Raw genomic sequence first — 72089 nt, forward strand, 5'->3', positions numbered from 1 at the left:
AACCCTTGAATGAGTAGGTGTGTCCAAACTTTTGACTGGTACTGTATGTGTAACTGATAGATGTACACACACACACACAAACACTACATGTTAATGTTTTTGAATGTATGTAAATTGTAAAGTCTTTTGTGTGTAATGTATTTTTCGTTATGTGTCGGACCTCAGTAAGACTAGCTGTCGCCATTGGCGTCAGCTAATGGGGATCCTAATAAAACAAATCAAATATTATCTGTAGTAGAAGGCAATGGGTTAGAAGAAGGCTACATAACCAACCCATAAAGTAAAATGCAACATCCATTGATGGCCAGCTATGTAAACTCTAACATTGATTTATCCTGCAATAGATGTCATTCAATTGGAAATATTTATTTTTGTCTTCTTTTAATGCCTTTTAAGGGGAAAGTAATCTAAAAGTAATTAGATTACGTTACTGAGTTCGGGTAATCCAAAAGTTACGTTACTGATTACAAATTTGGACAGGTAACTCGTTTCTGTAACGGATTACATTTAGAAAGTAACCTACCTAACCCTGATTATTTGTCAGAAGAGGCCTAAAATGGTTAAAGTCAATATTCTTTACTGGGGTAATACAATGAAAGTACATGATATCAGTGAGTGGGCTCATGATGTTGAATAGAGGGACATGTGCTCTGGCCGGCGGGGTGGCACAGCACTCCACAAAACTGATTTGTATGCACATCTCACGTTAGGACATACGTCTCTCCCTCTGAGTTGATATGTAAGGCTGCAATTATCATTTAATTTGCACGGGTATATCAGGCTACAGTGGGGAAAAAAAGTATTTAGTCAGCCACCAATTGTGCAAGTTCTCCCACTTAAAAAGATGAGAGAGGCCTGTAATTTTCATCATAGGTACACGTCAACTATGTCAGACAAAATGAGATTTTTTTTCTCCAGAAAATCACATTATAGGATTTTTTATGAATTTATTTGCAAATTATGGTGGAAAATAAGTATTTGGTCAATAACAAAAGTTTCTCAAAACTTTGTTATATACCCTTTGTTGGTAATGACACAGGTCAAACGTTTTCTGTAAGTCTTCACAAGGTTTTCACACACTGTTGCTGGTATTTTGGCCCATTCCTCCATGCAGATCTCCTCTAGAGCAGTGATGTTTTGGGGCTGTCGCTGGGCAACACGGACTTTCAACTCCCTCCAAAGATTTTCTATGGGGTTGAGATCTGGAGACTGGCTAGGCCACTCCAGGACCTTGAAATGCTTCTTACGAAGCCACTCCTTCGTTGCCCGGGCGGTGTGTTTGGGATCATTGTCATGCTGAAAGACCCAGCCACGTTTCATCTTCAATGCCCTTGCTGATGGAAGGAGGTTTTCACTCAAAATCTCACGATACATGGCCCCATTCATTCTTTCCTTTACACGGATAAGTCGTCCTGGTCCCTTTGCAGAAAAACAGCCCCAAAGCATGATGTTTCCACCCCCATGCTTCACAGTAGGTATGGTGTTCTTTGGATGCAACTCAGCATTCTTTGTCCTACAAACACGACGAGTTGAGTTTTTACCAAAAAGTTATATTTTGGTTTCATCTGACCATATGACATTCTCCCAATCCTCTTCTGGATCATCCAAATGCACTCTAGCAAACTTCAGACGGGCCTGGACATGTAATTGCTTAAGTAGGGGGACACGTCTGGCACTGCAGGATTTGAGTCCCTGGCGGCGTAGTGTGTTACTGATGGTAGGCTTTGTTACTTTGGTCCCAGCTCTCTGCAGGTCATTCACTAGGTCCCCCCGTGTGGTTCTGGGATTTTTGCTCACCGTTCTTGTGATCATTTTGACCCCACGGGGTGAGATCTTGCGTGGAGCCCCAGATCGAGGGAGATTATCAGTGGTCTTGTATGTCTTCCATTTCCTAATAATTGCTCCCACAGTTGATTTCTTCAAACCAAGCTGCTTACCTATTGCAGATTCAGTCTTCCCAGCCTGGTGCAGGTCTACAATTTTGTTTCTGGTGTCCTTTGACAGCTCTTTGGTCTTGGCCATAGTGGAGTTTGGAGTGTGACTGTTTGAGGTTGTGGACAGGTGTCTTTTATACTGATAACAAGTTCAAACAGGTGCCATTAATACAGGTAACGAGTGGAGGACAGAGGAGCCTCTTAAAGAAGAAGTTACAGGTCTGTGAGAGCCAGAAATCTTGCTTGTTTGTAGGTGACCAAATACTTATTTTCCACCATAATTTGCAAATAAATTCATTAAAAATCCTACAATTTTCTGGAATTTTTTTTCTCAATTTGTCTGTCATAGTTGACGTGTACCTATGATGAAAATTACAGGCCTCTCTCACCTTTTTAAGTGGGAGAACTTGCACAATTGGTGGCTGACTAAATACTTTTTTTCCCCACTGTATATGGAGATATTTCCTTAGTACTTCAAGCTATCTTTTTGTTAGAGATGCAACAAGGAGATATCGTGGTAAGTTTTATCCCTTTTAACTAGATAGCTATAGGATACTATATACTATATGCTATAGGATACTACATACACAGTAGCATTGTGTAATGGACTGGTGCCATTGCTGCCATTCTTGATCCTCTCCTATTTTCTTAAGGTTGTTATTCCAGAGGACTGAGCTACACTCTTCTCTACATGTGGAGTGAAGAAGATAATAAGGGAAATAAATAAATAAAAACACTGGGCACACACTGATTGAATCAAAGTTTTTTCGTAACTTGTCAACGTATTGTGACGTGGAATCAATGTGGAAAATACATTGGATTTGAAAAAAGTATTATTAGGCTAAAATTAAATACATTGACTTAACCTGACTAACAGGTTGTTACATCAATTTAATTTGAACATAATCATCAGAACTATGTATATGTTGAAATTGCGTTGAAAATTCCAATCAAATTTATTTGTCAAACAGTGCATTCTGAAAGTATTCAGACCCCTTGACTTTTTCCACATTTTGTTACGTTACAGCCTTATTCTAATATTTATTAAATAAATAAAAAATCCTCATCAACCTACACACAACACCCCGTAATGGCAAAGAAAAAACATGGTTTTCTTTACAGTTTAGCAAAAAATAAATAAAATAAAAAACTGAAAAATCACATTTACATATGTATTCAGACCCTTTACTCAGTACTATGTTGAAGCACCTTTGGCAGCGATTACAGCCTCGAGTCTCCTTGGGTATGACACTACAAGCTTGGCACACCTGGATTTGGAGAGTTTCTCCCATTCTTCCCTGCAGATCCTCTCAAGGTCTGTCATATTGGATGGGGAGCGTCACTCCACAGCTATTTTCAGGTCTCTCCAGAGTTGTTCGATTGGGTTCAGGTCTGGGCTCTGGCTGGGCCACTCAAGGACATTCAGAGACTTGTCCTGAAGCCACTCCTGCTTTGTCTTGGCTGTGTGCTTAGGGTTGTTGTCCTGTTAAGGTGAACCTTAACCCCAGTCTGAGGTCCTGAGTGCTCTGGAGCAGGTTTTCATCAAAGATCTCTCTGTACTTTGCTCCGTTCATCTTTCCCTCAGTCCTGACTAGTCTCCCAGTCCCTGCCGCTGAAATACATTCCCACAGCATGATGCTGCCACCACCATGCTTCACTGTAGGGATGGTGCTAGGTTTCCTCCAGATGTGACGCTTGGCATTCAGGCCAAAGAGTTCAATCTTGGTTTCATCAGACCAGAGAATCTTGTTTCTCATAGTCTGAGAGTCTTTAGGTGCTTTTTGGCAACTCCAAGTGGGCTGTCATGTGCCTTTTACTGAGGAGTGGCGTCCGTCTGGCCACTCTACCATAAAGGCCTGATTGGTGGAGTGCTGCAGAGATGGTTGTCCTTCTGGAAGGTTCTCCCATCTCCACAGAGGAACTCTGGCGCTCTGTCACAGTGACCATCGGGTTCTTGTTCACATCCCTGAGCAAGGCCCTTCTCCCCCTTTTGATCAGTTTGGCCGGGCGGCCAGCTCTAGGAAGAGTCTTGGTGGTTCCAAACTTCTTCCATTTAAGATTGATGTAACAACCTATTAGTCAGGTTAAGTCAATTTACAGGGCCTTCCTCTGACACCGTCTGGTATAGAGGTCCTGGATGGCAGGGAGCTCAGCCCCAGTGATGTACTGGGCTGTACACACTACCCTCTGTAGCGCCTTGCATTCGGATGCCAAACAGTTACCATACCAAGAGGTGATGCAGCTAGTCAAGATGCTATCAACGGTGCAGCTGTTGAACTTTTTGAGGGTCTGAGGGCCCATGTCGAATCTTTTCAGCCTCCTGAGGGGGAAGAGCTCGTTGTCATGCCCTCTTCACGACTGTGTTGACGTGTGTGGTACCATGATAGTTGCTTAGTGATGTGGACACTAAGGAATTTGAAGCTCTCAACCTGTTCCACAACAGCCCTGTCGATGTGGATGGCCCTCCGTGTGGATGGCCCTCCGTTTCCTGTAGTCCACGAACAGCTCCTTTGTCTTGCTGACATTGAGGGAGAGGTTGTTGTCCTGCCACCACACTGCCAGGTCTCTGACCTCCTCCCTGTAGACTGTCTCATTGTCATCGGTGATCAGGCCTACCACCGTTGTGTCGTCTGGAAACTTAATGATGGTGTTGGAGTCGTGTGCGGCCACGCAGTCGTGGGTGAACAGGGAGTACAGGAGGGGACTAAGCAGGCACCCCTGAGGGGCCCCCGTGTTGAGGGTCAGCATGGCAGATGTGTTGTTGCCTACCCTCACCACCTGGGGGAGGCCCATCAGGAAGTCCAGGATCCAGTTGCAGAGGGAGGTGTTTAATCCCAGGGTCCTTAGCTTTGTGATGAGCTTGGAGGGCACAATGGTGTTGAACGCTGAGCTGTAGTCAATGAACAGCATTATCACATAGGTGTTCTTTTTGTCAGGTCAGGAAAGAGCAGTGTGGAGTGCAATAGAGATTGCGTCATCTGTGGATCTGTTGGGGCGGTATGCAAATTGGAGTGGGTCCAGGGTGTCTGTGATGATGGTGTTGATGTGAGCCATGACCAGCCTTTCAAAGCATTTCATTGCTACAGATGTGAGTGCTACGGGGTGATAGTCATTTAGACAGGTTACCTTAGCATTCTTGGGCAAAGGGGCTATGGTGGTCTGCTTGAAACATGTAGGTATTACAGACTGGGTCAGGGAGGGGTTGAAAATGTTACTGAAGTCTGTTGCCAGCTGGTCAGCACATGCTCTGAGTACGCGTCCTGGTAATCCGTTTGGCCCTGCGGCCTTGTGTATGTTAACCTGTTTAAATGGTCTACAGCTTATGATGAGGTATTCTAAATCAGGCAAGCAGAACCTTGAGACTTCCTTAATATTGAGATCACGCACCAGTTGCTGTTAACAAAGAGACACACACCACCTCCTCCGAGCTTCCCCAACGTAGCCGTTCTGTCCTGCCTATGTATAGAAAAACCAGCTAGATTTATATTGACCATGTCCTTGTTCAGCCACAACTCTGAGAAACATAGAATATTACAGTTCTTGAGATCACGTTGATAGGATAGACTCGAACGGAGCTCATCCAGTTTATTCTCCAGTGATTACACATTCACCAATAGAACGGAGGGTAGAGGCGATTTATCCACTCTACGACGTAGTCTCGTCAGGTATCCCGCACGCCGGCCTCTATAGCGCCGTCTCCTCCTTCTTCGAGTGTCGGGATTTGGGCCTGCTCCACGATAATAAATAGGTATTTCGCCTCCGACTCATTGATGTAGAAGTCCTCGTCCAAATGGAGGTTAGTGATAGCTGTTCTGATGTCAATAAGTTATTTTCAGTCATAGGAAATTATGGCGGAAATATTATGTACAAAAAAAAGTTGCAATCAGCGCAGACTAATACAAAATAGCATAATTGGTCAGGAGCCCGCAAAACGGACGCCATTACTGAATCCGTCACTGTGGAAACAGGTCTTACATGTAAAAAATGCAGCCTATAAAAAAAGAACAACTAAAAATAATGATGAGTGAAAAAGTTACATATGCAGAAAGATATTGTCCCCCCCAAAATACTAACCTCTCACCATTACCAATTACATGGGAGGTTAGCATTTTTGGGGGGGTATGATATTTATGACATTGTAACTTTCTCACTCATTATTCAAGATTTATTAATGATCATCTGTATTCATTGTAGCATCCACATTCATGTGGACGTGTTCAGAAACACTATATTCTTATTCACAGTAAATGTGACTTCAAAATGACATTATTTACCATTCATTTCTATTGGGGCACAACATAATCGGAAACACAACCAAAACAACCTGCAAATGCATGCAACGAGTTTGTAGAGTCACAAGCTTGATGTAATCATTGTGTGCTATGAATATGGGACCAAATACTAAACTTTGGACTAAATTTAATACACTATATATGAATTTGTCCAAATACTTATGACACCTTCAACTGGGGGGAGTAGATACATAAAGTGGTAAAACAGATATGTTTGAAAATACCCTCAAATAAAAGGTGACCTTATGTACTGTAAAATATAAAACATTTGATCTCAAATCCAAAATTCTGTAATATAGAGCGAAATAAATACGTAGAGGAGTATATAGCGAACTTAAAAAGTACATCAATGATACTGTCACGGTTTCGGCCGAGGCTGCCTCTCTTCCTTGTTCGGGCAGGCTTCGGCGTTCGTTGTCTCCGGAATACTAGCTGCCACCGTTGTATGTTTCATGTTCGTTTGCTTTTGTCTGTTTGTTGTGACACCTGTTCTCGTTTAGCGTAATTAGTGTCCTATAAGTTTCTCGTTGTGTTTGTCTAGTGTTGTGTGTGATTGATTTATTTCTGTCGTGTGTTGCTTGTATATTGCATTTTCGCTCGGTTGAGCTTCACTCCACTGCGTTAGAGCATTTACGCACATGTTTAGTGCGCCTTTATTTTTGTCGCCTTCGTGCGTAGTTTCGCCTTCGGGCAAGTGTGTTCGTATTTTCCTTGTTGGAAATAGTACTAAAGTCTTTTGGACTATACTTCGGTGTCCTGCGCTTGATTCCACCACTACACCCACCTACAGCACTCTTGACAGATACATTGCTCTTAATAACTGTCAATAGATTTCCTTAGCAATTAGATTGCATTTCAGGTAAAATGAATAGTCTACAACAGTAAACGCTGACTATTATAAGTTCACAGTAAGGTGTGAGGCTGCAACCTGGACCTGGGGTAGCGTAACATAATACATGTAAATCTGTCTCCCTCTATTTAGTATGATTGTAACGTAATACGCCAGTAGTCGGGAAGCAGGTGCAGAAGGTGAGTTTAATAAAGAATCAATGCAGAAGAACATAACATGAGAAGCGTACATAACGTGAGAAAAAACAATACTACCTAGTGACTGATGTCTACTGAGGGCTAAATAAAGAAGGAGTAATCAAGGGGGTAATGATGACCAGGTGTGCGTAATGATTGTTGCCAGGGCCGGTGGTTAGTAGACCGGCGACGACGAGCGCTGGAGCGAGGGAGCGGGAGTAGGCATGACAATGATATGTTATGTTTCGTATGTATTCATTTGTATGATATGTTATGCAATTTGTTGTGCCTAACATTAGCTAGGTGGCTATGTGGCTAACATTAGTTTATATAGTGTTAGGATTAGGGGTTAAAGTTAGGGGTTAAGGTTAGGGGTTAAGGTTAGGGGTTAAAGTTAGGGTTAGGGTTAGGGGTTAAGGTTAGGGTTAGGGGAAAGGTTAGCCAACATGCTAAGTAGTTACAAAGTAGCTAAAAAGTAGTAAGTAGTTGCATAGTTACTAATTAATTAAAATGTTAAAGTTGTCCGTGATGTGATTCGAAAACGCAACCAAAGATTTTTATAACTAACCCAAGATAGACCAGAGACTGTCGTTTCCAATGGGAGCAAATTAATCATAGTGGGCAGAAAAAGCAAGGTGGTGGGCAGAGCCAAGCACGAGCTAGTGAAATCCTATTGGCGTGTTCTAGCATTTATTTGCATATTTCTGTTAGGGAACATGTGTGCATCATCCATTTTGTATGATATGTTACAATTTGTGAAGTGTGCGTGTGCAATAACTCAATTCGCCCTTGCACTCCTTCTAAACAAAGCCATTTTTTTAAACATTGGCAAAGGGTAAAGTCAACAAAATGCAGTCCACTCTGTGTGTTACAGATTTCTAGTTTTGGAAACAGAAAACTGTATGGATATCAAATGTGTCATTGATGAGAAAATGTCCCAAATCCATCTCGCTCCATCTTCTTCCACTGCCGGCCACTGGGCTTCCTCTCGTCACCATATTTGGTAGTGAGTGGAAACGCCAACAGGATGCTTCACATTTATACATCCAGGAAAATATCTGGCTCATTGTTCTATCTGTGATGTAACCTTTGGGTTGCTAGACGTTTGCGTTATACGTCTACCCATCCTCCCCAACCAACATCCCTCCTTTTGTGTTCGGCTTAAGTAACCTTCTGTCTTATGTAACATATATACAGTATACCAAACGTGACATATTATACTATTTGAGTGTCACAGATCTACATCTACTATGTTACGTCTAGTCTTTGAGGCCAGGCTGGACATTAGTAAAAGTCCCCTGAGCCTGCATGCATCCTAATGATGCAGAGAGGTTAATGCGGACACTCTATTGAAGTCTTGATTAGTTAAATGAGGGGTTGTCATAAAGGAGATGATGGATGGCTGCCTATAAATGGGTTGGCACTGCCAGAGCTTTGAACTGTGATACTCCTCCTGGTAATATTAAATTCACTTTGATTAAACAATACAAAATCCCAGCCTGATTGAACTCATGTACTGTAGGTGTCCTACATTACAGTACATTAGGGGTGGCAGTAGCTTCAAGGTTAAAGATATGGGCCGGTAACCGGAGGGTTAGAATCCCCAAATTGACTTGGGGGAAATCTGCATGTGAGAGAGCTGGCAGCCGGAGGTTTACCGGCTTCAGTGTCCCACACTGCCTACCGCCATTGTGCCCGTGAGCAAGGCACTTTACCCCTAATTGCTCCCTGTGCTGCTCCCAGCCTGTGATGTGTGTGTTGTGTGTCAGGTTGGGTACTGTGACAGCAGAAAATCAAGAATATCCATGAAGTAAAGCAAGTATTGAATTGTCCTGGAGTCATGTGGTGAGTAGGATATACTGTACATCAAATAATGCAGTGATAAAACCTCTGGATACTAATCCATGTATTTCTAATTGATACATGAAATCCTTTTACCTTTTCATTTTTCTATTTGATTTTCCTGTGTAAGCTCAATAAATTAAGTACACTCAACTAACAATCATAACCTACAGTCATATGGTATTCTATCAAAGGCACTCATGTTTCTGATAGATGTCTTGGATGTCTACAGGTAACTGCCAAAATAATGAAAATACTTAAGTAAATGAGGGATACAACGTATATTAATATCAGCTGCTTCCACACAGGTGTGGTTCCTGAGTTAATTACGCAATAAACATCCCATCATGTAAGATGACAATGCCCCCATCCGCAGGGCACGAGTGGTCACTGAATGATTGATTTGATGAGCATGAAAACGATGTACGCCTTTTGCCATAGCCGTCTCAGTCACCAGATCTCGACCCAATTGAACACTTATGGTAGATTCTGGAGCGTGCCTGAGAGAGCGTTTTCCACCACCATCAACAAAACACCAAATGATGACATTTCTCGTGGAAGAATGGTGTCGCATCCCTCCAATAGAGTTCCAGACACTTGTAGAATCTATGCCAAGGTGCATTGAAGCTCTTCTGGCTCGTGGTGGCAAAGTGATTGAGCAGTCTGATCGTGGCAGCCATGCATGCTGTATTATTGTTGGCAAAATTACCATATTTTAAGTATTACATTAGATCCTATACATTACCCAAATGAAACATTTATCATTGTATGATCATGCCCATTCACACAAAATACTTATAAATTGTATATTCAGTGCAGGCATGTCATGCACCCCTAAAATCTGAGGGGACACAAAGTACTGTATGTGAGGATGGCTGGGGGGCATTTTTCAAACACCTGAAACAGCTTTTTCTTGCAATCTAGAGACCTCATCATTATGCTTAATTATATTTGGTAGTGGAGTATGGGCACACACTTAGTGTGTTGTGAATTCTGTAATGAATGTATTGTAATGTAAAAAAATAAATGCCTGCCTTAATTTTGCCGGACCCCAGGAAGAGTAGCTGCTGAGCGGTCTATCCTCCTGACTGGTGGGTCTTTTCTTTTAAAGAAACGAAATATGCTCCTCTGCATCACTAGTCAAATCTGGGTAAAATATTGAAATACATATACATACCCCTCTATTATATTTACCTTTATTACTTATTCATGACATTTAGTTATTGCTTGCCTACCTGCAGATGCATGTGGATGAAAAGTCAAAGGCGCTGCTGACTGTCTTGACACACAATGGGCTCTTCAGGTACTGTTGTGTACCGTTTGGAATCACAAGTGCACCAACGCTGTTCCAGAGGGCGATGGACCAGATCCTGAGTGGATTGCCAGGAGACCTCCTCATTACTGGGAAGGACGACGAGGACCATCTCTGGAACATGGATGCGACCTTACAGAGACTGTAGGACTACGGACTGCGAGTTCGTAATGTGCATTCTTAAAATCATCGGTTGAATACCTCGGACACGTCATCGACGCTACGGGCAAGGCTCCTTCAAAGGTCAAGGCTATCTTGGACACCCCCAGCTCCTCAGAACGTCAGCTAACTACGTTTTTTTCCGGAGGTTTCTGAATTACTATGGAAACTTTATTCTGAGCTTAGCAACAAAGCTGAAGCTGCTGCATCAGTTGCTTTTTCAGGACAAAACATGGAAATGGACAAAACAATGTGAGGAAGCATTTGTGAACCAAGAAAACCCTCCTGACACACCGTCATTGCTCATCCAACTAGCTTGGGATGCTAGTTCCTATGGTGTGGGAGCAGTCGTGTCCCATGTCATGCCTTCAAGGACATCGAGGACATTGAACGAAGCAGGACATTGAACAAAGCAGAAAGTAACTACTCACAGATAGAACGAGAAGCCCTAGGCATCATTTTTGGAGTGTGTAAGTTTCACCAGTATCTGTATGGGAGAAAGTTCACCCTCCTACAGATCATTGTCTGCGGACAAGCATTTGTTGCCAACACACACCTATGACATCAAGTACTGCAAGTTAGAACTGCACTGCAATGCAGATGGACTTTCCAGGTTACCACTACCTGTGGTCAAGCCGGAGTCATGCCAAGTAGACATCTTCTACTTCAGACAAGTGGAAAACGCATCAGTCACTTCAACACAAGTGTGTAGAAACACAAGAAACGACCCTGTGTTGTCTGAAGTGATGGACATCATCATCAAAGGTAGAGCCGCAGGAGATACTTCGGAACTGAAACCTTAACTTTCCAGGAGAACTGAGCTGTCAGTACAGTCCGGTTGTCTGCTGTGGGGGAGGAGATTTATAATTCCGCCTTAGCTGAGGAAACCAGTGTTGCAACAGTTACACTCAGGTGGAATGTTTTGCATGAAGGAAATTGCACAAAACTACTTCTGGTGGCCTGGATTGGATGGAAGCATTGAGGAGAAAGCGAAAACATGTTCTTCATGTCAGAAGGTTCGCACGCACCTCAACTTGCACCTCTTCATCTGTGGGATTGGCTGGAGGAGGCGTGGCAACACATACACATCGACTCCGCAGGTCCATTCGCAGCCCCGTATCATCCATCAACCAACGGGCTGGCGGACAGGTTCGTACAGACCATGAAACATGATTTAAAAGTGTCTCAGGGTCAAGGGACACCGCACCGCTTGAACAGCTTCCTAGGATCCTACAGGAAGGAACACACCTCAACGCTGTGACGACCCTCCCACTCTGTCTGCCGTATTCTCTCTTTGCTCTTGTTTCCTTATTAGGATGCCGGTGGGCGGAGTTGGGAGGGTCGTCAGCTACATGGGAAACACCTGGGCCGGGTGTGTCCCAGCATAAATGGACCTCTTCCACATTCATGAAAGAGACTCTCTCCAGGCAGATACTTTGACTTTGGTTGTGGTATTTTTGTGGCTTTTTGGTTGTTGCTTTGGCACCTCTCAACACCTTTCCATATTACATTTATGCAAGCAAACACTCACTTACACTACTGATTACTGATTACACACCCCATTGTTATTTGATTTAGTTTACTTTAGTTAATAAATATATACTTTGAGTATTCCTTGTCTCCACGTGTCTCCCTTTTGTTTACGAACTTGAGCCGGTTCGTGACAAGTGGGGGCTCGTCTGGGATCTTGAACTGGTTGTGTTTGGGAGAACGTGGAGTTAATGTCCAATTCTGTAGGGTCTTTCTTTGTAAATTTTGTTAGTTTGTTTGAGTTTGATAGGCCCAGTATTGGTTGCCTTTGGGTTGTGTACTGCGTTGGAGAGAGTACATTAGTTAGTTTCCAGGCCCTGCCCAGCCTGGAAACTCTTGCTCTACTCGCTGTTGGGACATCGGTCGGAGGTGAGTACAATCGACTGTGTACCTCAGTGGGAGATTGGGTAGGGTAGTGACATTTGCTACCCGGAGCTATAGCTTTTTCCCCTGATAGGCTTAGTGACGTGTTTTGTTTTGGGATACGTTGGGCATGGTTAAATGTTTGTTATTTTTGTGTGGTGTCTGTGGATTGAGCAGTTGTCTCGGGGGCACATCCGTGGCTTGGGGGAATCTACCAGCGTGCTGGGGGGTTTAATTCCTTGCCAGCGGGCTACAGTGCGTAATTACCCACCGCGAATCTGCACGAAGACTAGGGTTGAGTTATTGTAGGTTTTGGGGAAGCTCCATATCCCATCTCTCTTCTGTGGTGCTCGGTGTGATTGTCATTTCTCTTGTGTCTGGTGTGCTCAGCAGAGGGGTTGAGCGAGATTATTATGATATATATATATATATATATATATATATATATATATATATATTATTTTTTTTCCTGATCATGGCGTCTAATGTAGACGAGTTCATTCGCTTTCCATCAGAAGAACTGTTAGAATTATGTACTAAAGAACAGCTGTTGAAGGTTGCTGAACACTACAAGGTTGAAATTAGTAATAAACGTCTAAAAAATTATATTAGGTTAATATTGAAGGCCAATTTGATGGAGAGTGGTATTCTGGATGTTACCACTGGGGCAGCCTCTGCTGAGGACACGTTGTCTCCCCGATATGTTACAATGGCCGCTCCATCGGTTAGTCATAGTAGTCTTCTTGTTGAACAGCAGAAAGAACTGCTTCTGTTACAGCTAGAGCATGAACAAAATGGACAAAAAGCTAAAATGGAGCATGAACAAGCTAAAATGGAGCATGATCGTGTAAAATATGAAAGGGAATTGGAATTTAAACAGGATATGGAGCGTGCTAAAATCAAGCTGCAACAAGAGCGACTAGAGTTGGTTAGGGAAGGAAAGCTCTCAGGGGAGAGTTTGCTCTGGGAAGGTGATCCAGAGTTACCTAGGGGTCATTCCTCTTTTGGTCGTAATCCAGACACATTTGATATTGTTGGGAATTGACGGTTGTCGCCCCAGTTTAATGAAAAGGACCCGGAGACATTCTTTTCGTTGTTTGAGCGTGTTGCTAACGCTAGGAGTTGGCCTGATTCTGATCGCACTTTGATGTTGCAGTGTGTGCTGACTGGTAAAGCGCAAGAAGCATATTCAGCTCTTAGTGTAGCCGACAGTGTTGGTTATGATAAGGTTAAAACGGCTGTGTTACAGAGTTACGAATTGGTCCCTGAGGCTTACCGCCAACGATTTAGAACTTTAAAAAGGGATGATCAGCAGACTCATGTTGAGTTTGCGCGAATATTATCTTCACAGTTTAATCGCTGGTGTTCCGCTGGATGAAGAGGAGCTTCTCACTGAAGAGCCGGAGGTCATCACTGAAGAGCCGGAGGTCATCTCTGAAAAGCACTATGCTGATCATTCCAAAATGTGTTCTGGGAATTGATCATTGGTAAATGACCAACAAATGTTGTGCGAATGGCAAGCTTTTTGCTGTAGAGGGGGATAGAGGAGACCAGAGAACAAAGTAGTACAGTAGTCCCCTGTAGCTCAGTTGGTAGAGCATGGCGCTTACAACGCCAGGGTTGTGGGTTCGTTTCCCACGGGGGGCCAGTATGAAAATGTATGCACTCACTAACTGTAAGTCGCTCTGGATAAGAGCGTCTGCTAAATGACTAAAATGCGAGGTCAGCTGTAACAGCCAAATTACTGAAATTCCAAACCACTTAGAAAGCTGTTATTAACACTTTAGCTATTGTAAGAATGATTTCGGACTTATAGTTATTATTCTTTACAACGCTACTCCTCTTACACCGTTTAAACTAGAAACCGTTCAAACATTAAAACGGGTACACTGGTCTGGAATAGTGTGCTAGCATTTTAAAGGTCCATTGTGACATCATCACTCCCAACATTCTATTCTATTCACTGTAAACACTAACTTTTGACACAAATCAGCTACTTGGACTACTTTCTCAACAACTTAGACAACTTCTCTGCTATTCAAATCTGGACTCCGAGAAGAATTATCTGGTACCAATCAAAAATGACAGCTGTTTTAGTAACCGCATTAACTACTTTTCGTCTCAACTTTTATAAACAACTGACTTTTTAGCACTTTAGACAAAAACTGAAATGGTATGACGTCTTGGTCTACTTCTCTGCTATTTATACTGAACAAAAATATAAATGCAACATGTGAAGTGTTGGTCCCATGTTTCATGAGCTGAAATAAAATATCCCAGAAATGTTCCATATGCACAAAAAGCTTATTTCTCTAAAATTTTGTACACACATTTGTTTACATCCCTGTTAGTGAGCATTTCTCCTTTGCCAAGATAATCCATCCACCTGACAGGTGTGGCATATCAAGAAGCTGACCAAACAGGATGATGACCTTGTGCTGGAGACAAAAGACCACTCTAAAATGTGCAGTTGTGCAGCACAAGGTGATCACGCTGTTTAATATGCTACAGATGTCTCGTTTTGAGTGAGCGTGCAGTTGGCATGCTGACTGCAGGAATGTCCACTAGAGCTGTTGCCAGAGAATGTAATGTTAATTTCTCTACCATAAGCCTCCTCCAATGTCATTTTTGAGAATTTGGCAGTACGTCCAACTAGCCTCACAACCGCAGACCCCGTGTAACCACGCCAGCCCAGGACCTCCACATCCGTCTTCTTCACCTGCGGGAGGGTCTGAGACCACCCTTCCAGACAGAAACTGAGGAGTATTTCTGTCTGTAATCAATTCCTTTTGTGGGGAAAAGCTCATTCTGATTGGCTGGGCCTGGCTCCCCAGTCATGTGAAATCCATAAATGAAGGCCTAATTTATTTATTTGAATTCACTGATTTCCTTATATGAACTGTAACTCAGTAAAAACTTTGACATTTTTGAATGTTGCTTTTATATTTTTGTTCAGTATAAATCTAGCTGACTTCCCACTGTTCAAATCAAATCAAATCAAATGGTATTTGTCACATACACGTGTTTAGCAGATGTTATAGTGGGTGTAGTGAAATGCTTGCGCTTCTAGCTCCGACAGTGTAGTAATATCTAACAATTTCACAACATATACCCAATACACACAAAACAGTAAGGAATGGGATTTAAGAATATATACATATATGGACTAGCAATGACAGAGTGGCATGGAATAAGATACAGTAGAATATTATAGAATAGAATGCAGTATATACATATGAGATGAGTAGTGCAAGATATGTAAACATTATTAAAGTGACTAGTGTTCCATTTCTTAAAGTGGCCAGTGATTTCAATAGGCAGCAGCCTCTAATGTGCTAGTGATGGCTATTTAACAGTCTGATGGCCTTGAGATAGAAGCTGTTCTTCATTCTCTCGGTCCCAGTTGAATGCCATGGAACTTTTCAGAACATTCAAATTATAACAACGGGGGAGCACATAAGACTTATTATGCCACACAGCTCACTCCAACCCACTAAACTAACCTACCACTGTTTGTCTACATGTAGTAATCATTTACTTTTAATCATTTACCTTTAGTCTGTCAGCTGCCTTGCACAGTAGTAAACCCCCACCCAGCTGGTGGCGGTGATGTGCAATTCTGTGCTAGCCACCAACTAGAACCAAGGAATGTTCTAAAATTCCTTGACAAGAACACGGAAGTAAGATTGGCAACGATTTTGTTTTGATTTCAGAAAGACATACTGACTTACACGACACATTCACAACTCTCATTCGACCAAATATGTCCATTCATCCATATTCCATAACTTTGTTAATCTTCGCACTCATCCCTCCATCCATTAGGTCTTTCATCCTGTCTCCTTACTTTATATATTTATTCAATTAGAATGGCGCTGCAGACATGGATATCTACTGTCTTACTGTCTTATTGGCTCCTGACCAATTCTGCTATATTGTGTGTGTTTTTTTACGCTGATCTCAACTTTAGTTTTTACATAATATTTCCGCCATCATTTCCTATGATCAAAAACAGCTTCAGGACATCAGAACAGCAATCACTAACCTCAATTTGGATGAAGATTTCTACTTCAACGAGTCAGCAGGTGTGGATGTACTGCTCATCCCGGACCAGGCCCTAATTCACGGGACAGCTGTAGAACATTTTGAGGATTTGAGGGCCCATACCATATCTTTTAAACCTCCTGAGAGAGAAGAGGCGCTGTCGCGCCGTCTTCACGGCTGTGTGTGTGTGGACCATTTTAAGTCCTTAGTGATTTGGAGACCAAGGAATTTGAAGCTCTCGACCCGCTCCACTGCAGCCCCGGTGATGTGGATGGGGGCGTGCCCTGTGGGGCCCCCGTGTTGAGTGTCAGCGTGGCGGAGGTGACGTTGCCTTCCCTCGCCACCTGAGGTCAGCCCTTCAGGAAGTCCAGGATCTAGTTGCAGAGGGAAGTATTTAGTCCCAGGGTCCTAAGCTTGGTGACGAGCTTGGAGGGGACAATGATGTTGAACGCTGAGCTGCATTCTCACATAGGTATTCCTCTCATCTAGGTGGGTGAGGGCACTGTGAGATTGTGTCGTCTATGATCTGTTGGGGCGGTATGCAAATTGGAGTGGGTCTAGGGTGTCTAGGATGATGGAGTTGATGTGTGCCATAACCAGCACTTCATGATTACAGATGTGAGCGCTTCAGGCGGTAGTCATTGTGGCATGAAGCCTTAGAGTTATTGGGAACATGAATGATAGGGGTAATCCTCACTGTGGGGACAACGTCGCCAATGTATTTCCTAATGAAGCCGGTGACGGAGGTGGTTAGCTCGTCAATGTTATCGGCGGAATCTTGAAACATATTCCAATCTGTGCTAACAAAGCAGTCCTATAGCGTAATCTCTGATCCTGGTGACCATTTCTCAACAGAGAGAGTCACGTGTAAACAGGAAGCAGGAGTACGGAGCATCCAAACGTCATTTGGGGTGGCCCCCCTCTTGATGGTGGAGAGAAGTATTCACGTTTTAAATTTAATTTCCTGCAATTTTGCCAATTCTACTGATTTTGCCATGTGGCAGAGAAACTTTTTTGCAGTTTTAAAACAAGTTTTCTGCAGTTCTACACATTTTGCCATGGGGTTGAGAGATTATTTTGCAGTTTTATAGCTAATGTCCTGCAATTCTACACATTTTGCCATGAATGAGAGTGACTAACAAAATCAATGGGGGCCCCCTGGAGGTCAGGGCCCCTGGGCATGTGCCATGTGTGGCCGGTCAGTATTCGGCCATGATTACTATAATAACATAGTAATAGTTACTACAAGTTTAGATAACTGGCTAGACTAACTTACAATCAAAAAATTGTTAGCTGACGTGGCTAATTGAGAGAAAAACTGCTGATGCACAACCCAATTTTTTATTGACACCTGGTGTATTCTACTATTCTAACTCTCAACAGTAAGTTGAGACCCCGACTGAGTTCCCCACAAAAAATGTAAAATGTAAATGAAAAAGTTTTTGGGGACCGTTTATGTTGGTTATCCTGGAGCCAGCTCTGGCTTCAATCATTTTCTGGATTCTGGCTTCAAGCATTTTGCAACCTAATAGGTATGATCATATAATTAAATAAATTAAACAGTTGCCAAATCTGATAAAGGCTTACTAGAGCCTGAAACATAAAATGTATCCCAAACCCACAGATCAAATATTTACAGTAGGCCTAGTCAAACCTTTTTTCAAATGGTAACATTATTTATTCTGTCACAAAAATCTCCATGCGTCAATGTCACATGAGCAAGCTCTTGGTCAAGAGAAAGCCCTCAGCGGTATTCAACATATAAGGATATTTTTCAAACCTAAACTCAAGTCTACACAGTCAGTGACACATTAATCCCTCCTAAACTCTGTCTGTGTCCCAAATGGTACCCTTTTACCTATATAGTGCACTACTTTTGACCAGGATCCATAGGGCTCTGGTCAAACGTAGTCCACTAGGGAATAGGGAGCCATTTGGGAAGCACCCTCTGCCAATGTTTGTTGGCCCATGTGAGGTCTCAGGCCAGTCTCAGTCTTCTGGCGCATGTCACTCTGTCATATGGTGGTGAGATAATGTCCAATGAGAAGAGTACACAGTAACACAGTAACTGCTCCAGTCTAGTCTAGACTCATAAAACTACGTCAGTGGCATGGCATGGTGCTTTGGGGTGGACTCTGGCCTGGAGAGGGCCAGTTAGGAATGTTAGAGTTACAAACCATTCCATTTCATTTTATTGTAATCATATTGCATCAGCTTTAACAGTGCATTTCAAATAGCAAACTTTAGGGGAACTGAAAGAGTATCCATATGCTGTGAGTGGCTTTGTTCAGGGCCCAATACCATTGACTCCATATTATATGGTTATAAAGTGCATTCGGAAAGAATTCAGACCCCTTGACATTTTTTTTTCTAAAATGGATTATATCAAATGTTTTCTTCATCAATCTACACGCAATACACCATAATGACAAAGCGAAAACAGGTTTTTAGACATTTTTGCAAATGTATTAAAAATAAAAAACAGAAATACCTTATTTACATAAGACTATTTGCTATGAGACTCGAAATTGAGCTCAGGAACATCCTGTTTCCATTGATCATCCTTGAGATGCTTCTACAACTTGATTGGAGTCCACCTGTGGTAAATTCAATTGATTGGACATGATTTGGAAAGGCACACACCTGTCTATATAAGGTCCCACAGCAGTGCATGTCAGAGCAAAAACCAAGCCATGAGGTCGAAGGAATTGTCCATAGAGCTCCGAGACAGGATTGTGTCGAGGCACAGATCTGGGGAAGGGTACCAAAAATCGAAGGAAGGCAGCAGCTACTCTTCCAGGGGTCCAGCAAAATTAAGGCAACTATACATTTTAAAAACATTACAATACATTCATAAGAGATTTTATAACATATTAAGTGTGTGCCCTTAGTTGAGGTTAAGCGTTTAGTGAATGATTTGTCCCAAATACAGTGCTTTTAGATTTTGAAATATTTAGGACTAACTTATTCCTTGCCACCCATTCTGAAACTAACTGCAGCTCTTTGTTAAGTGTTGCTGTCATTTCAGTCGCTGTGGTAGCTGACGTGTATAGTGTTGAGTCATCCGCATACATAGACACACTGGCTTTACTTGAAGGCAAGGGGCCTAGACAGCTGCCATGGGGATTTCCTGATTCTACCTGGATTTAGTTGGAGAGGCTTCAATTAAAGAACACTCTCTGTGTTCTGTTAGACAGCTAACTCTTTATCCACAATATAGCAGGGGGTGTAAAGCCATAACACATACGTTTTTCCAGCAACAGACTATGATCGATAATGTCAAAAGCCACACTGAAGTCTAACAAAACAGCCCCCACATTATTTTTATCATCAATTTCTCTCAGCCAATCATCAGTCATTTGTGTAAGTGCTGTGCTTGTTGAATGTCCTTCCCTATAAGCATTCTGAAAGTTCGTAGAGCTCCGAGACAGGATTGTGTTGAGGCACACATCTGTGGAAGCGTTCCAAAAAAAATCTGTAGCATTGGAGGTCCCCAAGAACACAGTGGCATCCATCATTCTTAAATGGAATTAGTTTGGAAGCACCAAAACTCTTCCTAGAGCTGGTCGCCCAGCCAAACTGAGTAATTGGGGGAGAAGAGCCTTGGTCAGGGAGGTGACTAAGAACCTGTTGGTCACTCTGACCAAGCTCCAGAGATCCTCTGTGGAGATGGGAGAACCTTACAGAAGGAGAGCCATCTCTGTAGCACTCCTCCAATCAGGTCTTTATGGTAGAATGGCAGATGGAAGCCACTCCTCAGTAAAAGGCACGTGACAGCCCGCTTGGAGTTTGCAAAAAGGCACCTAAAGGACTCTCAGACCATGAGAAACAAGATTCTCTGGTTTGAAGAAACAAAGATTGAACTCTTTGGCCTGAATGCCAAGCGTCACGTCTCGAGGAAACCTGGCACCATCCCTACGGTAAAGCATGGTGATGGCAGCATCATGCTGTGGGGATGTTTTTCAGTGGCAGGGACTGGGAGACTAGTCAGGATCGAGGGAAAGATGAACGAAGCAAAGTACTGAGAGATCCTTGATTAACTGATTTTCATCCAGAGCACTCAGGACCTCAGACTGGGGCGAAGGTTCACCTTCCAACAGGACAGCGACCCTAAGCACACAGCCAAGACAACACAGGAGCGGCTTCGGAAAACAAGTCTCGCAAGAGTGGCCCAGCCAAAGCCTAGACTTAAACTGATCTAACATCTCTGGAGAGACCTGAAAATAGCTGTGCAGCGACTCTCCCCAGCCTGACAGAGCTAGAGAGGATCTGCAGAGAAGACTCGAGGCTATAATCGCTATAGTAAATGTGATATTTCAGTTAAAACCAGTTTTTGCTTTGTCATTATGGGGTATTGTGTGTAGATTGATGAGGAGGGAAAAACAATTTAATCCATGTTAGAATAAGGGTGTAATGTAACAAAATGTGGAAAAAGTCAAGGGGTCTGAATACTTTCCGAATGCGCTGTAGAAGTGCATTTAGTGGGAACCTATTATAAAAACGAATTATAAACATTATTACAGCCTATGCTGTTTTGGGGAAAACAGTAGTTACATACATACAGATACTATGGGTCAATTATAAAGCTGGACACTGATACCAACAAGGGTCAGAGTGTAATATTCCCCATCTCTAAAAAAAAGAACGTAAATCCTTCAGATTATTTTTTGCACTGCACAGAGGTTGCCTTACCTCCCGCCCCCTTCTCCCCTTCTCTCCCTTCTCCCTCACACTATCAAGTGGCCACTTCACATAACTTATCTACCGCTGTAGGAGACTTCACGGTACACTGATGGAGCCCTTTCGCAACAAAAACATTACTGTGAAGAATTATTGTAAAGCTATTGGACTTTATGACATACTTTCGGATACATCGAAAGTAGGCTACTTTTTCTTTGGACTTTTTTAACCATTGTAGGGTAAGCGACAGGAGTGGACACAAAGTAAGTGAAATGCTTAAATAAACCAATAGATCTGTATAATTTTATGAAAGATTATGAGTAACTTGTGTAACATTTCTACCCCTTACATATTGATCTTGTTTTGCTCATTTGGGCTTCTACAATCACACTTAAACACCTTTGCTGCACACCACCAGAAAGTGCAGATAAGGATTTTGTGACGACGGCAGCATGGGGGCTGTTTTCGAATTTGAACCATGCAGAGAAGCTAGTGAAATGGGACTGTCTGCCCATTACTCTACTGTTTTGGGGAAATGATCATATAATTTTATAAGACGCATGAAGTTAAGGCAAATAGCTGTATATAGGCCCACAGTTTAAAGACAATATACTTAAAAATGCAATTGTTACTTGCCCAAAATTGAGCCTCTAATTGCGGTGTTATTGTTTTATTTTTAAAAGCCTAGAAGTTGATAATTGTATTGTAATAACTACTGTACTTCCAAGATTGATCGTATTATTTCATTATTTCCATATAGTATTTTTCCAATGATCTGTTTTGATGATTGTTTTGCTGATGTAAATATATAGACTTTAAAGATGACGGAAATACTGCAACTGTATAAATATACTGTACATTCATGTTTGAGATAATCAAATGTACAACATACATACAGCCAGGTGGAGGTGGAGCGCCATAGTAGTTTCCTCAGTTTGAACTCTGGAACTTACATTAAAAGCCATCATTAGAGGGTTGATAAAAGAAGAATGGGCTAAGAAAAGAGAGGGAGGAAGTACATGATGTACTGAAGATATCTTCATTCTGCTAAAACAATGGAAGAACATTTTGGGCCAGATTCCCGGACACAGATTATGTTTAGATAAAGCCTAAAAAGCATCTCCATTCAAATTGCTTTTTTTTGTCCAGGATTTTGTTTGATATGTGTCCGGGAATCCGACCCTTTAAGCTGCTAAGAACTACAACTTTCTTCGCTACACTAATTCATCTTTATTCTAACTTTATTTGTTTACCCCCAGGTGCAGTGAGTGAATAACTTTCTACCGGGTTTAATAACAGAGGCTTCTAGGAAAAGAACAGCAACCAAGGGTTCTGAAGTCTGAACGCACCCTGGTCCTGACCTTTGACCTCTGACCTCTAGCCATGTCTCAGAGTAACCCCTCCTTCCAGCTCATCCAGACTCTGAGGAAGTCTCCCGCTGTGTTCCGCCGCCGGTTCCACCTCCGGCCCGACCGCATCGCCACCCTCTCCCACGGGGACCCCCTCTACAAGGTGCACTACCTGGGCACCAAGAAAATCTACTCCCTGGATTTGGAGCAGGCCCAGGGGGCCATAGACCTGATGCTCCAGCAGCTGGCCCCGGAGGCCCCTGAGAAACTGGGCAAGGAGCACGCTCTGGTGGTGCGGCGTCGTTACATAGAGGTGAAGGAGATTGCCACGGGGAGACAGCTCACTAAGACCTATCTGAGTGACATAGCGTTCTGCGCGGCTGACACCAAGCACCCCAATGTGTTCCTGTACATCTGTAAGCAGCAAGGCCAGCAGCTGCAGTTACAGTGCAGGGTATTCTGGTGCACCAGTGCTGAGAGAGCTAAGGACATCACCGCCTGTCTGGCAAGGAGCTTTCAAACGGCTCTCAGTGATTGGCAGGGTGCCGAGACCACTCACATGGAGGAAGGGGCGGGATCATCGGAGGTGGATCGACTGTCAGTCAACACGAGTCTTCATCCTAATACCTCCTCCGCTCTATCAGGAGATCTAAGGACAGGTGAGAGTGTTTTGAGACGATTTTGTCATTACTATTCTGTAGGTTACTGGTGTTTGAAATTGATGATGTTTGTGTCAAAGTCAACTTTTAAATATATTTGCATGTATTTGAGAATGAATGTGTCCCTTTGAGTTCTACAGAGGCTTCAACAAAGTGCACTTGGTGTTGTTAACGGTCCTGTTTGTCTGTTTGTGAAGACAGGTCGCTGGAGGAGGAGGAGGGGGGGTGTGGCTACTCTGTGTCTTCTCAGAGCGATGAGGGGGAATGAGAGGACATGCTGCACCCCCACCATCACCAATGACGGCACACAGTCAACCATTTGATATTTGACTTTGACTCTATCTCTGCCAACTGATAATGTATTGGGCATAGCAGAGACTCACTAGCTCCTGCAGTGCCCACCAGTGTTGAAGAATGGACCACTGCCAAACTAAGCTTGGAGCCCAGAACTACATTTTATGTGTGCGTTGGCCAGCTAAGGGTGTGAATCAAAAGCCCCACATGCCACAGAGCACCCCTTGTATCACCACCAACAGGATCATTGTGTTTACCCCTGAGTATTATTTTGGCTTGGTGTGAACTGGACTCCCTCTACTCAGTAGTGTATGTTTCCCTCTGGTAGTAATTTAGCATCATCTTATGACAAACATGAAGACACCTAGACAGGGACAAGAGCATACTAGGTATTTATTTACTTTCACCCCATTGAGCTAACTAAACTTGTGTCTGTAACTAGGTTTCCATCCAATTGGTGACAGATTTTCATACGAATATTTTTAAATCAGTATAAAAACAGCACATTTCTTCACCAGAGATGTGTTTCCATCAAATAATGTAGTGCACATAAAAATAACTTTTTCTGTTAAATTCCTGTGTACCGAATAAAAAATACAAGTTAAATGGGTTTCCATCGCATTTTCAATTCTACTGATGGTTTTGTTACAGAGAAAATTGACTTATATAGCGTGTGTGCCTACTCTGGTATTGGCACGTTCGCTCTAGCCAACAGCTGGCATAATACAGTACGGGTATAGACTACATGATGAGATTATTATGGACAAAATTATTTGTATTTATCAAACGGCAGCCAAGCATCGATCATTATGTCACCAGCATAAGACCCTCAATATTTATTGGAAAGGCGCATTTTTTATTTTATTTTTATTTCACCTTTATTTAACCAGGTAAGCCAGTTGAGAACAAGTTCTCATTTACAACTGCGACCTGGCCAAGATAAAGCATAGCAGTGCGATAAAAACAACAACACAGAGTTACATATGGGGTAAAAAAACAAAGTCAAAAAATACAACAGAAAATATATATACAGTGTGTGCAAATGTAGCAAGTTATGGAGGTAAGGCAATAAATAGGCTATAGTGCAAAATAATTACAATTAGTATTAACACTGGAATGCTAGATGTGCAAGAGATTATGTGCAAATAGAGATACTGGGGTGCAAAAGAGCAAAATAAATAACAATATAGGGATGCGGTAGTTGGGTGGGCTAATTTCAGATGGGCTGTGTACAGGTGCAGTGATCGGTAAGGTGCTTTGACAACTGATGCTTAAAGTTAGTGAGGGAGATAAGAGTCTCCAGCTTCAGAGATTTTTGCAATTCGTTCCAGTCATTGGCAGCAGAGAACTGGAAGGAATGGCGGCCAAAGGAGGTGTTGGCTTTGGGAATGACCAGTGAGATATACTTGCTGGAGCGCAGACTACGGGTGGGTGCTGCTATGGTGACCAATGAGCTAAGATAAGGCGGGGATTTGCCTAGCAGTGATTTATAGATGGCCTGGAGCCAGTGGGTTTGACGACGAACATGTAGTGAGGACCAGCCAACAAGAGCGTACAGGTCACATTGGTGGGTAGTGTATGGGGCTTTGGAGACAAAACGGATGGCACTGTGATAGACTACATCCAATTTGCTGAGTAGAGTGTTGGAGGCTATTTTGTAAATGGCATCGCCGAAGTCAAGGATCGGTAGGATAGTCAGTTTTACGAGGGCATGTTTGGCAGCATGAGTGAAGGAGGCTTTGTTGCGAAATAGGAAGCAAATTCTAGATTTAACTTTGGATTGGAGATTCTTAATGTGAGTCTGGAAGGAGAGTTTACAGTCTAACCAGACACCTAGGTATTTGTAGTTGTCCACATACTCTAGGTCAGACCCGTCGAGAGTGGTGATTCTAGTCGGGTGGGCGGGTGCCAGCAGCGTTCGATTGAAGAGCATGCATTTAGTTTTACTAGTGTTTAAGAGCAGTTGGAGGCTACTGAAGGAGTGTTGTATGGCATTGAAGCTTGTTTGGAGGTTTGTTAACACAGTGTCCAATGAAGGGCCAGATGTATACAAAATGGTGTCGTCTGCGTAGAGGTGGATCTGAGAGTCACCAGCAGCAAGAGCGACATCATTGATATACACGGAGAAAAGAGTCGGCCCAAGAATTGAACCCTGTGGCACCCCCATAGAGACTGCCATAGGTCCAGACAACAGGCCCTCCGATTTGACACATTGAACTCTATCTGAGAAGTAGTTGGTGAACCAGGCGAGGCAGTCATTTGAGAAACCAAGGCTATTTAGTCTGCCAATAAGAATGCGGTGGTTGACAGAGTCGAAAGCCTTGGCCAGGTCGATGAAGACGGCTGCACAGTACTGTCTATTATCGATCGCGGTTATAATATCGTTTAGGACCTTGAGCGTGGCTGAAGTGCACCCATGACCAGCTCGGAAACCGGATTGCATAGCGGAGAAGGTACGGTGGGATTCGAAATGGTCGGTGATCTGTTTGTTAACTTGGCTATCAAATACTTTCGAAAGGCAGGGCAGGATGGATATAGGTCTGTAACAGTTTGGATCTAGAGTGTCACCCCCTTTGAAGAGGGGGATGACCGCGGCAGCTTTCCAATCTCTGGGGATCTCAGACGTTACGAAAGAGAGGTTGAACAGACTAGTAATAGGGGTTGCGACAATTTCGGCGGCTAGTTTTAGAAAGAAAGGGTCCAGATTGTCTAGCCCAGCTGATTTGTAGGGGTCCAGATTTTGCAGCTCTTTCAGAACATCAGCTGTCTGAATTTGTGTGAAGGAGAAGCGGGGGGGGCATGGGCAAGTTGCAGCGGAGGGTGCAGAGTTGGTGGCCGGGGTAGTGGTAGCCAGGTGGAAAGCATGACCAGCCGTAGCAAAATGCTTGTTGAAATTCTCAATTTTTGTAGATTTATCGGTGGTGATAGTGTTTCCTAGCCTCAGTGCAGTGGGCAGCTGGGAGGAAGTGCTCTAATTCTCCATGGACTTTACAGTGTCCCAAAACTTTTTGGAGTTAGTGCTACAGGATGCAAATTTCTGTTTGAAAAAGTTAGCCTTTGCTTTCCTGACTGCTTGTGTATATTGGTTCCTAACTTCCCTGAAAAGTTGCATATCGCGGGGGCTATTTGATGCTAATGCAGTACGGCACAGGATGTTTTTGTGCTGGTCAAGGGCAGTCAAGTCTGAGGAGAACCAGGGGCTATATCTGTTCTTAGTTCTGTATTTTTTGAATGGGGCATGTTTATTTAAGATTGAGAGGAAATTACTTTTAAAGAACAACCAGGCATCCTCTACTGACGGAATGAGATCTATATCCATCCAGGATACCTGGGCCAGGTCAATTAGAAAGGCCTGCTCGCTAAAGTGTTTTAGGGAGCGTTTGACAGTGATGAGGGGTGATCGTTTGACCGCGGACCCGTTACGGACGCAGGCAATAAGGCAGTGATCGCTGAGATCCTGGTTGAAGACAGCGGAGGTGTATTTAGAGGGTAAGTTAGTCAGGATGATATCTATGAGGGTACCCATGTTTACGGATTTAGGGTTGTACCTGGTAGGTTCGTTGATCATTTGCGTGAGATTGAGGGCATCTAGTTTGGATTGCAGGATGGCCGGGGTATTAAGCATATCCCAATTTAGGTCACCAAGCAGTACGAACTCTGAGGATAAATGGGGGGCAATCAATTCACATATGGTGTCCAGGGCACAGCTGGGGGCTGAGGGGGGTCTGTAGCAAGCAGCAACAGTGAGAGACTTATTTCTGGAAAGGTGGATTTTTAGAAGTAGAAGCTCAAACTGTTTGGGCACAGACCTGGATAGTATGATAGAGCTCTGCAGGCTATCTCTACAGTAGATTGTAACTCCACCCCCTTTGGCAGTTCTATCTAGACGGAAAATGTTATAGTTGGGGATGGAAATTTCAGAATTTTTGGTGGCCTTCCTAAACCAGGATTCAGACACTGCTAGAACATCAGGGTTGGCGGAGTGTGCTAACGCAGTGAATAACTCAAACTTAGGAAGTAGACTTCTGATATTTACATGCAGGAAACCAAGGCTTTTGCGATTACAGAAGTCAGCAAATGATAGCGCCTGGGGAGTAGGAGTGATACTGAGGGCTGCAGGGCCTGGGTTAGCCTCTACATCACCGGAGGAACAGAGGAGGACTAGAATAAGGATACGGCTAAAGGCTTTAAGAACTGGTCTTCTAGTGCGTTGGGTACATAGAATAAAGGGGGCAGATTTCCGGGCGTTGTAGAAAAGATTCAGGGCATTATGTACAGACAACGATATGGAAGGATATGAGTAAAGTCGAGGTAAACCTAAGCGTTGGGTAACAATGAAAGAGATAGCATCACTGGAGCCAAAAGGAGAACCTTTAGGGAACGTTGCTATTTTGGAAAGGTAGAAACACATTGTTCTGAAAACGTTCAAAAAACCTCATAAAATAACGTTATTTTTTGGTGAATTAGAACTTTTACGTAACGTTCCCCTGTGGTTCCTGTTTGGTTGTTGGGAAAAAAAACGTTCTGGGAACATTGCATATCTAATGGCCATATTGGATAGTTAAAACGCTGAAAGAGGAGATAAAGTGTGTGGAGGTGAGTGCACATCATTTATTCCACCCCCCCAAAAAAACAAAAAACGACATGTTTTGAACTCTTCTATAGAAACTGATTATTTTAACATCACTTTCTGTTGACTTTACTACTACAATAGAAACTCACCGGACAGTTTATTAGGTACCCTGTTCACGAAAATTGATTGCTCCTACAGCTATTAGTCCGCTTATCTAATCTCTTGGCTACCGTTTTTCCTTTTTTTACAGATGAAGCAATTGTGGGACACCACCACTTGTGAACACCTACTCAACCGCTAAGGTAAATGTCTTACAGTAACTTGATAACATTGAAGAATTCACATTTGGACCTTTTTTTGGACCTTATTTTGTAGTGCCATACTTTAGAGCCTGAACTTTCAAATGAAGTCTGACATACATTAGATGTCTGTTAATGTTAACGTGATTAATTTAGTCTCAGATGTCTCTCCACCCAACCGTAACGCAAGACAGCAGAGGTAAATGGCTTACAGTAACTTCCTATATTTATAAACCGTATTTTGTGGCGTCAGCTTTCAAAGGAAGCGTGACATACAGTACATTAGACATCTGTTAACAGACATCTCTCCACCCAACCGTACCGCAACAGTCCCAGTCTCTCCACTCGTCCTGCAGTCTCTCCACCCAGAGGAGGACCTGCCCTCTGTGACAGTAAATAAACACTGAAGCATACAAATTGAGGAAAAATATAATGTTCATTGTGAGATTAAAGCGAATCAAATCAAATCAAATGTAATTTGCCGAATACAACAGTTGTAGACCTTACAGTGAAATGCTTACTTACAAGACCTTAACCAACAAGGCAGTTTTAACAAAAATAAGTGTTAAGTAAAAAAATAATAATAGATAAGTAAACAAATTTAAAAATAGGGAGGCTAGGCTATATACAGGGGGTACTGGTACAGAGTCAATGTGCAGGGGCACAGGTTAGTCGAGGTAATATGTACATGTGGGTAGAGTTAACCTCTACGGGATCGGTATCCCGTATACGGGACGGTTGAGCTAACGTGCGCTAATGTGATTAGCATGACTGTTGTAAGTAACAGCAAACTTTCCAGGACATAGACATGTCTTATATGGGCAGAAAGCTTAAATTCTTGTTAATCTAACTGCACTGTCCAATTTACAGTAGCTATTACAGTGAGAAGATACCATGCTATTGTTTGAGGAGAGTGCACAACAACAAAAAACTTATCACGGCAACTGGTTTGATACATTCACCTCTGAAGGTAAATCATGTACTTACATTCAATAATCTTGCTCCAATTTGTCATCCTAAGGGTCCCGGAGATTAAATGTAGCATAGTTTTGTTAGATAAAATAAATTGTTATATTCAAATGTAGGAACTGGGTTCTACAGTTTGAACCACTGCTGTCTCTGGTTCCACACCCACCCCGCCCGGCCATCTAGATGTGTGAAAGTTAGTGTATAAGCTAATGATCCATCATGTGTGACATTCCTGGGTGTGTGTAAACTTACATTTTGTATTACCATATCATTTTTGTATGTTCTCTATTGTTATGTACCTGAAAATGTATCAATTGACCAATTCGGCACATTTGGGCAGACCTGATACAAAATAGTCCAGTATTGCAATGCCTCACTTGGATCAATCTGAAACTTTGCACACACACTGCTGCCATCTAGTGGCCAAAATCTAAATTGCGCCTAAACTGCAATATTATATTGTGGCCTTTCTCTTGCATTTCAAAGATGATGGAACAAAAAAAATAATAGAAAACGCATGTCCTTGGTCCTTATCTTTTACCAGATCTAATGTGTTATATTCTCCTACATTTATTTAACATTTTCACATACTTCAAAGTGTTTCCTTTCAAATGGTATCAAGAATTTGGCTCTGGCTAAGAGCGTCTGCAAAATGACGTTAATGTGCCCTTGAGCAAGGCACTTAACCCTAATTGCTCCTGTAAGTCGCTCTGGATAAGAGCGTCTGCTAAATGACTAAAATGTAAAATGTAAATGTAAAATTTGCATATCTTTGCTTCAGGTCCTGAGCTACAGATTTGGGTAAGTCATTTTAGGTGAAAATTGAAAAGGTCAGATCCTTAAGAGGTTAAAGTGACTATGCATAGATAATAAACAGAGAGTAGCAGCAGCGTAAAACAGGGGGTGGGGTGGGGAGGACAATGCAAATAGTCTGGGTAGCAATGATTAGCTGTTCAGGAGTCTTATGGCTTGGGGGTAGAAGCTGTTAAGAAGCCTTTTGACCTAGACTTGGTGCTCCGGTACCGCTTGCCGTGCTAGAATCCTTAATAGAAACCATAAAAAAGCTCCCCGCCTCCATTTTGGTATAAAGCTGAGGGATGGGCCTGTTCATAGACAGATTATCTTTTTCTGTTGCATTTCTCTTATTTATTCCTACAATCCTGTCTCCATAACTCCCCTTATGTATGTTGTTACTATAGGAGCGTGCCAACTTAACCCTCCCGTTGTCCTAGGGTCAAAATGACCCGCCACTGTGTTGAACCAACTTTCTTTAATTTTTATATTTTTTGGATCATTTGTGAGAAGGAGGCAGTGATACTTTCTTTAGGTTTTGTTTCAGCGTTAGCCATTGAGCAATGAGATTTCAGTGGCAGCTTTCATGTCGCCCCTCATGTCGCTCCTCTCCTCACTGCTTTTAAACATAGAGGGCACTAGTACATTTACATTTAAGTCATTTAGCTGACGCTCTTATCCAGAGCGACTTACAAATTGGTGCATTCAACTTAGGGTATTGCTAGATATTTGATGTCCAGTTTAATAATAATAATAATAATATGCCATTTAGCAGACGCTTTTATCCAAAGCGACTTACAGTCATGCGTGCATACATTCTTGTGTATGGGTGGTCCCGGGGATCGAACCCACTACCTTGGCGTTACAAGCGCCGTGCTCTACCAGCTGAGCTACAGAGGACCACAGCTGCCTACTTTTCCCGGTCAGGGTTCTGCTGAGGTTCTGCTCCCAGTCTGCTTTCTGACCAATACAGCATTCTCTCTCTCATCACCTTTGTGTGTATGTGACATGATTTGTGTTATGTCCTAATTCTCTTCCTCGGGGGTTCAGCTCGAGATCCAAATTAGGAATTAACTGTCCTCCAACGTCCCAAATTAAGAAGAAATAGTATTATGTGATTATAAATGTATTAACTTGCGACCCACCTCTCACATACCCAGGGCTCACTTTGGGTCCTGACCAACCTCCATAAGTATGCACCAATGGCACCCCTCATTAAAGCATTGCATTGAGTCGTTTTATTTTTCCATTCTGGTTTGGATTTAAAACCCAGCAAATGCTTATGATTTCTGATTTTCCTGGTTAAAAAATCACTGAACATTTTCTGTGTTAAATAAATAAATAAATAATTAACATAAGTTAAATACCAATGAACTACCAATGCCCAATGCTAAACTTTTGGGAAGGACACAATATCCTTAAGCCCTGATAATAGTATTTAACTAATTAAGAACTGTTTGTTTTACAGGTTGCAGAGGGTTGCAGAGTGAGCCCTTGACTCCCCTGTACCATAGACGGTGTTCAGACAATTGTGTAATCCTGTGTGTGTGTGTGCCAATCAGATTGCAGATTTCTGAATTGTTAACTAAAATTATAAATGTGTTAACTGTTTATATTTTTATGATGTATTTTATTCAAACAATACAAAACATGCACATACAAACGACAGCACACAGACACACACAAACATCAATGACATCCCACCTGCTCACACCCCCATCCTTCTCCAGCGCCCGCATCACTCTCCACCACATGGCCTCAAACTGCACCCTTTTGTTTTTCTCTGTCGCCCACGCACTTTCAACATTTAGATAATAAAGTATTTGACCTTTCCATTGTGTTAGCGATGGAGGATTGGTTGATTTCTAGTTTTTAAGTGTGCATTTTTTCAAGATGATTGATGAGAAAAGCATCGTCCAACCCGTCTGGTATCTCACTGCTCCCTCATATGACATGTCTTGAAATATGCAGACAGATGGATTAAAAGTACATGTACATTGTAATACTTCTGACAAACAACTTTTTAACTCCGCCCATAGCTTTTGGACTTTATAGCATTCACAAAAGCAATGATTGAGTCATTGTTAGTTTTACACTTAAGACATGACACTACCGTTGTGCTGTAGAATTTGTGATTTTTTAAAATCTTGTATAATCAATTCTATACATTAGTCTACACTGGATTAAGTGTCATTTTGCTAGTGCTGTTCCAACATTCCCTCCATCTTGTGCCAATACTAGTTATTTTTAAGTCTTGGAAGACTTTAAAAAATCATTTTTATTCTATTCGTTTTATTTGCCCATATAAAGTCAGTTATGACCGAGTCTTCAGTGGGGTAATTGGTATTACCAAGAATAAATATAAGAACTGTTAATATTTAATTGTGCAAGCCTGTGTGTGTGTGTGTCAATCAGATTGCAGATTTTTCCAAACTCATTTTATAAAATGAATTGATAACTAAAATGATAAATGTGTAATCCTGGGAGTGTGTGTTTATACACATCTCCTAAATAAAATGTTAAATATATTTTGTTTATTTCATGCATCGTTATGAGAAACGTTCAAGGAACATTAAGAAAACCATCCCTGCTGATCTTGAGTGAACATTGGCAACCTTCTGGAACATTCTCTGCATCTCAAACCTTTTTTCTTTCAAATAGACTACTTTTCCTCAGAATGAAAAGGCAGAGGCACATCCAGACACATATGTTATTTTAGCACACTGAGAAAGATAACAATCAGTCACTTTATTCTCAGTGCATTATGCCTACGGGGTGAAATTCTAATCTATACAGTCATATTCAGTCATGTGGAGGCACTATTACATATGGGTTAAATATATTTATGCTGGAATATACAGAAAGAATAGACTAGAAAGAGATTACAGAGACATTAGTATTTAACAATGTACATTCGGTAATATGAAGCAGATTCTTTGACACACACAGACAGGTCGTGAGTACAAAAGGCTAGAAGGCATGGCAGTACGGATAATACTTTTTCACAATGCTAGTGCAATGTGCAGTGTGTGTTGAACAATCCTTGAGCGCCAGGACTCCTCCCACAGAGGTGTATTCGATGACATTTAATGTTCAAAACATTGCAGATGGAAATGTAAGGAATTAAACAACTGATATCCTGTCAAACATGACAGACAATCCAACTCTCTGTTCTACAAAATATATCTGAACGTTCTGAAACACTACGCCCTCCTGAACAGAACCTGATCCCTATGCCCTCCCCACCAAACAGACCTGGGTTCAAATAGTTTTTCTTCTTCAAATACTTTTCAGTGTTTGATTTTGCCAGATGGGTAGGGTTTGTACTTTTGGGACTATTCCATCGGTTCCATTGTGTCAGGCAAGCTCAATTAAGCACAGCTAAAGCATTTGCAAGGAAACAAATACTATTTGAACCCAGATATGCACCCCTCGCCTCCCCCTCAGACGTCGGCACTGTTCGAGCCTAGCCCCCTTCCACCACACAGACACATGCAGACAAGCACACAGCAGCCCCCCACCAGGAGCATGCCCAGGAAGATGTACACCAGGGTGGTGGTCCAGAAGGCAAACAGATACAGGGTTCTGTTGCAGTGGAGAGCATCTGCTTCGTTATAGTTGGCAGGAAATATAGAGTAGATCCACACGTTGCCTGGAGATGGAGAGATAGTAGGGAGGGTGAGTAAATATAAAGGGAAGGCTGATTGCCCTTTTGAATACATTATGGGCTGGTTTTGTGGGTTCCTGGGCACAAACTAAATTAAGTCATTCACAAAAAATATGCTTAAAAGGAGATTCTTCATTGAGAGTGCTTCTTAGTCCAGGACTGGGTTTAATCGGTGTCAGGGAGACTGGTCCTATATGTTCAGATAGTCACAAGTGTGACAAATGCCCTTAATTACTGTGCATGCTTCTGTCCATGTGCTACTGCTTGATTCATTGAGTAATGTGATTAGCGCCCCGTTTTTCCCTGCCCCTTTATAACATTTGTTTGAGGTGCGGCCGCCCAGGGGAAGGCGCAGGTGAGAGGGAAGTTACGTTTGTTTGGAGGCTGTGGCAGAGCTCCTTTGAAGCCTTGGCTTTGCTAAAATAAGTATTACTTAGATGAGATTATGATTTAAATTAAGGATAGGATTAAAGTTGAAATGCTTTTCCTGCACTGAAACCTGTTTTTGTTTGATTTAATTATTATTTGATTGTGTTCCTCCCTCCATTCTCAAAGAACCTGTGGTAGAACTGTTAATCAGATTTCCCTATGCTCTTGGGGCCCGATTCCGACCCGAGTTAAGAATGCGTAAATGGAACGTAATTCCCTTTCTCTCTATGCGTATTCTGACCTTGTGCTTAAGCATGAGAATAGCATAATATCCAGCCACTATTTGTTTGGGGTGGAGATGTCTACAGTTACACAGTATTCTGACCTTGACTTAATTCCCTAATAATGCCACCACCTTTACGCGTGAGGAAACCAAGAATAAGGCCTAGTGAACCAACTGGTTCCAAGTGGAAAAAGCATCTACTTTATTTTTCCATATAGAAATAACACCATTCTCCATGCACTGTATTGATAAGAGCTATTGATAAGAGCTAGGTAAATTAGTAATCCGTTTGGAGAAGGGAATTGTATAATCGCTGGAGACAAATGTGGAACCAGTCATATGGCAGCAAACTGAAGCCTATCATTATGAAGAATTTGTATTGTACAGCTTTTTAACTTGCAGGGATGGGCACTCTCGAATGTCTTAATTATAGGCTACCCCAACTTTCTCTGTTTCCTATTTCTATCATGTTTAGCCACTCAGTATTGACCGTCACTAGGCATAATAACAACACATATTCAACTGCCAATATACCGTATTTTCCGCACTATAAGGCGCACCGGATTATAAGGCACACCTTCAATGAATGGCCTATTTTAGAACTGTTTTCATATATAGGGCGCACCGGATTATTAGGCGCATAGAATAGAAGATACTGCAGTCAAACGTTTGACTGGGGTTGCGTTATGCATCCACTAGATGGAGCTGTGCTAAAGGGAATGTCAACAAAACAGTCAGATAAAGTCAAACTTTATTAAGCATTCTGACAACAATTTTGGGGTCTTTATACACACACAAGTGGTGTGGGACTGTGAGTAAGCACAGTACCGGTGTTTACTGACTACGGTAGCCGTAATGCTGCAAGCGGTGCGGCTTTGTAGTTTACCAGTCGTACTGAAACATTTCATTATTATTAAATTGTTTTTATTGGTTTTTCATACTGAAACATTTTGACAGAGCGCCTTGAACGCCGTGTACAACCAGTATGGATCAACCAATTAACCAATTTATCCATATATAAGGCGCTCCGGATTATAAGGCACACTGTCGTTTTTTGAGAAAATTAAAGGCTTTTAAGTGCGCCTTATAGTGCGGAAAATACAGTACTGTTAGTTCTCTTCAGTTGGTACAGCCTACATTACCATTCCATTTAATTACATTGTTTCGTTTACCTTCATTTGCTTCCTCTGTAAACGCTGTCACGGCCATGTGGTTAATGAGGATCATTAGTAACAGTTGATAATACACCACATGACCAAAGGTATGTGGACACCTGCTCTTCAAACATCTCATTCCAAAATCATGGGCATTAATATGGAGTTGGTCCCCCCTTCGCTGCTATAACCGCCTCCACTCTTATGGGAAGGCTTTCCACTAGATGTTGGAACATTGCTGCGGGGACTTGCTTCCATTCAGCCACAAGAGCAGTAGTGAGGTCGGGCAATGTTGCACGATGCGATTAGGCCTGGCTCGCAGTCGGCATTCCAATTCATCTCAAAGGTGTTAGATGGGGTTGAGGTCAGGGCTCTGTGCAGGCCATACAAGTTCGTCAACACCGATCTCGACAAACCCTTTCTCTATTGACCTCGCTTTGTGCATTGGGGCAATGTCATGCTGAAACAGGAAAGGGCCTTCCTCAAACTGATGCCACAAAGTTGGAAGCACAGAATTGTCTAGAATGTCACTGTATGCTGTAGCGTTAAGATTTCCCCTCACTGGAACTAAGGAGCCTAGCCCGAACCATGAAAAACAGCCCCAGACCATTATTCCTCCTCCACCAAACTTTACAGTTGGCACTATGCATTCGGGCAGGTAGTGTTCTCCTGGCATCCTTCAAACCCCGATTTGTCCGTCGGACTGCTATCACTCCAGAGAACGCGTTTCCACTGCTCCAGAGTCCAATAGCAGCGAGCTTTACACCAGCCGATGCTTGGCATTGCGAATGGTGATCTTAGGCTTGTGTGCGGCTGCTCGGCCATGGAAACCCATTTCATTTAGCTCCCAACAAACAGTTATTGTGCGGACATTGCTTCCAGTGGCAGTTTGGAACTCGGTAGTGAGTGTTGCAACTGAGAATAGACCATTTTTATGCGCTACACGCTTCAGCACTCGGCGGTCCTGTTCTGTGAGCTTGTGTGGCCGTTGTAGCTCCTAGACGTTTCCACTTCACAATAACAACACCGACAGTTAACCGGGGCAGCGCTAGCAGGGCAGAAATGTTACTTGTTGGAAAGGTGGCATCCTATGATGGTGCCGCGTTGAAAGTCACTGAGCTCATCAGTAAGGCAATTCTACTGCCAATGTTTGTCTATGGAGATTGCATGGTTGTGTGCTCGATTTTATACACCTGCCAGCAACGGGTGTGGCTGAAATAGCAGAATCCACTAATTTGAAGGGGTGTCCATATACTTTTGTATATATATTGCATATAATGGCGCAATACTTGGCTGTGTCATCACACAGTTCCATAGTTAGTGCAGGAAAAAGACAAGGGTAGAGCCTACTATTGTACACTATTCTCCCTATTATAATTATATGTACAGTCGTGGTCAAAAGTTTTGAGAATGACACAAGTATTGGTCTTCACAAAGTTTGCTGCTTCAGTGTTTTTAGATATTTTTGTCAGATGTTACTATGTTATACTGAAGTATAATTACAAACATTCCATAAGTGTAAAAGGCTTTTATTGACAATTACATTACGTTTATGCAAAGAGTCAATATTTGCAGTGTTGACCCTTCTTTTTCAAGACCTCTGCAATCCGCCCTGGCATGCTGTCAATTAACTTCTGGGCCACATCCTGACTGATGGCAGCCAATTCTTGCATAATCAAAGCTTGGAGTTTGTCAGAATTTGTGGGGTTTTGTTTGTCCACCCACCTCTTGGGGATTGACCACAAGTTCTCAATGGGATTAAGGTCTGAGGAGTTTCCTGGCCATGGACCCAAAATGTCAATGTTTTGTTCCCAGAGCCACTTAGTTATCACTTTTGCCTTATGGCAAGGTGCTCCAACATGCTGGAAAAGACATTGTTCGTCACCAAACTGTTCTTGGATGGTTGGGAGAAGTTGCTCTCGGAGGATGTGTTGGTACCATTCTTTATTCATGGCTGTGTTCTTAGGCAAAATCGTGAGTGAGCCCACTCCCACATGAATGGTCTCAGGATGCTTTACTGTTGGCATGACACAAGACTGATGGTAGCGCTCAACTTGTCTTCTCCGGACAAGCTTTTTTCCGGATGCCCCAAACAATCGGAAAGGGGATTCATCAGAGAAATGACTTTACCCCAGTCCTCAGCAGTCCAATCCCTGTACCTTTTGCACAATATCAGTCTGTCCCTGATGTTTTTCCTGGAGAGAAGTGGCTTCCTCGCTGCCCTTCTTGACACCAGGCCATCCTCCAAAAGTATTCGCCTCACTGTGCATGCAGATGCACTCACACCTGCCTGCTGCCATTCCTGAGCAAGCTCTGCACTGGTGGTGCCCCGATCCCGCAGCTGAATCAACTTTAGGAGACGGTCCTGGCGCTTGCTGGACATTCTTGGGTGCCCTGAAGCCTTCTTCACAACAATTGAACCTCTCTCCTTGAAGTTCTTGATGATCCGATTAATGGTTGATTTAGGTGCAATCTTACTAGCAGCAATATCCTTGCCTGTGAAGCCTTTTTTGTTCAAAGCAATGATGACGGCACGTGTTTCCTTGCAGGTAACCATTGTTAACAGAGGAAGAACAATGATTTCAAGCACCACCCTCCTTTTAAAGCTTCCAGTCTGTTATTCTAACTCAATCAGCATGACAGAGTGATCTCCAGCCTTGTCCTCATCAACACGCTCACCTATGTTAACGAGAGAATCACTGACATGATGTCAGCTGGTCCTTTTGTGGCAGGGCTGAAATGCAGTGGAAATGTTTTTGGGGGATAAAGTTCATTTTCATGGCAAAGAGGGATTTTGCAATTAATTGCAATTCATCTGATCACTCTTCATAACATTCTGGAGTATATGCAAATTGCCATCATAAAAACTGAGGCAGCAGACTTTGTCACAATTTATATTTGTGTCATTCTCAAACTTTTGACCACGACTGTACACTAATCTTCCAACATTACCATGGGTTAAAGAACAGAATGTTGCAATTTTCAGAATTAATCAAACCACCATTTTCTTTCATGCGTAAAGGCTTGCCAAACCTGTTTTTTTATGATTCATAAATACTTTTCTAACCCTAAATAATCTACAAGATCAGAGTATTTTTAAATCTACCATTTGGTGTTGAAACTGAGACGAATATGCATATATTTAGATGGCTTTCTTTCATTGATCCCTATATTCTGAACCCATTCTCTCGATTCTATTGAGTCTGTCGACAAAATTGGGAGGGGGAGGGTGGCCAATTCTAAAGAAAGGTGCACTGTATTTAAAGGGATGGCTTAAGATAAATGTACCGAAAACCCCATTTAATGAAAACTCCACCAGAAAATCTGTTGGCCAGCAAGTGGGAGGGTTTTCAGTGGTTGAATGAAATGTATTCAGAGTGCGCAAGGTAGCCACACCTACAGAGCGCGTTACATGACTAAATAAGGTAAGACCACCAAAAGCGGTATCGATTCAAGACCAAGACCAGAGCAAATCGAGTCAAGACCAACACCGGAGGGGGGACGAGACCGAGTCAAGACCGAGACTGGGAGGGGGACAAGGGGTCCGAGACCAAGTCAAGACCGAGACCGGGAGGGGGACAACGGGTCCGAGACTGAGTCAAGACCGAGACCAGAAAAATGAGTCCAATTCAAGACCATGATTGTAATTTTGTCAAATCGCCACCATAATAAGAGTTCAAAATCTCCAGTATTTCTGTGTTCATATTTCAGAAGAACATTCTTTAGACATTCAGAATGGTGAAAAAATGTATGCTGAGGGAAAATAGAGCCACTCTAAAAAGTATTACTAACCCAAACACAGTGGGGAACAATGAGGGCCTTCTACGCCTTCAGAGAAGGGCTAAGGATTTATAAAATATTTACATTATTCTTTTCAATTATGTTCTCATTTAATCTCTTTAGTTTTTGTTGGAAAGGAAAGGGTTAACACAGAAGAGAAAAAAATATCTAAATCAGGATTTTTCTTTTGTAGTCTCTGGGGAGATAAATCTATCTAGCTAAGTCAGCCATTGGCTAGGCCATCAGAAGCTAGATAGAAGGCATCTGCCATTCAACTGTATTAGGGCAACATTTTGGAGTGACAGTGGAATCAACCAATCACATTTTGACTTATAATGGTTGGGACGTTTTTTCAAAAAACATATGGAAACTTATGCCAACCTTAAGGCCAACAGGTCACTGCGCGATAGCGAGCAGTAGTTGTTGCATTTCAACTTTAGGTCACCGGTTACTTTGTGTGCTAAACATGAAATGTTTTTTGCAATGGGAAGTAATAGTTGTACATTTCAATTAGGAAATGCTTAGCCTAACGGTTGTATTCTTATGATTGGGACCTACTGGCTTATTATGTCCGTGTGAATCGAACCCACAACCTTGGCGTTGTCATTAATTCATACATTGTTGTGCCCCTGGCCTGAGAGGATGGAAGTTCAATATGTAGCTAGATGTAGAAGGCTAATAATGTTAACTAGCTAACGTTGCCCATGAATGGAAGTTAGGCTAGCGAGCAAGCATTTTAGCCAGGTAGCCTAGGACAACAAAAAATGTAAGTGTGTACTGTAAGACAGAGTGATAGAACGTTTCGTCAACATGAGAGGAGGATGGCATTGGCGTTTCTCTACAAGTAGGGTGAGTCAACGTGTTTTTCTACTTGCACGAACGCACGCACACTCACATGCGCAAACAGAAATCAGAACCATGGACAGCCACATTATATTTAGCTTATGTTGATTGGACTAAATTGTTTTTGGTATCTTTAAGTTGTCACTGTATTAGACTAACATGCTGACCACACCACTCACATTAGGTGCGTGAGCATTGCAAAATAAATGTACACATACATGTTATTCAATCATTTCATCCAAACTGCTTGCGAGCGTCTGCATAGCCAGGTACTAAAATAGAACTTGGTTCTATTTTTTACGCTTGTCGCGCTGCAAGTCCTGCCTCTCCCATCTCCTCATTGGTTTTTAGGAGCATATACCCACATGGGGGATATAAAGATGCTGATTGGCTGACAGCCGTGGTATATCAGACCGTATACCATGGGTATGACAAAACATTTATTTTTACTGCTCTAATTACGTTGGTAACCAGTTTATAATAGCAATAAGGCACCTCACAGTTTGTGATATAAGGCCAATATCCCACGGCTAAGGGCTGTATCCAGGCAATATCCTTAGCCGTGGTATATTCTCCATATACAGTGGGGAAAAAAGTATTTAATCAGCCACCAATTGTGCAAGTTCTCCCACTTAAAAAGATGAGAGAGGACTGTAATTTTCATCATAGGTACACGTCAATTATGACAGACAAAATGAGTATTCTTTTTCCAGAAAATCACATTGTAGGATTTTTTATGAATTTATTTGCACATTATGGTGGAAAATAAGTATTTGGTCAATAACAAAAGTTTCTCAATACTTTGTTATACAGTGAGGGAAAAAAGTATTTGATCCCCTGCTGATTTTGTACGTTTGCCCACTGACAAAGAAATGATCAGTCTATAATTTTAATGGTAGGTTTATTTGAACAGTGAGAGACAGAATAACAACAAAAAAATCCAGAAAAACGCATGTAAAAAATGTTATAAATTGATTTGCATTTGAATTAGGGAAATAAGTATTTGACCCCCTCTCAATCAGAAAGATTTCTGGCTCCCATGTGTCTTTTATACAGGTAACGAGCTGAGATTAGGAGCACACTCTTAAAGGGAGTGCTCCTAATCTCAGCTTGTTACCTGTATAAAAGACACCTGTCCACAGAAGCAATCAATCAATCAGATTCCAAACTCTCCACCATGGCCAAGACCAAAGAGCTCTCCAAGGATGTCAGGGACAAGATTGTAGACCTACACAAGGATGGAATGGGCTACAAGACCATCGCCAAGCAGCTTAGTGAGAAGGTGACAACAGTTGGTGCGATTATTCGCAAATGGAAGAAACACAAAATAACTGTCAATCTCCCTCAGCCTGGGGCTCCATGCAAGATCTCAACTCGTGGAGTTGCAATGATCATGAGAAAGGTGAGGAATCAGCCCTGAACTACACGGTAGGATCTTGTCAATGATTTAAAGGCAGCTGGGACCATAGTCACTAAGAAAACAATTGGTAACACACTACGCCGTGAAGGACTGAAATCCTGCAGCGCCCGCAAGGTCCCCCTGCTCAAGAAAGCACCATCTGAATGATTCAGAGGAGAACTGGGTGAAAGTGTTGTGGTCAGATGAGACCAAAATCGAGCTCTTTGGCATCAACTCAACTCGCCGTGTTTGGAGGAGGAAGAATGCTGCCTATGACCCCAAGAACACCAAACAATCAAAACGTCAGCCTCGAAACCTTAATGACTTGGAGAAGATCTGCAAAGAGGAGTGGAACAAAATCCCTCCTGAGATGTGTGCAAACCTGTTGGCCAACTACAAGAAACGGCTGACCTCTGTGATTGCCAACAAGGGTTTTGCCACCAAGTACTAAGCATGTTTTGCAGAGGGGTCAAATATTTATTTCCCTCATTAAAATGCAAACCAATTTATAAAATTTATGACATGCGTTTTTCTGGATTTTTTTGTTGTTATCCTGTCTCTCACTGTTCAAATAAACCTACCATTAAAATTATAGACTGATCATGTCTTTGTCACTGGGCAAACGTACAAAATCAGCAGGGGATCAAATACTTTTTTCCCTCACTGTATACCCTTTGTTGGCAATGACACAGGTCAAACGTTTTCTGTAAGTCTTCACAAGGTTTTCACACACTGTTGCTGGTATTTTGGCCCATTTCTCCATGCAGATCTCCTCTAGAGCAGTGATGTTTTGGGGCTGTCGCTGGGCAACACGGACTTTCAACTCCCTCTAAAGATTTTCTATGGGGTTGAGATCTGGAGACTGGCTAGGCCACTCCAGGACCTTGAAATGCTTCTTACGAAGCCACTCCTTCGTTGCCCGGGCGGTGTGTTTGGGATCATTGTCATGCTGAAAGACCCAGCCACGTTTCATCTTCAATGCCCTTGCTGATGGAAGGAGGTTTTCACTCAATATCTCACGATACATGGCCCCATTCATTCTTTCCTTTACACGGATCAGTCGTCCTGGTCCCTTTGCAGAAAAACAGCCCCAAAGCATGATGTTTCCACCCCCATGCTTCACAGTAGGTATGGTGTTCTTTGGATGCAACTCAGCATTCTTTGTCCTCCAAACACGACGAGTTGAGTTTTTACCAAAAAGTTCTATTTTGGTTTCATCTGACCATATGACATTCTCCCAATCCTCTTCTGGATCATCCAAATGCACTCTAGCAAACTTCAGACGGGCCTGGACATGTACTGGCTTAAGCAGGGGGACACGTCTGGCACTGCAGGATTTGAGTCCCTGGCGGCGTAGTGTGTTACTGATGGTAGGCTTTGTTACTTTGGTCCCAGCTCTCTGCAGGTCATTCACTAGGGTGAGATCTTGCGTGGGCCCCAGATCGAGGGAGATTATCAGTGGTCTTGTATGTCTTCCATTTCCTAATAATTGCTCCCACAGTTGATTTCTTCAAACCAAGCTGCTTACCTATTGCAGATTCAGTCTTCCCAGCCTGGTGCAGGTCTACAATGTTGTTTCTGGTGTCCTTTGACAGCTCTTTGGTCTTGGCCATAGTGGCGTTTGGAGTGTGACTGTTTGAGGTTGTGGACAGGTGTCTTTTATACTGATAACAAGTTCAAACAGGTGCCATTAATACAGGTAACGAGTGGAGGACAGAGGATCCTCTTAAAGAAGAAGTTACAGGTCTGTGAGAGCCAGAAATCTTGCTTGTTTGTAGGTGACCAAATACTTATTTTCCACCATAATTTGCAAATAAATTCCTTAAAAATCCTACAATGTGATTTTCTGGAGAAAAAAAATCTCATTTTGTCTGTCATAGTTGACGTGTACCTATGATGAAAATTACAGGCCTCTCCCATCTTTTTAAGTGGGAGAACTTGCACAATTGGTGGCTGACTAAATACTTTTTTCCCCACTGTACCACAACCACTCTGGCCTTATTGCTTAATTATGTTCCGACCCCCAACCATCCGCTCAAGAAAAATGTTGGCCCGTGGCTGAATCTAGTTGATGATCCCTGCCATAGCAGTCATTTAGCAGACAAGATATGCTTATGATTCCCTTGCCATTATTTTATATTATATGATTTTATAGTAAGAAGAATATCATTGAACATAGCTGAATAAAATAGAAAGGATATTCTTCCCATTCCGGAGCGAGTGTGCATATGAAGTTGCTATGTTGAGCGTAAAAGTGATAAATTGAAACAGGTCCTATACGTACAGTTGAAGTCAGAAGTTTACATACACCTTAGCCAAATACATTTAAACTCAAGTTTTTCACAATTCCTGACTTTTAATCCTAGTAAACATTCCCTGTCTTAGGTCAGTTAGGATCACCACTTTATTTTAAGAATGTGAAATGTCAGAATAATAGTAGAGAGAATTATATATTTCAGCTTTTATTTCTTTCATCACATTCCCAGTGGGTCAGAAGTTTACATACACTCAATTAGTATTTGGTAGCATTGCCTTTAAATTGTTTAACTTGGGTCAAACGTTACGGGTAGCCTTCCACAAGCTTCCCACAATAAGTTGGGTGAATTTTGGCCCATTACTCCTGACAGAGCTGGTGTAACTGAGTCAGGTTTGTAGGCCTCCTTGCTCGCACACACTTTTTCAGTTCTGCCCACACATTTTCTATAGGATTGAGGTCAGGGCTTTGTGATGACCATTCCAATACCTTGACTTTGTTGTCCTTAAGCCATTTTGCCACAACTTTTGAAGTATGCTTGGGGTCATTGCCCATTTGGAAAACCCATTTGCGACCAAGCTTTAACTTCCTGACTGATGTCTTGAGATGTTGCTTCAATATATCCACATAATTTTCCTTCCTCATGATGCCATCTATTTTGTGAAGTTCACCAGTTCCTCCTGCAGCAAAGCCCCCCCACAGCATGATGCTGCCACCCCTGTGCTTCATGGTTGGGATGGTGTTCTTCGGCTTGCATGCAACCGCCTTTTTCCTCCAAACATAACGATGGTCATTATGGCCAAACAGTTCTATTTTTGTTTCATCAGACCAGAGGACATTTCTCCAAAAAGTATGATCTTTGTCCCCATGTGCAGTTGCAAACCATAGTCTGGCTTTTTTATGGCGGTTTTGGAGCAGTGGCTTCTTCCTTGCTGAGCGGCCTTTCAGGTTATGTCGACATACGACTCGTTTTACTGTGGATATAGATACTTTTGTACCCGTTTCCTCCAGCATCTTCACAAGGTCCTTTGCTGTTGTTCTGGGATTGATTTGCACTTTTCGCACCAAAGTATGTTCATCTCTAGGAGACAGAACGCATCTCCTTCCTGAGCGGTATGACGGCTGTGTGGTCCCATGGTGTTTATACTTGCGTACTATTGTTTGTAAAGATGAACATGGTACCTTCAGGCGTTTTGAAATTGCTCCCAAGGATGAACCAGACTTGTGGAGGTCTACAATTTTTTTTCTGATGTCTTGGCTGATTTCTTTAGATTTTCCCATGATGTCAAGCAAAGAGGCACTGAGTTTGAAGGTAGGCCTTGAAATACATCCACAGGCACACCTCCAATTGACTCAAATGATGTCAATTAGCCTATCAGACGCTTCTAAAGCCATGACATCATTTTCTGGAATTTTCCAAGCTGTTTAAAGGCACAGTCAACTTAGTGTATGTAAACTTCTGACCCACTGGAATTGTGATACAGTGAATTATAATTGAAATAATCTATCTGTAAACAATTGTTGGAAAAATGACTCGTGTCATGCACCAAAGTAGATGTCCTAACCGACTTGCCAAAACTATAGTTTGTTAACAAGAAATGTGTAGAGTGGTTGTATAACAAGTTTTAATGACTCCAACCTAAGTGTATATAAACTTCCGACTTCAACTGTATGTGCTGCATGATGCGACTATAGGCTATTGATGATTTGAGAAAGTCTACAAAAAAACTTGCACTCTGTTCCTTGCTCAGTCTGCACACGCTGTTCTGTCGTCAAGTGATCATATTTCCACCCATTAGACTATTCTCAATTTAATATTGTCTATACTAATATGTCAAATTAGTTTCAATTTAGAATGGCCCATTATCAAATGGGCAGGAACAGGGGCAGGTGAAAAAAGACATGTCATCTGTATGCACTCGAATAGTGAAGGCCACTTTCCCGCCAGTTTGTTTCTCACTCATGCGGGTCAGGCTACTCAGGTTATTTCACTCCACACACCAACCACTGTCTGAGGAGCATGCAGCCTCTCTCTATGCGACAGGTGATATTCCACCCAAACTCTGTATGCCATGGGCTCTCTGACCCAGTTCCTGCATCAACCCAGTACTTAATTGGGAAACGAAGTGAAATCTGTTCGGGAACATCGATAGTAACATGTTTTCACAACTAAACATATTTAATTAAACTGTTGACAGCCCCTCTCTTTGTGCGCTTGAGAAAGGAATGAAGGAGAAAAGGTGAGATATTCTGTAGCTAACGTTAATGTGTCAGCCTATTAATTATGAAGATATCAAAACATCTCTCCCAGAATAATGGATAGATAGTTTGGAGCGTAGCATAAGGTCACCAGTCCATCCAGTATGCATAATAATACAATGCACACTCAAATGCGATTACTAGAATTTGTTTAACTTTGGAGTATAGGCTAGACCAATTATGTACCAAAGACATCTTAAATAATGTTTTTTAATGTTTTTCTGCCATGCGTAATATGCAGTGCAGTGTACGGCTTAAAGTGGTCCTATGGACAGATACTCCAATCTCCGCTGTGGAGCTTTGCAGCTCCTTTAGGGTTATCTTTGGTCTCTTTGTTGCCTCTGATTAATGCCCTCCTTGCCTGGTCCATGAGTTTTGGTGGGCGGCCCTCTCTTGGCAGGTTTGTTGTGGTGCCATATTCTTTCAATTTTTTTATAATGGATTTAATGGTGCTCCGTGGGATGTTCAAAGTTTCTGATATTTTTTTTATAGCCCAATCCCTGATCTGTACTTCTCCACAACTTTGTCCCTGACCTGTTTGGAGAGCTCCTTGGTCTTCATGGTGCCGCTTGCTTGGTGGTGCCCCTTGCTTAGTGGTGTTGCAGACTCTGGGGCCTTTCAGAACATGTGTATTTATACTGAGATCATGTGACAGATCATGTGACACTTAGATTGCACACAGGTTGACTTTATTTAACTAATTATATGACTTCTGAAGGTAATTGGTTGCACCAGATCTTATTTAGGGGCTTCATAGCAAAGGGGGTGAATATATATGCACGCACCACATTTCCATTATTTATTTTTTAGAATTTTTTGAAACAAGGTCTTTTTTTCATTTCACTTCACCAATTTGGACTATTTTGTGTATGTCCATTACATGTAATCCAAATAAAATCCATTTAAATTACAGGTTGTAATGCAACAAAATAGGAAAAACGCCAAGGGGGATGAATACTTTTGCAAGGCACTGTACATGTCGGCAGTGAGATTCTCGGTGTGTTTCATGCTTTATGGGGCTAGTTAGGGACCATCAGTAAATTACACAATGTACATGGGATAAGGTCAATAGCTCCAAATTTCAATGACTTAAAACCTCAAACCAACAAATATTAATGAGATGTGCAACATGAAAATATTGTCCCATTTACATTGTGTAATTTATTGATGGTCCCCAACTATCCCCAGAGATAGGCTATCCAAAGTCAAACCAACTTTGCCATGGTCGCACACCAGCCGGCTAAAGCTAATTGGCAAAATAATTTGTCCAACGATTCCCACCTGCGAACATACACGAGACACCCACATCAAACCACACCCAGAAACCAACTCACGTTTGAATTCAGTCAGAGAGGAAGAGGCAAAGCGAGAGCATTTACTCCGCCTAAAATCTGTCCATGTGAGATAAGTGTCCATTTACGTGAGGCTTATTTAATCGAATAGAAGTTTCGTAATGTTTAGGCTGTTACAAATTTACTAATATAAGTGGATGCACGTGGTGTTCCGGCAACTATCTGCCCCCTCATTGGCTAGAATGGTCCCACCTGATCTTGCCTGCCTTCAATCATTGAGGACATGTATTTTAATTGTTAGAGCGGTCACTCAGCTCTCTTGTCAATATAATAGGTACTTTTTTATTCAGTCATGGCCGCTAGCATTTCTTAATGAACCAAATCTAAAACGAGGCCAAATCACTGCAATAGGCCTCCAAGTACCTACAACTTCCCTTTTCACATCTCACACCATTAACAACCACTCTCATTATCTTTTCTCACCCGCTATGAACCAGCAGAAGAGGAATAGTGACACCAGAGAGTTCCAGGCGGTACAAAGGCTGCTGAGAGGGCTCTGCTGCTCCCCCTCAGCCTGCTCCCTGGTGCAGGGTAGGCAGGACAGGACAGCCAGGGCCAGGGCAAACACCCCCGTCACCACCAGGTAGATGGGGATATAGCGCTGCTGGGGGCAGTTCTCCAGGAACATACCACCTAGTAGGGAGAAGAAGGTGTATGGGTGTAGGAAAGTAGGCTAAACAAAGGTAATTCACATTAGATCTGCAGGAGTGTGGTACATTTTACATTTTAGTCATTTAGCAGACGCTCTTATCCAGAGTGACTTACAGTTAGTGAGTGCATACATTTTTCATACTGGCCCCCCGTGGGAATCGAACCCACAACCCTGGCGTTGCAAACGCCATGCTCTACCAACTGAGCTACACGGGACATAGTAGTAGTTGTTGATCGGTTAGTGTGTGTGTGTGATCATTAAAACACTTATAATTAATAGTATATGATACATACCTATTACGATCTGGGCGACTGGCAAGGCAGTCATGATGAGTTTGGATATGACTGAAGGCACAGAGGAACAAGGCAGACAATCACAACAGTTCTCTTTCAATGTTTCTGCATTCATGATGATGTGGCAAGTTAAAATTAGCCTTTTGAAAGTCCTATATCTTGAAAACTTGATTCCTGACATGCAAAACATTTTGGGACTGTATGGACTAATGAAAAGAATACCAAAATATTGTTTTTGAGTGGATTATTCCTTTCAGTGGTGTACAGTGGCTAGCCACTTATAAACATTTCTAGTTAAAGTCAATCTACCTCAGAACACTGGGTAGAGAAAATAAGGCTAAAGTTGCATCAGATAAAACATGCGGTCACAAGTTGTTACATAAAGGCACAGAGGAACTATGAAAAAAAAACTGCAAACACCCACAAACATACACCCATAACTCAACACAAAAACACAGTTTAAAAACACAGCTTGAAAACTGTATGTAGGATAGCATACCAAGCACAGGTGTACTTGGTTTGGGCGCTTGGCGCATGTTCTGCAGTAAAGTCCCGTCCTCCATTTCTACTGATACTCACTGACCTGCAGAGTGGGGCAGACAGTGAGCTGTTAGAGTCTAGTTCATAATAATAATCATCATTTAACTGTGTGACTGTGGATGGATATACATTACATTTTACATTTTAGTCATTTAGCAGACACTCTTATCCAGAGCGACTTACAGTTAATGAGTGCATACATTTTCATACTGGCCCCCCGTGGGAATCGAAACCACAACCCTGGCGTTGCAAACGCCATGCTCTACCAACTGAGCTACACGGGACACATCAACCGGGTCATGTTCATTAGGCACCAAAGAGAAGAAAACTGACAAACAGGGAGGGACTACCAGGGGTGTATTCATTAGTCGGATAATGTTGCAAAATGTTTTGCCTGTTGCAAAACGTTTTGTAACATAAACCGTTTACTCCAGACGCTCTTCAACATGATGTAAAAGCTGCTGGGTTCATAAATGGAAGTTGTAGTGTATTTTAATTTTATGGTTTCCACGCATTGCCATTCCAATCCGAATAGTTTGCTAAGTATTTGACATGAGCTGCACATCTATAAATGATCGATTCTTCCATGCTCTAAAGTGGAGTGAAGTCCACATGGTTCCTTCCGACTACTTGCAGACGCTTTTTTTTTTTAAAGAGAGACACGACTGAACTACAACTTCCGTTTAAGAACAAAACGGAACTCAACAGCATTCGGAGCAGTGGAGGCTGCTGAGGGGAGGAAGGCTCATAATAATGTCTGGAAAGGAGCTAATGGAATGGTATCAAACACATGGAACCATGTGTTTAACGTATTTGATACCATTACACTTATTCCGCTCCAGTCATTACCTCGAACCCGTCCACCCAAATTAAGGTACCACCAACCTCCTGTGGTTTGGAGTAAACGGTTTCCGTTGCAAAATGTTTTGCCACAGAATCCGACTAATAAATACACCCACCCCTGGACTCGTCCAAAAAGAAACACTTGTTTTCGTTTCCGTTGCAAAACATTTTGTTACGGCATGCCCTAATGAACAAGACCTAGGTCACCAAACAAGTATACCTCAGGGGCAGTTCAGGGCCCGGTTACCCGAAAGCGATGGAACTTAGGCTTACGAGATTTTTAACAATGCATCTTTCACACAAAACGTCCGAAGATGTAGCATGCATTTCCCAAAACACCACGCAGAAAAAGCGTTCGCTAAGTGCGTCATTGAGGCATGTGTCGATACTGATAGGATCAAAATAAAAGGCAGTGCTGCTCTCAGATCAGCATCTTCCCATTCAAATATTACCTTAACATTAGATTTATTCCACAATACTGACGACAGATCAGCTTCTACTAGTGAGATATTATCACTTATGGCTCCAAATATTGAGGCGGCTTATTCTAATGCTTAGGCTACCCCAATAATAACGCACTAAATCAAGATTTGGCACATCATTGTGCAATGTAAGGCATACACATCATGAAATATATTGAGACAAAAATGACAGACAGTAGCATACAAAAAGCTACATTTAATTAAATGTATTCCAATATCATTGAAATATATAGGTCTATGTAGCCTATACTCTATTTAAATTTAAATAGGCTTCAAAGTGTCAATCAGTACATATCCAATTCAACTAATCATAGACTCCAATCAAAACTTGATTAGTTTGAATCAGGTGTGTTATTGCTTGGTTAGAACAAAACCTGCACCCACACTGGCCCTCTGTGGATAAGAAGCCATGCACAAAGACCATAACACACGCAACTTTCAATGAATTATCTGAAAGCTGTTTCACATTTACTGTACTGCTACTCTTGTTTTGGAAAGGCACACACCTGTCTATATAAGGTCCCACAGTTGAGCATGTCAGAGCAAAAACCAAGCCACGAGGTCGAAGGAATTGTCAGTAGAGCTCCAAGACAGGATTGTGTCGAGGCACAGATCTGGGGAAGGGTACCAAAACATTTCTGCTGCATTGAAGGTCCCCAAGAACACAGTGGCCTCCATCATTCTTTAATGGAAGAAATTTGGAACCACCAAGACTCTTCCTAGAGCTGGCCGCCCGGCCAAACTGAGCAATCGGGGGAGAAGGGCCTTGGTCAGGGAGGTGACCAAGAACCCGATGGTCACTCTGACAGAGCTCCAGAGTTCCTCTGTGGAGATGGGAGAACCTTCCAGAAGGACAAGCATCTCTGCAGCACTCCACCAATCAGGCCTTTATGGTAGAGTGGCCAGACTTGAACATCTCTGGAGAGACCTGAAAATAGCTGTGCAGCGATGCTCCCCATCCAACCTGACAGAGCTTGAGAGGATCTGCAGAGAAGAATGGGAGAAACTCCCCAAATACAGATGTGCCAAGCTTGTAGCGTCATAACCAAGAATACTCGAGGCTGTAATCGCTGCCAAAGGTGCTTCAACAAAGTGATGAGTAAATGGTCTGAATACTTATGTAAATGTCATATTTCCATTTTTTATTTTTAATACATTTGCAGAAATTTTTAAAACCCTGCTTTTGCTTTGTCATTATGGGGTATTGTGTGTAGATTGATGAATTTAGAATAAGGATGTAACTTTACAAAATGTGGAAAAAGTCAATGGGTCTGAATACTTTCCGAATGCACTGTATCAACAAATTAATCACTTAATTTTACATAAAGTATGATCACTTATCTGAGAAGGTACTAAAAATAGCTGGAAAATGTGTTTATCTGAGGGTCGCCTCAACACCAACGTTTTTTTTGCAACTTTGAAATTGGGAACTTACACATAACTGTCAATAACTTAATAATAAACCATCTGATTGGCTTATAATAAAAACTGTTATGGATATAACAACCAGATGAATTGGTTGAAACATTAAAATAGCTGAACATTTTTATTTCTATTTTATTTGAAGCCAAAGATGGAAATGGGCTTAATAGGTACGCTTAACCTACCGTTGGATGAATACATGGCTACTATTTAGAGTTAGCGATCTAGTTAATGTGTTTTGAGTTTCCACTTCCTCACGTGTTGAACCCCAAATTAATTAGCCCATGATATTAGTTAGTGCATAAAAATGTATGTAATTAATCTCTATTGAACAAAACACCAATCAGGAAATTCTGGGGTCCTATTTTGACAGTAACATATAGCAACTATAGTCTAATTGTCAACCCATTATTCATGACAATCACTGGATTAGGTTGCACATCCAAAATATCTTGAGTCATGCATTCCTGCTTGGACGTGTTAGATGAAACAATGTATTTCTTGAATTCCTCTATTTATTACACGTCATAATAAAGTACTATGAATGACTTTATAAGATGATTAGGGCTGGTGCCACCAACTGTAAAAGTTATTGGCATCAGTTACACCAGGGGAAAATGTTAGTCTGCAGCCCTGTAATAGCAATTAACACTTGGGGTAGTTGTTGATTCAGAGGCACACATATGACAGGCAATAATTAGCAATATAGGCTAAGTTGTTAGCTTGGCTTTTGTAACGTATAAGGCGTAAGCAGACAGACAGAACAAGAAGCACAGAGTGACAGCAGAGAAGATGCAGAGACAGACAGCATAACAGGGAAGCAAACAGATTGGCTAGAGCAGAGGCACAGTTATAGTATCTCCAGTGGTATTTTTACATATTCTATTTGTTTTAAGCATGAGCTGGTTAAAAAAAATGAGGAGGTCCATGTCTCGCCGGTACTGGTACAGAAATGGTTGAGAAACACTGTACTGTACTGCCAATGTTGTGTCAGCACTATATCCTGTGTCTTAGTAGGGTGTGTGTGTGGGGATGGGGTGTGTGTGTTTGGTTTGGGGAAGCCGATAACTTCAGAACAAAGTTGACTACAAATACAAAGTTGCCAATGTCTTTGCAATTGATACAAACAATCCGAGATGACTGCATTAAAATATAAACAGTAGGCTATAGGCCTATTTCAATTAAATTAGTTATATTTTGCTACTTGTAGGCTACTGTCTGTAATTTGTCTCAATGTACACTGAACAAAAATATAAATGCAACATGCAAAAATCTCAAAGATTTTACTGAGTTACAGTTCATATAAGGAAATCAGTCAATTGAAATAAATCAATTAGGCCCTAATCTATGGATTTCACGACTGGGAATACAGATATGCATTGGTTGGTCACAGATACCTTCAAAAAAAACTAGTCAGTGCATTTGCCTCATGCAGTGCGACACATCTCTTTCGCAGTTGATCAGGCTGTGGATTGTGGCCTGTGGAATGTTGTCCCACTCCTCTTCAATGGCTGTGCAAAGTTCCTCGATATTAGCGGGAACTGGAACACGCTGTTGTACACGTCGATCCTGAGCATCCCATACATGCTCAATGGGTGACATGTCTGGTGAGTATGCAGGCCATGGAAGAACTGGGACATTTTCAGCTTCCAGGAACTGTGTACAGATCCTTGCGACATGGGGCCGTGTATTATCATGCTGAAACATGAGGTGATGGCAGCGGATGAAAGGCACGACAATGGGCCTCAGGATCTCGTCACTATCTAAAATTGCCATTGATATAATGCAATTGTGTGCGTTGTCTGTAGATTATGCCTGCTTATACCATAACCCCACCGCCACCATGGGGCATTCTGTTCACAATGTTGACATCAGCAAACCGCTCTCCTACAAGACGTCATACTATCTGCCCAGTACAGTTGAAACCGGGATTCATCCGTGAAGAGCACACTTCTCCAGCGTGCCAGTGGCCATCGAAGGTGAGCATTTGCCCACTGAAGTCGGTTAGGACGCCGAACTGCAGTCAGGTCAAGACTCTGGTGAGGATGACGAGCAAGCAGATGAGCTTCCCTGAGGGTTTCTGACAGTTTGTGCAGAAATTATTTGGTTGTGCAAACCCACAGTTTCATCAGCTGTTCGGGTGGCTGGTCTCAGACAATCCCGCAGGTGAAGAAGCCTGATGTGGAGGTCCTGGGCTGGCGTGGTTACATGTGGTCTGCGGTTGTGAGGCCGGTTGGAGGTACTGCCAAATTCTCTAAAACGGCTTATGGTAGAGGAATTAACATTAAATTCTCTGGCAACAGCTCTGGTGGACATTCCTGCAGTCAGCATGCCAACTTGAGACATCTGTGGCATTGTGTTGTGTGACAAAACTGCACATTTCAGAGTGGCCTTTTATTGTCCCCAAGGTACACCTGTGTAATGATCATGCTGTTTAATCAACTTCTTGATATACCACACCTGTCAGGTGGATGGATTATCTTGGCAAAGGAGAAATGCTCACTAACAGGGATGTAAACAAATGTGTGCACAACATTAAAGAGAAATAAGCTTTTTGTGCATATGGAACATGTTTGGGACATTTTATTGTTGGGTTTATATTTTTGTTCAGTACATTTCATGTGTAGCCTGATCCGAGAGCAGCGCTCCCTTCCTTTCGATCCTATCAGTATCAACACATGCTCCAACGACGCACTTAGCAACCGTTCTCTCTGCGTGGTGTTTTAGGAAATGCATGTTACATCTTCGACCGTTGTAGGAAAGATGCCTCGTTAAAACACTTGTAAGCAGGTGTGGTGATACTGATGATTTGTCGGCAGAGATGGTTTGTTTAGGCTACATTGCAGGTTAGGATACTGTGGCAGGCTAGGATAATGTGGCAGGTTAGGATAATGTGGCAGGTTATGATACTGTGGCAGGTTAGGATAATGTGGCAGGTTAGATTAATTAACTTGGCAGGTTAGTAGAACTAACGCAGCAGGTTAGGTTAATTAATGTTATCACGTTCGCTTAAGGAGGAGGACCAATGCGCAGCGTTGAATGCGTACATATTATTTATTAAACAGATCACCCGATCAAAACAACGAACGAAACGTGAAGTCCTTCGATACACACAAACCAAAAGGAACAAGAAACCACAACACAAAGTGAAAAGACCGATAGTTAAATATGGCTCCCAATCAGAGACAACCAGCTGACACTCGTTGCCTCTGATTGGGAGTCACTCAGGCCAACATAGATATACAAAACATAGACTTACACACCCTGGCTCAACATAACATAGTCCCCAGAGCCAGGGCGTGACAGTACCCCCCCCCCTACAAAGGCGCGGACTCCGGCCGCGCCAAACAACCACAACAGGGGAGGGACCGGGTGGGCACTCCGCCTCGGCGGCGGATCCGGCTCCGGACATGACCCAGGCACGGGTTGTGCTGGACTGACGGCGCACACCCCTGGCTTGATGCGTGGAGGAGGAACGGGCCGGACCGGGCTGACGAAGCGCACCCCTGACTTGGTGCGGGGAGCAGGAATGAGCCGGACCGGGCTGACGACGCGCACCACTGACCTGGTGCGGGGAGCTTGGATGGGCCGGACTGGGCTGGCGACGCGCACCACAGACTTGGTGCGGAGAGCAGGAACGGGCCGGACAGGGCTGACGAAACGCACCATAGACTTGGTGCGGAGAGCAGGCACGGGCCGTGCCGGACTGACGACGCACACCACTGGCTTGGTGCGGGAAGCTTGGATGGGCCGGACTGGGCTGGCGACGCGCACCACAGACTTGGTGCGGAGAGCAGGAACGGGCCGTGCCGGACTGACGACGCACACCACTGGCTTGGTGCGGGAAGCTTGGATGGGCCGGACTGGGCTGGCGACGCGCACCACAGACTTGGTGCGTAGAGCAGGAATGGGCCGGACCGGGCTGGCGACGCGCACCACCGACTTGGTACGGAGAGCAGGAACGGGCCGGACAGGGCTGACGACGCGCACCACAGGCTCGGTGCGAGAGGCAGGAACAGGCCAAACCGTACTGGGGACACACGCCACTGGCCCTATGCAGGGATCAGGAACGGGCCGGACCGGACTGGTAATACACCCCAGTACCTCTCGCCGTGCCTCCACACTTTCCCTCTCCTCTGTGACCAGTGGCCCCCTTAACCTGGCGGCCTCCTCTTCACACCCGCTGGACCGCTCCATCGCGGCCTCCTGCTGCCCCGTCGTCCACGTCGTGAGCCCCCCCCCCTAAAAAAATTCTGGGGTTCTCTCCTCCCCGTGGACCAGGCCTCCCTAGCTCTCGCCAGACTCTCGATCCATTGCTTCATAGACCAGCCTCTCTCCTCTTCACTTAGCGTGGCCCAGCCGAAACTCCTACTCCCCTGATCCCAGGTCCTTCCTCTCTCCTCTTCATGCTGCTTGGTCCTGTCTTGGTGGTTTCTTCTATCACGTTCGCTTAAGGAGGAGGACCAATGCGCAGCGTTGAATGCGTACATATTATTTATTAAACAGATCACCCGATCAAAACAACGAACGAAACGTGAAGTCCTTCGATACACACAAACCAAAAGGAACAAGAAACCACAACACAAAGTGAAAAGACCGATAGTTAAATATGGCTCCCAATCAGAGACAACCAGCTGACACTCGTTGCCTCTGATTGGGAGTCACTCAGGCCAACATAGATATACAAAACATAGACTTACACACCCTGGCTCAACATAACATAGTCCCCAGAGCCAGGGCGTGACAAATGTAGCAGGTTAGGAGAATGAGGTTAAGGATAGAAAAAGGGTTAGGGTTAGGCTAAAAGCCTATTTATGCTTGATTCGAAAATGTGGTCAGAGGCGCCGTATGGATGGTGTGACACAATTGTGGAGCCTCCGGAGGCATGCAGAGGCCAAATTGAGTTCTGTACAGCAACGCCGTGCGCCTCTCAAATTTTGTAACAATGCAGAGGGCTCCGTAAAGCTCCGCATTGACATGATTGGTTGACAGTAGGTGAGGGTGGGAGGTCCTGTATAAACACAAACTCACTTCCTTGACAACTTCCAATCTGTGGTGACAAATCATCAGTGTCATAACACCAGACCCGGTTCTATTTGACCACAAGGGAAACCTCTGGGAACAAATGGCCTATCACATGGCCTAACATATGCTGCATGGACAGAACCCCTGATAACCCACAGTAACCCAATTACCTAGTAAATCTGAACAGGCATGACTCTCCACATCTGAGGCAAACAATGCAGCAGTCAGCCTCATAGTAAAAGCCAAGGATATCTGGCTTAAGCCGTCACAAGCTCAGTGGCTGAGCCTTGCGCTGCTCTAAGAGCGAAAGAATGTCTCTGAGTACAGAGTAGTAGAAGAAGTACTAGCACAGGGCCTTATTACATAAAGAGGAGAATGTATGGAGAAACTTCTTAGAATGGCCCTGAATTTTCTTTTCATGACAAGAGGGCTTCAGTTTAAGATTTCAACCACATTCCATAACCCAACATTATGTTACCTACTACAGCCTGAGTCTCTAAATCTATACTGCAATGGTCATTGCTTACAGTATTCTCTGTGTGTGTGTGTGTGATAATATCATAGCTGTGTTTGGTTGATCACACATGCTCCAAACCAACCAATCCAAACGAAGCTACAAGTAGTTTTAACTTTTCAGATCAAGCTCTTGATCAAGTATTATACAATTGTCTCCAGAACCCAGATCTTGCTGTGCAATTGGCTCTCCTCCAGCAGAGGATTACAATCTCACATCACCAATCACATGTTGTTTTGCATTTCCTTTGGTCTTGTGAAATAGAGCAGCCACTCACTCACCTCTTGACTAATATTTTGTAGTTATGGCTACAAAGGTTATGGATATGGTGATGGCCTAAATTGGCCTAAAAATCTATAGAGATTTAATGTAGAAATTGTACAAGGATTGATATTAATTACAAGATTGATAAAATCAAACATTAAATCATGTTAATTGTCGGCAAAATATCCGTGAACAATTTAAACAAAATGAGCAAAGCAGACACATTTCTCACTTGCTGTTAGAGCATTATCCTAAGAAACATCCTGATCTAGCAAGTTAACGTTGTTTCGCAACAGGGATGTGTAGCGAAACAGAATGTAAACTCGCGTGATCATGATGGTTCGTACGAGGCTAACAACAGGTGAGGCACACCTGAAAAAGTTGCATTTATCGTGTGTAAAGAATGGGGACTTTCGATTTATTTTACAAACGTTACATTGTTGCTTGACATTCCAAGCAAATAAAGGTGCGCTTTTCTGCGGGAATTTTTAAACAGAGTAGGCCTACAATCCGGGGTGTATTCATTCCGCCAAACAGTTGCGAAACGTTTTACAACTAAAACGAATACGTTCATATTGGACAAATTCAGGTAGGTCCGTTTCGTTCCATTTGCTTCCGTTTAAGAAACGTTTTGCAACAGAATTAGCGGAATGAATAAACCCATGGTATTTGCTTAGTTCAACAAAAGTTTACAGTATCCGAAAGCAATATTTTACCTGTCGGTCGTAATTGTGACAGTGTCCAAATCACCAGTGAATGCGATGGTGTCATAAAATTAGATACAAATGAATGCAGCTTAGAGGCAAAATGAAAGTAAAGACAAAAAGTAGACTGAGGAGATTCAGCAAATTCAATAATGTAAACTAACTCCCTCTTTCTCTGCTGCTCCGCTGGGGTGGAGTGAGCGAGGGAGGGACCAGACCAGCAGATCACGCTGTTGCTGATCATACCAAAACTCCGCACAGTGATGGGCCATGAGCGAGACGATCAAAACCGCAATGTATCATGGGTAAATTCTGACTAACTGATCTACAAAGAAGAATGAGTCGTTATTTATTATGCAAGCTGAGTTTTAGATCAGTCAGTCGGCAATCCCCTGCAGTTGTTTTGATGCTCACGAACATGGCCAATGGGCGTGTTTGAGTGGTAAACCGAAAGTAGCCGACTGTAGACGGAAGTCGACGGTGGAAAACATAATGTTAACTTTCACTGCTATGCGGATGACACACAGCTGTACATTTCAATGAAACATGGTGAAGCCCCAAAATTGCCCTCGCTAGAAGCCTGTGTTTCAGACATAAGGAAGTGGATGGCTGAAAACTTTTTACTTTTAAACTCGGACAAAACAGAGATGCTTGTTCTAGGTCCCAAGAAACAAAGAGATCTTCTGTTAAATCTGACAATTCATCTTGATGGTTGTAAAGTCGTCTCAAATAAAACTGTGAAGGACCTCGGCGTTACTCTTGACCCTGATCTCTCTTTTGACGAACATATCAAGACTGTTTCAAGGACAGCTTTTTTCCATCTACGTAACATTGCAAAAATCAGACATTTTCTGTCCAAAAATGATGCAGAAAAATTAATCCATGCATTTGTTACTTCTAGGTTAGACTACTGCAATGCTCTATTTTCCGGCTACCCGGATAAAGCACTAAATAAACTTCAGTTAGTGCTAAATACGGCTGCTAGAATCCTGACTAGAACCAAGAAATTTGATCATATTACTCCAGTGCTAGCTTCCCTACACTGGCTTCCTGTTAAGGCAAGGGCTGATTTCAAGGTTTTACTGTTAACCTATAAAGCGTTACATGGGCTTGCTCCTACCTATCTTTCCGAGTTGGTCCTGCCGTACATACCAATACGTACGCTACGGTCACAAGACGCAGGCCTCCTAATTGTCCCTAGAATTTCTAAGCAAACAGCGGGAGGCAGGGCTTTCTCCTATAGATCTCCATTTTTATGGAACAGTCTGCCTACCCATGTGAGAGACGCAGACTCGGTCTCAACCTTTAAGTCTTTACTGAAGACTTATCTCTTCAGTAGGTCATATGATTGAGTGTAGTCTGGCCCAGGAGTGTGAAGGTGAACGGAAAGGCTGGAGCAACGAACAGCCCTTGCTGTCTCTGCCAGGCCGGTTCCCCTCTCCACTGGGGTTCTCTGCCTCTAACCCTGTTGCAGGGGCTGAGTCACTGGCTTGCTGGTGCTCTTTCATGCCGTCCCTGGGAGGGGTGCGTCACTTGAGTGGGTTGAGTTACTGACGTGATCTTCCTGTCTGGGTTGGCGCCCCCCCCCCCCTTGGTTTGTGCTGTGGTGGAGACCTCTGTGGGCTATACTCGGCCTTGTCTCAGGATTGTAAGTTGGTGGTTGGGGATATCCCTCTAGTGGTGCGGGGGCTGTGCTTTGGCGGAGTGGGTGGGGTTATATCCTTCCTGTTTGGCCCTGTCCGGGGGTTTCTTCGGATGGGGCCACAGTGTCTCCGGACCGCTCCTGTCTCAGCCTCCAGTATTTATGCTGCAGTAGTTTATGTGTCGGGGGGCTGGGGTTAGTTGGTTATACCTGGAGTACTTCTCCTGTCTTATCCAGTGTCCTGTGTGAATTTAAGTATGCTCTCTCTAATTCTCTCGTTCTCTCTTTCTCTCTGAGAACCTGAGCCCTAGGACCATACGTCAGGACTACCGGGCATGATGACACCTTGCTGTCCCCAGTCCGCCTGGCCTTGCTGCTATTCCAGTTTCAACTGTTCTGCCTGCGGCTACGAAACCCCTACCTGTCCCAGACCTGCTGTTTTCAACTCTTAATGATCGGCTATGAAAAGCCAACTGAGAGACCTGAGCCCTAGGACCATACGTCGGGACTACCGGCCGTGGTGACTCCTTGCTGTCCCCAGTCCGCCTGGCCTTGCTGCTATTCCAGTTTCAACTGTTCTGCCTGCGGTTATGGAACCCCTACCTGTCCCAGACCTGCTGTTTTCAACTCTTAATGATCGGCTATGAAAAGCCAACTGAGATTTATTCCTGATTATTATTTGACCATGCTTGTCACTTATGAACATTTTTGAACATCTTGGCATGGTTCTGTTATAATCTCCACCCGGCACAGCCAGAAGAGGACTGGCCACCCCTCATAGCCTGGTTCCTCTCTAGGTTTCTTCCTAGGTTTTCGCCTTTCTAGGGAGTTTTTCCTAGCCACCGTGCTTCTACACCTGCATTACTAGCTGTTTGGGGTTTTAGGCTGGGTTTCTGTACAGCACTTCGAGATATTAGCTGATGTAAGAAGGGCTATATAAAATAAAATTGATTGATTGATTGATTGATTGATTGGAAGTAGGTCGACATATGCATCGACAGCAAGTCTGACAACTTCTGCTGTCTCTAGGAAACGTGACAGTAGCTAGGTTTTCGTCCAATTGGCGACAGATTTTCATGCAAATATTCCAAAATCCACATGAAGAAAATGCGCATTTTCCCACCAGTGGTGTGTTTCCACCAAACTGAGTTTTCATATAGGTCTACTGAAAAAAAATCTAAAGGTCAATGTGTTTCCATCACATTTTCAACTCTACCGATAGTTTTGTTACAGAAACGGTTGCATTAAATAGCAAAAGTGTCTACTCTAGCCAGCAGCTCACAGATACAAGGCTAGTCTACATGATGAGATTATTATGGATAAGAGCAATAATAGTTTTATTTGTCAAACGGCAGTCAAGCATCAATCATCATGTCACCAGAATAAGACCCTCATATTTATTGGAAAGGACATTAAGCTCATCACCTTGCACTTTCACCAGGCTGTGAGAATTATTATTTCTTGCAGTGAAATTATACAACACATTTATTTTGTCTCGGGAACAGGAGAGGGAAAATATAATATTAATTTCTGTCAGCATCTCTTGAGAAAATGTGAATGTGTTGTTTGACACTGTTATGCAAGCAGACAGTATTTCAACCACATACAAGATGCACTTAAGACAAACTGAAGTCTTATCAGAATTTTTTTTCTTTGTTTTCTCAGAATTGTATTTCCTTAAAACCGGTCAAACTGATGACATTTGGACATTTTGCACAGGACCAATCTTTCCATCGTTTTCTCCCCGGTCCCTAAACGAAACCCAACAACTTTACCAGTGTTAACTAGATTACTAAGGCATTCATTCTATCGATGTAAGACATTATTCTGGTGAGCACTACTTTATTTAGTCTTCTGGGGCAACAAGTTATGACAGAAGAGAAACTGCAAGTATCAAGATATAGTTGACAAAATATAGTTGGCCTACCAAATATCGGAAATTATAATATGGCCTATCAAATGTTGGAAATTATTAACAGAAACTTGCCTAAATTAAGGGTGAAAGTAGCAAGTAGTAAATTATAGTAAATTCATTACAGTAGGCTCAATTATTATGGAATTATTATGGTGGATCGAACAGGTAGCCTACTTTATAAAGTGATTTGTTTGACAATCAGATGAAAACATCATCACACAACACCTATGATATGTGAAACTGAGCCTGCACAGACAGAAAAAAATACAGAAAAAACAACATTAAATGGGATAAACTCCAATTTGCATACTGCCCCAACAGATCCACAGATGATGCAATATCTATTGCCGCCCACACTGCCCTTTCACAGCTGGACAAAAGGAACACCTATGTGAGAATGCTATTCATTGACTACAGCTCAGCGTTCAACACCATAGTGCCCTCAAAGCTCATCACTAAGCTAAGGACCCTGGGACTAAACACCTCCCTCTGCAACTGGATCCTGGACTTCCTGACGGGCAACCCCAAGGTGGTAAGGGTAGGTAACAACACATCCGCCACGCTGATCCTCAACACAGGGGCCCCTCAGGGGTGCGTGCTCAGTCCCCTCCTGTACTCCCTGTTCACTCATGACTGCATGGTCAGGCACGACTCCAACACCATCATTAAGTTTGCAGATGACACAACAGTGGTAGGCCTGATCACCGAAAACGACGAGACAGTCTATAGGGAGGAGGTCAGAGACCTGGCCGTGTGGTGCCAGGACAACCTCTCGCTCAACATGATCAAGACAAAGGAGATGATTGTGGACTACAGGAAAAAGAAGAGGAGAGAGCATGCCCCCATTCTCATTGACAGGGCTGTAGAGGAGCAGGTTGAGAGCTTCAAGTTCCTTGGTGTCCACATCACCAACAAACTAACATGGTCCAAGCACACCAAGACAGTCGTGAAGAGGGCACGACAAAACCTATTCCCCCTAAGGAGTGAACATATTTGGCATGGGTCCTCAGATCCTCAAAAGGTTCTACAGCTGCACCATCGAGAGCATCCTGACTGGTTGCTTCACTGCCTGGTATGGCAACTGCTTGGCCTCCGACCGCAAGGCACTACAGAGGGTAGTGCGTATGGCCCAGTACATCACTGGGGCCAAGCATCCTGCCATCCAGGACCTCTATACCAGGCAGTGTCAGAGGAAGGCCCTAAAAATTGTAAAAGACTCCAGCCACCCTTATCATAGACTGTTCTCTCTGCTACCGCACGGCAAGCAGTACCGGAACGCCAAGTCTAGTTCCAAGAGGCTTCTAAACAGCTTCTACCCCCAAGCCATAAGACTCTTGAACATCTAATCAAATGGCTACCCAGACTATTTGCATTGCCCCCCCCCCCCCTGTTTATTATCTATGCATAGCCATTTAAATAACTCTACCTACATGTACATATTACCTCAATTCCCTCGACAAACCGGTGCCCCCTGTCACGACTTCCTCCGAAGCTGCCTCCTCTCCTTGTTCGGGCAAGCTTCGGCGGTCGTTGTCACCGGCCTTCTAGCCACTGCCGCTCCTCATCTCATCATTCCATTTGTTTTGTCTTGTTTATTACACACACCTGGTTCATATCCCTCATCAGTACCTGTATATGTGTTCCCTCTGCCCCCTTGTCTTTTAGTGTGATTGTTTATTGTGGAGAGTAGTGAAGCTCGGTGGAGCTCCTTGTATTTTGTATCGCCAAAATATTTTCCTGTGTGCCTTGTATTTTCCATTGCGCCTGTTTTGCGCACTGGAGTGTTTTGACGCGTTCCTGCGTAACTCTTTGGTTGCGGAATAAAGCCTGTTATTCTGTGATTTACCCTCCTGCGCCTGACTCCTTCAACATCACCTCATCACACCCCCGCACATTGACTCGGTACCTGTACCCCGTGTATATAGCCTCGCTATTGTTATTTTACTGCTGCTCGGCGCATGTGACAAATAACATTTTATTTTATTTGATCAAATGTTATTTGCCACATGCACCGAATACTTACAGTGAAATGCTTACTTACAAGACCTTAACCATTACATTTTACATTTGAGTAATTTAGCAGACGCTCTTATCCAGAGCAACTTACAGATAGTGAGTGCATACATTTTCATACTGGCCCCCCGTGGGAAACGAACCCACAACCCTGGTGTTGCACGCGCCATGCTCTACCAACTGAGCTACAGGGACTACATCAATGCAGTTTTAAGAAAAATAAGTGTTAAGTAAAGAAATACATAAGTAAAAAATAAAAATAAAAAATAATTAAAGAGCAGTAGTAAAATAAAGTAACAGTATGGAGGCTATATACAGGGGGTACCGGTACAGAGTCAATGTGTGGGGGCACAGGTTAGTCGAGGTAATTGAGGTAATATGTACATGTGGGTAGATTTAAAGTGACTATGCATAGATGTTTACGTGCCACAGTATCCCGTCTTAGATCAGCATATCCCAGGCATCTTATCCGGGATACAAGCTTTTTCGGGTAATTGTAAACGGGATATGATGTTTATATGCATTAACTCAAAAACAGAATACTTGAATATCCCAAATATTAAGGGGATATTGGTGTGCATGTAAACGTGGTCAGTGTGGGAGGACCACAAACCATATCATCCAAGTTCACTTCTATATGGTGGTTATTATATCAATATTTGCACATAAAGGCGTTTCCACAAACATTTCTTGCATAATTAATTTTACCTACACAAAAAGATCCCACCATGTCCAAAGAACAAATGATCTTTCAGCATTTATAAAATTGTACCGAAACGCCCTGTTTCCATCACAGCTGTAGTCATGGGTGGAAAAGTACCCAATTGTCATACTTGAGTAAAAGTAAAGATACCTTAATAGAAAATGACTCAAGAAAAAGTGAAAGTCGCCCAGTAAAATACTACTGGAGTAAAAGTCTAAAAGTATTTGGTTTTAAATATACGTAACTATCAAAAGTAAATGTAATTGCTAAAATATACTTAAGTATCAAAAGTTAAAGTTAAAGTATAAATCATTTAAAATTCCTTATATTAAGCAAAACAGAAGGCACCATTTTCTAGTTTTTTTAATTTACAGATAGCCATGGGCACACTCCAACACTCAGACATCATTTACAAATGAAGCACTTGTGTTTAGTGAGTCCGCCAGATCAGAAGTAGTAGGGATGACCAGAGATGTTCTCTTGAGAAGTGCGTGAATTGGACCATTTTCCTGTCCTGCTAAGCATTCAAAATGTATGGAGTAAAAAATACATGCTTTTCTTCAGGAATGTAGTGAAGTAAAAGCATAAGTTGTCAGACATATAAATAGTAAAGTAAAGTACAGATAACACAAAAAACTACTTAAGTAGTACATTCAAGTATTTTTACTTAAGTATTTTACACCACTGGCTGTAGTAATTTACTTTTATATGGTATTACTTTACTTGCATAAAAACTGTGGATGGAAACGTGGTTACTAACCAGCTTTCCATCCAACCTTTCTATGCAAGTAAAGTAAAACATTGTGTCAAACTTTCCAAATGTGGACAAAACAAAATAAGCTAGACAAGGTGGGATCTTTTTGTGTTGTTAAAAGGAATTATGCGAGAAATGTTGGTAGAAACGCTTTTATGCACAGATATTGATATAATAACCTTCATATGGAAAAACACTTGGCAGTCACGCTAGGACATGTTCTGTGGTCCTCCCACTACGACTAATCTAGAAAGCATGCAGTTTGAGGCTACAGATGAAATAAATTATGATGAACTTCACAGGGTGGTCAAAGTGCAAGGTGATGAGCTTGATGCTCCTTTCCAATAAATATCGAGGGTCTTATTCTGGTGACATAATCATCGATGATTGGCTGCAGTTTGACAAATAAAAATAAACTCGCTCTTTTGTCCATAATTATTTCATCATGTAGGCTATACGTGCGCTCTAGCGAGTGTGCCCACTCTGGTATTGGCACGTGAGCTCTAGCCAACAGCGCCAGCAGATAGGCTACCTGCACGCTATTGGATAGAGCGCACGTGCCAGTACCAGAGTGGGCACACTCGCAATATAACGCAACATTGTTTTTTGAGAAACCCATCAGTATAGTTGAAAATACTATAGAAACCCACTTAACTTGTATTTTTATTCGGTACATGGGAATGTAACCACAAACGGTATTTTTAATTGCATTATGCACAGCCTTTTATGTGCAATAAGTGCATTTGATGGAAAGATATCTCTAACCACGTTTCCATCCACAGTTTTTATGCAAGTAAAGTCATACTGTATATAAAAAAGTCATGACAGATGTGATGGAAACAGGAAGTTTTGGTACAATTGTATAAATACTGACAGATAATTTGTTCGTTTTACATGGTGGGATCCTTTTGTGTAGGTAAAATGAATTATGCGAGAAATGGGGTGGTAACGCCTTTATTCACAAATATTGATATAACCCTCATATCAAAGTAAACTTGGAGTCAAGCGATGATATGGCGTGTGGTCCTCCCCCTATGACTCGGGAAACCATGCAGTTTATTAGGCTACATATGAAATACATTTTGATGACCTTCACAGGGTGGTTAAAGTGCACTGTGATCTTGATGCGCCTTTCCAATAAATATCGAGGGTCACATTCTGGTGACATGATGATCGATGCTGGACTACCATTTGACAAATACAAATATTCTCCCTCTTATCCATAATAATCTCATCATGTAGACTAGCCTACCTACAGAGTCTACCTGCACTGTTTCGTGATCTGTTGGCTAGAGCGCACATGTCAAGACGAGTATGCTATTTATAATCAGTAGAGTTGAAAATGAGATGGAAATACAATATTGAACTTTTTTAAAAATTGGTAGGCTACATGAAAACTTAAGCGAAAAAGTACATTTTGTGTGCACTGCTTCATCAAGCACTGATTCTTATCTGCAAAAAGTTCATTTGGTGGAAACACACCACTGGTGGGAAAATGCGCATATTTTCTTTATGCGGATTCGAGAGTATTCGCATTAAAATCTTTCGGAAACCTAGCTTCTGGTGGGAAAATGTGCATACAGTTTTTATGCGGATTTTTGAATATTCACATGAAAATCTGTCGCCAATTGGATGGAAAGCTAGCTAGTGGCAGACAAGGCATTCACCTTTGTTATTGCCGATTAAGTGGATGCTAGCGAAATTCCACTTCTCCTACATGATGCTGAACATGATCAACATGGTCCAAGGAATTAATATCATGATGATAAGGAGATTAGATACAAGCCCAAGCTCTCTCTAACATTCACAAGACTTGTTTTGTATTTTTTGTGATTGTTTTCTCAACCAGGTGGTGAGTGCATATAGGCTACTAGAATGAGAACATATAGGTGTTTTTGCAGCATATGAGAAATGCTCTGTTTGCCATTACTTCATGCCCTTATACCTTCCTCATTATTATTTGTGAATGTGCAACATGGAATTGTAACAGACATGATTAAATGGAGTCCACAACGATTTTTACTGTATGGTAATTGTTGCATGTCAGGATCACTACAAACTGCAGTGTACAGTGCATTCGGAAAGTATTCAGACCACTTGACTTTTCCCACATTTTGTTACATTACAGACTTATTCTAAAATTGATTAAATTGTTTTTTCCCCCCTCATCAATCTACACACAATACCCCATAATGACGAAGCAAAAACTGGTTTTTAGAAATGTTTGCTAAAAAAAGAAAAAAGAAATATAACATTTACATGAGTATTCAGACCCTTTACTCAGTACTTTGTTGAAGCACCTTTGGCAGCAATTACAGCCTCTTCTTGGGTATGACACTATAAGCTTGGCACACCTGTATTTGGGGAGTTTCTCCCATTCTTCTCTGCAGATCCTCTCAAGCTCTGTCAGGTTGGATGGGGAGCGTTGCTGCACAGCTATTTTCAGGTCTCTCCAGTTCATCTTGCCTCGATCCTGACTAGTCTCCCAGTACCTGCCACTGAAAAACATCCCTACAGCTGGTGCCAGGTTTCCTCCAGACGTGATGCTTGGCATTCAGGCCAAAGAGTTCAATCTTGGTTTCATCAGACCAGAGAATCTTGTTTCTCATGGTCTGAGAGTCTTTAGGTTCCTTTTGGCAAACACCAAGCGGGCTGTCATGTGCATTTTACTGAGGAGTGGCTACCGTCTGGCCACTCTACCATAAAGGCCTGATTGGTGGAGTGCTGCAGAGATGGTTGTCCTTCTGGAAGGTTCTCCCATATCCACAGAGGAACTCAAGAGCTCTGTCAGAGTGACCATCGGGTTCTTGATCACCTCCCTGACCAAGGCCCTTCTCCCCCGATTGCTCAGTATGGCCGGGCGGCCAGCTCTAGGAAGAGCTTTGGTGGTTCCAAACTTCTTCGATTTAAGAATGATGGACGCCACCGTGTTCTTGGGGACCTTCAATGCTGCAGACATTTTTTGGTACCCTTCCCCAGATCTGTGCCGCAACACAACCCTGTCTCAGCACTTCCTTCGACCTCATGGCTTGGTTTTTGCTCTGACATGCACTGTCAACTGTGGGACCTTAAATAGACAGGTGTGTGCCTTTCCAAATCATGTCCAATCAATTGGATTTACCACAGGTGGACTCCAATCAAGTTGTAGAAACATCTCAAGGATGATGAATGGAAACAGGATGCACCTGAACTCAATTTCGAGTCTCATTGCAAACAGTCTGAATACCTACAGTACCAGTCAAAATTTGGACACACCTACTCATTCAAGGGTTTTTCTTTATTTGTACTATTTTCTAAATTGTAGAATAATAATGAAGACATCAAAACTATGAAATAACACATATGGAATCATATATATTTTACATTTCAGATTCTTCAAATAGCCACCCTTTGCCTTGATGACAGCTTTGCACACTCTTGGCATTCTCTCAACCAGCTTCATCTGGAATGCTTTTCCAACAGTCTTGAAGGAGTTCCCACATATGCTGAGCACTTTGCTGCTTTTCCTTCACTCTGCCATCCGACTCATCCCAAACCATCTCAAATGGTTTGAGGTCGGAGGATTGTGGAGGCCAGGTCATCTGATGCAGCACTCCATCCCTCTCCTTCTTGGTAAAATAGTCCTTACACAGCCTGGAGGTGTGTTGGGTCATTGTCCTGCTGAAAAACAATTGATAGTCCCACAAAGCCCAAACCAGATGGGATGGCATATCGCTGCAGAATGCTGTGGTAGCCATGCTGGTTAAGTGTGCCTTGAATTCTAAATAAATCACAGACAGTGTCACCAGCAAAGCACCCCCCCAACATAACACCTCCTCCTGCATGATTTACGGTGGGAACTACCGCGTCTCACAAAGACATGGCGGTTGGAACCAAAAATCTCAAATTTGGACTCCAGACCAAATATCCTCCGGTCTAATGTCCATTGCTCGTGTTTCTTGGCTCAAGCAGGTATCATCTTCTTATTGGTGTCCATATTTTGTCCTTATTGGTGTCCACTAAGCTAAGGACCCTGGGACTAAAAACCTCTTTCCGCAACTGGATCCTGGACCTCCCCAGGTGGTAAGGGTAGCTAACAACAGATCCGCCACGCTGATCCTCAACATGGGGGCCCCTCAGGGGTGCGTGCTCAGTCCCCTCCTGTACTCCCTGTTCACCCATGACTGCATGGCCAGGCACGACTCCAACACCATCATTAAGTTTGCCGATGACACAACAGTGGTAGGCCTGATCACCGACGAGACAGCCTATAGGGAGGAGGTCAGAGACATGGCTGTGTGGTGCCAGGACAACAGCCTCTCCCTCAACATGATCAAGATAAAGGAGATGATTGTGGACTACAGGAAAAAGAAGAGGGCCGAGCATGCCCCCATTCTCATCGACGGGGCTGTAGTGGAGCAGGTTAAGAGCTTCATGTTCCTTGGTGTCCACATCACCAACAAACTAACATGGTCCAAGCACACCAAGACAGTCGTGAAGAGGGCACGACAAAACCTAAGGAGACTGAAAAGATTTGACATGGGTCCCCAGATCCTCAAAAAGTTCTACAGCTGCACCATCGAGAGCATCCTGATCGGTTGCATCACCGCCTGGTATGGCAACTGCTAGGTAGTGCATACGGCTCAATACATAACTGGGACCAAGCTTCCTGCCATCCAGGACCTAAATACTAGGCAGTGTCAGAGGAAGGCCCAAAAAATGGTCAAAGACTCCAGTCACCCAAGTCATAGACTGTTCTCTCTGCTACCGCACAGCAAGCGGTACCGGAGCGCCAAGTCTATGTCCAAAAAGCTCTTTAACAGCTTCTACCCCCAAGCTATAAGACTGCTGAACAATTAATCAAATGGCCACCCGGACTATTTGCATTGACCCCCCTACCCCCCACCTTTGTTTTTACACTGCTGCTACTCGTTGTTTATTATCTATGCATAGTCACTTTACCCCAACCTACATGTACAAACTACCTCGACTAACCTGTACCCCTCACATTGACTCCGTACCGGTACCCCCTGTATATATCCTCGATATTGTTATGTAATTTGATTGTGTTACTTTTTATTTTTTACTTTCATTTATTTTGTAAATATATTTATTGAACTGCATTGTTGGTTAAGGGCTTGTAAGTAAGCATTTCACGGTAAGGTCTACACCTGATCATTTGTAAAAATAGAGAAGAGTAATGGGCCAAGGCAACTGCCCTGAAGGATACCGTACTGTACATATCTGATGTTAGAGTAGCTTCCATTGAAGAATGCTCTCTGCGTTCTATTGGATAAGTAACTCTCCAGCCATGTAAAAAATTATGATCAATAACTTCCATCAAAGGCTGCACTGAAATCTAACAATACATCTCCAACTATCATCTTATTTTCCATTTATTTTACCCAATCATAAGTAATCTGAGTCAGTGCAGTACAAGTTGAGTGCCCTTCCCTATATGCATGCTGAAAGTCAGTAGGTACAGTGAGGGAAAAAAGTATTTGATCCCCTGCTGATTTTGTACGTTTGCCCACTGACAAAGAAATGATCAGTCTATAATTTTAATGGTAGGTTTATTTGAACAGTGAGAGACAGAATAACAACAAAAAAATCCAGAAAAACGCATGTTAAAAATGTTTTAAATTGATTTGCATTTTAATGAGGGAAATAATTATTTGACCCCTCTGCAAAACATGACTTAGTACTTGGTGGCAAAACCCTTGTTGGCAATCACAGAGGTCAGATGTTTCTTGTAGTTGGCCACCAGGTTTGCACACATCTCAGGAGGGATTTTGTCCCACTCCTCTTTGCAGATCTTCTCCAAGTCATTAAGGTTTCGAGGCTGATGTTTGGCAACTCGAACATTCAGCTCCCTCCACAGATTTTCTATGGGATTAAGGTCTGGAGACTGGCTAGGCCACTCCAGGACCTTAATGTGCTTCTTCTTGAGCCACTCCTTTGTTGCGTTGGCCGTGTGTTTTGGGTCACTGTCATGCTGGAATACCCATCCACGACCCATTTTCAATGCCCTGGCTGAGGGAAGGAGGTTCTCACCCGGTATATGGCCCTGTCCATCGTCCCTTTGATGCGGTGAAGTTGTCCTGTCCCCTTAGCAGAAAAACACCCCCAAAGCATAATGTTTCCACCTCCATGTTTGACGGTGGGGATGGTGTTCTTGGGGTCATAGGCAGCATTCCTCCTCCTCCAAACACAGCGAGTTGAGTTGATGCCAAAGAGCTCGATTTTGGTCTCATCCGACCACAACACTTTCACCCAGTTCTCCTCTGAATCATTCAGATGTTAATTGGCAAACTTCAGACGGGCATGTATATGTGCTTTCTTGAGCTGGGGGACCTTGCGGGCGCTGTAGGATTTCAGTCCTTCACGGCGTAGTGTGTTACCAATTGTTTTCTTGGTGACAATGGTCCCAGCTGCCTTGAGATCATTGACAAGATCCTCCCGTGTAGTTCTGGGCTGATTCCTCACCGTTCTCATGATCATTGCAACTCCACGAGGTGAGATCTTGCATGGAGCCCCAGGCCGAAGGAGATTGACAGTTCTTTTGTGTTTCTTCCATTTGCGAATAATCGCACCAACTGTTGTCACCTTCTCACCAAGCTGCTTGGCGATGGTCTTGTAGCCCATTCCAGCCTTGTGTAGGTCTACAATCTTGTCCCTGACATCCTTGGAGAGCTCTTTGGTCCTGGCCATGGTGGACAGTTTGGAATCTGATTGATTGCTTGCTTCTGTGGACAGGTGTCTTTTATACAGGTAACAAACTGAGATTAGGAGCACTCCCTTTAAGAGTGTGCTCCTAATCTCAGCTCGTTACCTGTATAAAAGACACCTGGGAGCCAGAAATCGTTC

At 42.8% G+C, this 72089-nt stretch overlaps 2 protein-coding genes across 3 annotated transcripts; one reads left to right on the top strand and one right to left on the bottom strand.

Annotated features, from left to right (window-relative positions):
* Positions 1 to 21215: 21215 nt before the first annotated feature.
* On the top strand, positions 21216 to 24112 carry LOC311142180 (low density lipoprotein receptor adapter protein 1-like). Of its 2 annotated transcripts, none has more exons than XM_084177773.1 (3): positions 21216 to 21445; positions 22442 to 23190; positions 23392 to 24112. In XM_084177773.1, exons 2-3 carry the CDS (start codon positions 22566 to 22568, stop codon positions 23511 to 23513), a joined length of 747 nt encoding a protein of 248 aa, XP_084033899.1. In that variant the 5' UTR covers positions 21216 to 21445; positions 22442 to 22565; the 3' UTR covers positions 23514 to 24112. The 2 variants fall into 2 exon arrangements, with proteins under 2 accessions (XP_084033899.1, XP_084033900.1); XM_084177774.1 differs by having other exon boundaries at positions 21217 to 21445; positions 23388 to 24112.
* Positions 24113 to 32631: 8519 nt separating this feature from the next.
* On the bottom strand, positions 32632 to 58475 carry LOC311142768 (transmembrane protein 272-like). Its single transcript, XM_084178439.1, has 5 exons — positions 58229 to 58475; positions 48922 to 49005; positions 48423 to 48473; positions 47901 to 48110; positions 32632 to 33769 (listed from the first exon to the last, which is right to left on the bottom strand). The coding sequence occupies exons 2-5, from the start codon at positions 48983 to 48985 to the stop codon at positions 33561 to 33563; spliced, it is 534 nt and encodes a 177-aa protein (XP_084034565.1). The 5' UTR covers positions 48986 to 49005; positions 58229 to 58475; the 3' UTR covers positions 32632 to 33560.
* Positions 58476 to 72089: the final 13614 nt, after the last annotated feature.

This window comes from Coregonus lavaretus, assembly GCF_964263955.1.
Source record: "Coregonus lavaretus genome assembly, chromosome: 15".
Taxonomy (NCBI): Eukaryota; Metazoa; Chordata; class Actinopteri; order Salmoniformes; family Salmonidae; genus Coregonus; species Coregonus lavaretus.

Excerpts from the sequence above, each read along its gene's own strand:
- LOC311142180 (XM_084177773.1), top strand. The coding sequence starts at position 22,566 with ATGTCTCAGAGTAACCCCTCCTTCCAGCTCATCCAGACTCTGAGGAAG. Across the intron at positions 23,191-23,391 it reads ATCAGGAGATCTAAGGACAG|GTCGCTGGAGGAGGAGGAGG; the intron begins GTGAGAGTGTTT and ends TTGTGAAGACAG.
- LOC311142768 (XM_084178439.1), bottom strand. The coding sequence starts at position 48,985 with ATGGAGGACGGGACTTTACTGCAGAACATGCGCCAAGCGCCCAAACCA. Across the intron at positions 48,474-48,921 it reads ACCAAGTACACCTGTGCTTG|TCATATCCAAACTCATCATG; the intron begins GTATGCTATCCT and ends CTGTGCCTTCAG. Across the intron at positions 48,111-48,422 it reads AGTCGCCCAGATCGTAATAG|GTGGTATGTTCCTGGAGAAC; the intron begins GTATGTATCATA and ends TCTCCCTACTAG.